The sequence below is a fragment of the Odocoileus virginianus genome, chromosome 17 (genome assembly GCF_023699985.2).
Source record: "Odocoileus virginianus isolate 20LAN1187 ecotype Illinois chromosome 17, Ovbor_1.2, whole genome shotgun sequence".
Lineage (NCBI taxonomy): Eukaryota > Metazoa > Chordata > Mammalia > Artiodactyla > Cervidae > Odocoileus > Odocoileus virginianus.
This window is the reverse complement of record NC_069690.1, coordinates 39,299,382-39,352,546: the sequence shown is the minus strand read 5'-3', so window position 1 is coordinate 39,352,546 and position 53,165 is coordinate 39,299,382. Positions and strand designations below refer to the sequence as shown.

General features: G+C 41.1%; 1 protein-coding gene and 1 non-coding gene across 2 annotated transcripts; both read left to right on the top strand.

The window, feature by feature from the left end:
- Window positions 1-5,692: 5,692 nt before the first annotated feature.
- Window positions 5,693-21,866, top strand: KRT23 (keratin 23). Its single transcript, XM_020899758.2, is given in 9 exon segments — window positions 5,693-6,155; window positions 13,317-13,399; window positions 14,054-14,210; window positions 15,516-15,546; window positions 15,549-15,676; window positions 15,764-15,886; window positions 18,873-19,093; window positions 19,908-19,939; window positions 21,512-21,866. Coding segments are annotated over 9 exon segments (1,245 nt in total). The 5' UTR covers window positions 5,693-5,759; the 3' UTR covers window positions 21,586-21,866.
- A 13,329-nt stretch (window positions 21,867-35,195) lies between these two features.
- Window positions 35,196-35,267, top strand: TRNAR-GCG (transfer RNA arginine (anticodon GCG)). Its single transcript has one exon. It is a non-coding gene; the product is annotated as a tRNA-Arg (tRNA).
- The last annotated feature ends 17,898 nt before the right edge of the window (window positions 35,268-53,165 follow it).

The following is a 53,165-nucleotide window of genomic DNA, read 5'->3' as shown; positions in this document are numbered from 1 at the left end:
TTACTTTGCAACATTGTATTGGTTTTGCCAAAAATAAAACACAGGGATGCAATCAGCAAAATCCAGCCTTTGGGAAACTCTACAGGATTCATCTTCCTTTCCATTCAGTCTTTCTGACTCGATTACCTGGGACCTTCACCTTCTTTCCAAATATGAGAGTCCCTTAAGTATTCATTCTATTGGAGAGCTTATATTTTTTTTAACTACACCTGCACAGTCATTTTTCTTTTCCTCTCATTTCTCCCTCTCTCTATTCTACAAAATCCACTGCTTTCTATTCTTGCCAAGACCAAAGTTAAGAAACATTGATGAAGGGCCTGCCACAGCCCTCTATAAACTGGAAGGATTAAGAAATTAAGAGCTGGGATAACTAGACAGTTGCTTGACATAGAGTGTGTGTGTGTATTTGCCACTTGCTGCTGCTGCTGCTGCTGCTAAGTCACTTCAGTCGTGTCCGACTCTGTGCGACCCCATAGACGTCAGCCTACCAGGCTCCCCCATCCCTGGGATTCTCCAGGCAAGAACACTGGAGTGGGTTGCCATTTCCTTCTCCAGTGCATGAAAGTGAAAAGTGAGAAGTGAAAGTGAAATGAAAGTGCATGAAAGTGAAAGTGAGAGTGTCTCACTAAGTCAGTCGTGTCCGACCCTTAGCCTGCAGACCCGTGGACTGCAGCCTACCATGCTCTTCCATCCATGGGATTTTCCAGGCAAGAGTACACTTAGTCATGTCCAATTCTTTGCAACTCCATGAACTGTAACCCACCAGGCTCCTCTGTCCATGGAATTCTCCGGGCAAGAACACTGGAGTGGGGAGTCATTCCCTTCTCCAAGGGATCTTCCCAACCCAGGAATCGAACCCACGTCTCCTGCACTGAAGGCAGATTCTTTACCATAGAGTATATGCAGCAAACATGCCTTTCCCCTTTTTATGTGTTTGCAATTGCTCAGAAATATGCTAATAAGATTAGGACTGAAATAAATAATTACTTAGATTTCTATCAATACAGATCTTATTGAATTAAAATCTCCTTCCTATTTCTGTAGTCTAATATCTTATCTACTTCAAAGCTCCTAACTCTTCCCTTTTTTTTAACTCCCCTCTTTTTTCTAATATTTGCTTGTTTATTTTTGTCTATGTCGAGACTTAGTTGGGGCACTCAGGCTTCATTGCCCCAAGGCATGTGGGATCTTAGTTCCCCAACCAGGAATTGAACCCACAATCCCTGCATTAGAAGGTGGATTCTTAACCACTGAAGCACCAGGGAAGTCCCCCTAACTCTTCTCTTAAAGTCCCTGATACTATTCATTTGTAGTCACTTACAAGGCTCTATCCACCTCTGCATCGTTACCTAATTCTCTCCTGCTTTGAAAAATCAAACTAAGAAGGGCATATTTTAAATAGATAAGCAACAAGAACCTATTGTAGAGTATAGGAAACTCCATTCAATACTCTGTAATGACCTAAATGGGACAAGAATGAAAAGGAATAGGTATATGTATTAAACATATGTACAACTGAATCACTTAGAGATACACCTGAAAGTAACACAACACTGTTAATCAACTCTACTCAAAATAGAAAATAAAAATTTTAGAAAGAAAGGTTTCCAACACAGTTGTCTCATTATCTTCCATTTGAGAAACTTTCCTTCTATGATCTTAAAACTCTTTTTACCTATGTGTGTGTTTATTATTTTTCCTGTTTTGTCAGTCAATCTAGACAGGTATATTTGGAAGCAACTTTAAGTTAGTTTGCTTTCCTCTCCTAGTCTGAAATACAACACTGAATACTTCTTAATTAAGCCTTCTAGCTGTCAACCCCTCTTCCAGGAAAAATCAAAATACAAAAAAAGTTTATTTTTTGGCCACAGTTTGATAAACTTAGGCACTTACAAAATCCCTGCTCTGGCATCACTGTAGAAGCTATGTTTTATTTCTATAAATGTTTTATCTTTTTTATGTAACCCTCTAAATCATAGGATAATGACATAGCAATTTTGCCTGAAGATCTACTACTCATCTGTTCTGAAATGTGATGCATAGTAAAGATCTATTTGGGGATTGTTTTGACCATTCTTCTCTCGCTATAAAGAAGATGGTGCCCAGGGAATGCTTCAGTGATGAATGGCTATCTTTGAAAGGCACGAACACACTGCTCCCAGTTAATGACAGCTAACTGTTGACAGGGCTCTCTTCTGATCCCTGATACACCCACGGGCAATCCCATTCATCCACTCACCACCAGCCTCTCCTGTAAAATATCCATTCCCTTTTAAGACAACATTTCAGGTTATCAGAAAGATGAACTTAATGTGAAAATTACAAGTCTTTTACCTGGGAAGTCATACAAAGAAGAATAATTAAGATGTTAAACAATTTGAACTCAATAGAAATACCCCTCCCCCCAAAAATTCATGAAACCCTTTTACAGGTGAAAGGCTTAGTGACCAAGTGAAGTCACTGAGTCGTGTCCAACTCTTTGAGACCCCATGGACTGTAGCCTACCACGTTCCTCCATCCATGGGATTTTCCAGGCAAGAGTACTGGAGTGAGTTGCCATTTCCTTCTCCAGAGGATCCCTAGGGATCGAACCTGGGTCTCCCGCATTGTAGGCAGATGCTTTACCGTCTGAGCCACAAGGGAAGTCCTTAGTGACCAAAAGGATGAATAAATGTAGGACATGTATTGAGAGCGCAACTGAGCCTTTTATCCCTTGAGTTCTTTAAAAGATAGTTTAAAAATAAGCTCAGAAATTTGAGGTCGACCTGCTAAAAGCAAAGATCTGCACCAAATGACTACTTGCTGGCCGTTTTTTAGCTTTGTGACCCTCATATATTGGCACTTACAGGCCATTTCACTCTCCTTAAAAGCTGTCAATTAAAAGAATAGTATGACAGTTTTAAAACCCTATAGAAAATTTGTAACTGAAGTGAATTCACTTTAGTTTCTTGTCAGTTAATTTTTTAATTAACCTAATTCTTCTAAATTAAAATAAACCATATGAAGTCATTTCTCTAAAATTATTCTAGCCGTCCATATGTCTAGCAATGTACACAGATGGAGAGGATCTGAAATGTTTCTAAAATCCAGTGGAACTGCACACATCAGGGGGTTACAAGGAAAGTCATCATATGATGCTCCTAGAAGAAGTGACTTCTACCAAGTCCTCTCAAATCTCACCATCAAATTTCCCTCCTCTGGGTCCTGCTCCAATGCCAGAAATACTTTGCTCGAGGTTAACTCTTATAAATCCAAACCCCACATACTAATGTAAAATGTGCCAGATTCATGGGGCTAAGAAGTCATTGCCAGTTATGCACACCTGAAATGAGCAGGTAACAGTCAATTCCATTGTAGATGATTGTGACAGACTTTGGGGAAACGGAGTGCAGCCTAGCCCTAGCACATCCTACACCTGGATGTGAAGCTCAGTCCATGAGAACACAAACCTGAGCCGAACAAATTATCCAGAACCATTCACATCCATCAGAACACAGCTTGCCACCACATGTCTGAACAAGTCTCTATATTTCCCTTATTCGCTCTATGTTCATCATCTCTCCCTTCGTCTTTCTGTCATGTTTAGAGATGTACGTGACTATATAACACTTGCAAAGGGCATTCCCTGTAAGTCTTAACAAAGTTTTCCATCCTGCACACAGTGAGATGGAGAAAGTCCAGAGGACTTTTTCCAAGGTCTTGTTGCCAGGGCAGACAAGCTGAGCTGTGTGCTTTAGTTGATTTTATTTTAATTAGGAATGATTTTGCTTTTGTAGCTAGCTGGTTGACCACTGGCAGAGGCTTTTTCTTACTCTCTGATTTTACAACTCACACTCCTAAAAGAGGCAGGAGGTGACAGCGTCAGAGGACCTGAGTTAAAATCCTGGCTCTTAAAGTTTCACTATTAACATGCACTGTTTATGAAATGCCTATAAGAAGCCAGACTTTGATGCTTTAAAGATGAAAGACATAATCCTTATTTTCAAGAAGCCTGTAGTCCCCAAGGAGTGTAACATATGCAATGCAATGTGGTGAGTGAAGGAATAGGGTGAACTTAGGCCCGGGTGGTGGCTGGACCCAGCTCAGGGCAGGCGGTTCCCAGTTCCCACCCTTCTGCTCTGGGGTAGGGATACCAAGCTGTCTGCTCCTCTGGAAGATCTTGGGATCTAGAAAAGGCATTTTCCTCAAAGAAGGAGCACCCAACTCATGCAAGAAGATTCAGATAACGATTGCGATGAAAGCAGTTAACCCTCGAACTACATCTGGAAGGCAGGAGAGCAGGCCGAGGCAGCACAAGCAGCGGTTTTCCAAGCAGAGGAAACAGCACAGACCAAGGCCAAAACAAACGCAAATTCCCGTGTTGATTTACATTACATGCAAATCAGCTCCCCATCTTTCACCTCTAGGAGGAAAACGGGAACAATAACTCCTGCCTGGCTACATCAAGAGTTGCTATGTGGATTAAATACAGAATATCAAAGGGCTATGTAAACTTGGAAGTCCCATTATCACCATTATGAAAGAGAAGTGTGATCCAGGGCTCCGTCAAGATTCAACTCAATGATAACCACGCTATGTGGCAGAAGGAGCCGCACCCTGGCTTTGCCACTAACCCACAATCTGTCCTCTGCCATCCTGCCCACCCCACCCCATGGGCCTCAGTTTTCCTCATCTGTAAAATCAGTGGCTTGGACTAAGGAACACTTCTGTCCCTTCAAGATGCTGCCATTTTATTCCTAATTCTCCTTTAAATCTAGTTGCCAGTAAGCAGCACGTGGCTCTCCACCCCCAGAGTATTTCTTTATTCATTCCTAACATTTACCTTGGCAGCCAAAGCATAAGATTCATCAAGCGTGTTCGACAATCATGGCACATTTCCTGTTTCCCTCTGTTTGCTCCGCAGGTCATAGACACAGCACTGAGCCTTTCCAGGGCTCAGCGAGATCAGGGCTGCTGGCCACTTAACAAAGGCTCCCTGCCTCCCAGGGGCTGAGGAAAGTCCTGAGCACAGGCTGGGGTTGTTTGGTTTTGAGGTGTGCTGGGATGAAAGGCAGCCTGGAAGTGGAAGATTCGGTCATTCATTAATTAATTATAATTGTGGGTTTGTTCTTAAGAATGATTCCTTTGAAATTACTTTCCATCCAACAGCGGCTGCGACAGAGGATCAGATATTCAGAACTGTCTCCATTTCCTCTGCACAAGTATTTTCAATCCAGGACCTGAGATTCTGTCCTGATCTGGCTCTTGCATTGTGAGTCCCTCCCATCCTTGCTTTAGAGCTGGGGTGTGTTTATTTGGGGATTGGGTAGGGGCAGGTGTGTGTCCGTGTGTTTAATGTCTACTTTTTCAAGGGAAATCTATGCCACCCCAAATCACCTGTCTGTGAACTTCAATCAGACCTTTTCCAGATAAATGGACAATGGGAAAAACCCACAGACAGACTAGAAAGACACCTGAGACTAATACCCACCTAAGGTCGTGGGCCACACCTCCAGGTTACCACTGGGAGGGAGAAACAACCTGGCATATCGATGTGACTCTAAACAACAGCCCCATGTGTGAAGGCCCGGGGGCGCTTTGGGATTGACCAAGAGGAAACACGTGTTGCACAATGATAGGATCTTGTCGGTACAGCTGTCAGAAGAGGGAACTCCCACAGCAAAGGGCATAAAGCCATCTGGGGCAGTCTGGGGCGGCTCAGTTTTGTGGTGCCAGGGAGTGGACCAGAGCCCAGTCCTGCCCCAGACACAGATGGGACCATGAATTCCAACCAGAGCTTCAGCCAGAACCCCTCAGTTTCCCTCTATGCCACAGGAGGCGGCTGGGGCCGGCCAGGGAGCTTCCCCCGGGCTCCCAGTGTCCATGGTGGTGCCGGGGGTGTCCGCATCTCGCTTTCCTTCTCCTCACCGAGCTGTCCACTCCCTGAAGGGTCTTGGAGGTCTGGAAGAGGCAGTTCCCTCCTAGGCGGAAATGGGAAGGAGATGATGCAGAACCTCAATGACCGCCTGGCCACCTACCTGGAAAAGGTGCGTGCCCTGGAGGAGGCCAATGTGAAACTAGAAAGCTGCATCCTGAAGTGGCATCAGCAAAGAGATTCAGGCAATAAGCAAGACTACTCCCAATATGAGGAAAGCATCAGCCGCCTGCAGGAGCAGGTAAGATCCTGGGTAACCCTGGAACTTGAGAGGGGACTGCATTTCCAGGAGACCCATGAGAGGAGAAATCAGTAGAAAAGATAATTTGCAGGAAAATGACAAAAGGAGCTTCAAATAATCATGAAAAAAGTATTCAAGGATATTTTCTTTCTTTTCCCCAGTGGCTCAGATGGTAAAGAGTTTTTTCATTTATTTATTTATTGCTGGCCTTGGCCTTTGTTGCTGAAGTTCTGAGCTTTTCTCTAGTTGTGGAGAGCAGGGGCTTCTCTCTAGTTGCGGTACGTGGGCTTCTCTTGTTAGGGAGCGTGAGCTCTAGGGCATGCAGGCTTCAGTAGTTGCAGCTCCCAGGCTCTAGAGCACAGGCTCAACAGTTGTGACAGGCTTAGATAGCATGTTTAATCTTCCTGGAACAGGGGTCGAACCCATGTCTCCTGCATCAGCAGGCAGATTCTTTACCACTAAGCCACCAGGGAAACCCAAGGATATTTTCTTGTGCATGTTAAGTCTCTTCAGTTATGTCCAACTCTTTGCAACCCTGTGGACTGTAGCCCACTGGATTCCTCTGTCCATGAGATTCTCTAGGCAAAAGTGCTGGAATGCTTTGCAATTTCCTTCTCCAGGGCATCTTCCCAACCAGGGATCAAACCCTCATCTTATGTCTCTTGCATGGGCAGGTGGGTTCTTTAGCACCAGTGCCACCTGGGAAACCCAAGGACATTTTCTTATCATACCTTAAATATGGAGTCAGGAAAGTCTGTTTTGTGTATTTAATCTTCTGTACATGAATTATATAGAAAAAAATGGAAGGAAAGCAGGTGCTGTCTGGTACCACTTATGATCCGACAACATAATCATAATGATCAGGGCTGGTCTTCATTCCTCATGCTCAGTGCACAAGGCACGAGAAAGCATTTACGTCTCATTACATCAGCTCCACTCCACCGCAAAGTCCTGACAACAGTGTGCTTATGCATCAAAAAAGGCTGAGTTGTACTATTCTGGAGATCACACGTAAAAGCTGTCACTCCACCAGCAGATACATCTTTGTGATTTCCCTGGGTGCTTCCTTTTGGGGACTGCCAGAAGTTCCGAATTCTAGCCACTCACAGTTTTGAAAATGGCATATTGCTAAGGAAAAAAATAATAAAAATGGGTCTGATTTTTAGAATCTTAAGAGTTAGGATGGCTTACGGAGACTTCTTCAAAATATGAATAGCTTTTCAACCAAACATTTTAAAACCTAACCTCACGCTTTCTGCTCATTCAGTAGTGTCCAACTCTTTTTGACCCTATGGACTATAGTCCACCAGGCTCCTCTGCCCATGGGATTTTCCAGGCAAGAATACAGGAATGAGTTGCCATTTCCTACACCATTATACCTTCTGAGATGTCTCACAACATTGACTAGAAGTACAGGGAATCCAGTCATCTAGGTTATATTTTAAAGCTATGTAAATTCTCTTAAGTAAAGTAGTCCCAGAAAATTTCCTGTAAGATCATGATTGAACCTATCCTAGAAAGAGCATCACAGGTTTCCAATATTTCTAAGATACTATTTCTCAACACTCAGTTGTCCCTGCTTGAATCAAGATAATAGAAATCTGTCCTCATAATGAACCCTAATTATTGAATAATCAACCTAATAGCTGACTGTGTAATTGTCTTAACTATATAGTACATGGTTGTCTTTACCAAAAAAACAAGGTGACTCAACAAACCTTACCATACTGTTTTTATTAGTAAAGTTGCTTTGGTTTTAGAATGGAGAGGACAGGGGGTTTTTTGCAAATGGGAAGCTAAGAACATAACTCCCTAAAGAAACGTGAGGTTAGACCTGGTCAAATAATCTATCAGCTGACAGCAGAAAGATGGAGGAAAGGGGACAGAAAAATTTATCGAGTGATTATTATATGCCAGGCATCATGTCAGGTACTGAATACACTCATCAGCATGGTCCAAGAGCTTTCTGCAATGATGGAAACATTCTGTCTCAACTGATTTATTTCTCATCACAACCCTGGAAAGAAATTGAAGCTCAGAGAAGTGAAGCAGCCATCCAAAGCCACCAGGAAGAGCCAGAGCTGGGATTCTAACCCAGGTCTCTTTCTAATGGCCTCGTAATTTCCACATAGCATGGTGCTGGCCAGTCTGCCTCATCAAAAATGATGTTATTTGTTAATAAAGATAATGCATTCCATTTGTTAATCATACAGCACATATTTCATACCCATTATCTTGTTCTGTGAAGCAGGTGTTTTTTTCCCCAATTTATGGTTGAGGAGACTGAGGCCAAAATTCTTTGGAACAGAATTGAGAAAAGCAAGTGGGGACAATTACAAGGAGCAGGTGGCTGGCCCACTCTCCAGGAAACCCCAGGTTCTCAGTTCTGACACTAAATAGGAAGTTCCTTCAGCTTCAAATTACATTCACTTCTGGATTTCTTTCAGTTGTTTTTCTCTGTGTTTGAAGAAAACAGCTCTTTGAAGTTCAGATGGTCTATCAGACCTTCCCTGTTTGTAGGTGACAAAACAGAGGCCCAAAGAAGTCCCACCATGCCCAGGACTTACCCCTTCCTGGGCCTTTCAAGACTCATGAAATGTTCTGAGTAGATATAGCACGCTCCCACCCCCCACTTAGTATCACCAACTCAATGGACATGAATCTGAGCAAACTCCAGGAGAGAGTGAAGGACAGGAGAGCCTGGCGTGCTGCAGTCCATGGGGTCACAAAGAGTCCGGGCATGACTTAGTGATTGAACAACACCCCCACTTTAGGGATGTTAAATGTTACTCCAAAAGTCTGTAAGAAAATATTTCAGGAACTCCCTGGTACGAGTGGTTAGGACTTGAAGCTTTCACTGCTGTGGGCCTGGGTTCAATCCCAGGTCAGGAAACCAAGATCCCACAAACCTCATGACCCAAAAGAAAAAGAAAGAAAGAAAGAAAGAGAAGAAAATGATTTCAAAAATTAATCTATTCCTTTGAAACACAGAGTTGGACATCGTCATGCAAATATTAGGGTGCAGAATGGCTCTCAATAGTACTATATTTGGCTCGTTGGTTTACAGTCACAATTTCTGTTCTCCTCTCCCTGGTAGATTACACACCCTGAAGCAGTGATACTACACTAATACACAAACTAGATTATTTTAAAAGAATGAACTCAGGTCCTTGGGGAGAATCCAGGTGATTAATTACAACACAATGCAATACCTATGCCTCATGTATTATTTCTCAACCCATTCTTATTCATTCATTACTGTGAAGGATGGCTCAGAAATAGTGGTTGTATCATAATACTGTATCAGGTAACCCAACGAGGAAGAAATAGTTTCGGTTTTTTAATTTCTTCTATATCAACTCATGTACTCTGAGAATGCCAACTGCAGAAATCAGACTTTTGATGTGGGTTTTGCCATGGATAAATTATCAATTTAATTCAGAAAAACCAAATAAATTCACAGATGAGTTTTTAACTATACACACTGCTTTGCATCCTTCTTATTATTTTAAATAAACTTTTCATGTGGAGTATTTTTAGATTTACATGGTACAGAAACTTTCCATAAATCTCTCACCCAGCTCTCCTCATCATTAAAATCTTCCATCACCATCGCACATTTGTCACAACTAACAAAGCAACATCAGTACACTTCTGTGAAATAAATTCACCTTTGTCTCAAACTTAATACCTGTATTAGAATAGAGAAAGTGACATTATTTTTTAATTGAAATAGAGTTGATTTACAATTTTGTGTTCATTTCAGCTGTGCAGCAAAATAGATCAGTTTTATATATATCTACATGTAGATGTATAGATATCCCAGGTGTTGCTAGTGGTAAAGAACCCGCCTGCCAAAGCAGGAGACATAAGAGACGTGGGTTTGATCCCTGGGTTGGGAAGATACTCTGGAGGAGGGCATGGCAACCCACTCCAGTCTTCTTGCTTGGAAAATCCCATGGACAGAGGGGCCTGGTGGGCTACAGTCCATTGGGTCACAAAGAGTCGGACACGACTGAGGCAACTTTTTTTATATTCTTTTCCATTACGGTTTATCACAGAATATTGGATATAGTTCCATCCACTATACATTCTGTAGAGCACAGAATATCATTTATCCATTCTATATGGAATGATGTTCTTAATGATCACTCCATGGTCTTCCAGTTAGAAGTATATTATACATAAGGTACTTCGTTGGAAAACTGTGGTGTTTCCAACACAGGTGGTATGTTTTATTTTCTGATTTCATGGAGTGTTCAGGGCATGGTTTCTCTGAATGTCAAGCAAAACCTCAGGGAACAGCTGAGGCTAACTGCAGGGATCCCCAGGCCATTTTGGATGGAGGTACTTATCATCTCCCATGAGCTTAGATCATGCAAAGACTAAACAGCCTGGAGGGGAAAACATTGGTATGAAGTTCCTAAGCAGCACTGTAGAGGAAAGACCAGGAACTATCTACAGAATCCCTTTTGAAAATTATGACAGTCGTCACGATGCCGTTTGGAATCCACTAAGGGAATTAAGAAGTTGGGCATGGGCAGCCAGTCTGGTTATCTCCCATCATGAACAGCAAAGCAGAGAACACATCTCAACATTTAAACCCTTGGATTTATCCAGTGCAGACACTGGCTCTAATTACAAAAGTGCTAGCTTGTTTTAAAAGAAAATTAAACACTTTACATTTTTCTGAACTAATTTAGCTTCAACTGATTGTTTTCAGAGTGTCTACACTGTGCCCAGAAATGCTATTTTGCATTATTTTATTTAAACTCTTCTAATCTAATTCTCATAACTCTATGGTTGTTATTATTGCTATTTTATGGATGAAGAAGCCAAGACTTGGCAGAGCTCACTCAGCAGGTGGATGCTGGAGCAGGACCCCAGGCCCTGCTCTGGGAGTTCCAGACCCAGTGTCCTGAACACCTCTGAATCCTGCTATTGTGTATTCATGACACAAAATTCCAAGTAATCAGTGGAGCTTAGAACAGGGCCAGATTTTTGAAAGGTGTCTTTGTGTCAAAGTATAAGTTTGTCCTAAGAAAATCCTCTCTAATTAAAGCAATTATCTGTATAAATACAATGGGAATGTCACAGATTCTTTGGCTCCAAGTAAGTTACAGAAGTTTGGAGCTAGGACCCCTAAGGTCACATGTTTTCAGGACAAGCTCCTTATTTGTAAAGAGCTGAAATGGAACTGAAGTCCACAGAGTTAGGTAACTGACCCAAGTTCACACCAATAGTCAGTAACAGGAAATAAAAGGAAAATCTGCTGGTTCCCAGTTCAGCGCAATGCTTGGTACTTTTGACATTGAGATATCTTCCATACAATTTTCCCCAAGACAATGACATACATTAAAATTGTGTGTCATATATTTCTCTGATATGTGTATTTCTATGATTACAACTACCTAGAAGTATTTACAAATCAAACATTTATATACCCAATTTCTCAGGTGGATACTTCAAAAATAATTCTCTTTTTAAATAAAAAATATATACACATCTAGTGAAAGTCTTTAACTAGAGGCAGTTACAAAGTTAAAGTTTTAACACAAAGTTTATTAATCTACTTAATTTATGGTAGAGAATTATTTCAGTTAATATTTTTAATTTTTTGTTTTTTTAATTAAGTATAGCTGATATACATTGTTTCAAGTGTACAGCATGATGATTCAATTATATACATATGTATATATATATACATATATATATATCCTTTTCCAGATTATTTTCCATTATAAGTTATTACAAGAAATTGAATATAGTTCCCTATGCTATACAGTGTGTGTGTGTGACATGGTTGCTTAACCATGTCTGACCTTTGTGATCCATGGATTGTAGCCCACCAGACTCCTCTGTCCATAGAATTCTCTAGGCAAGAATGCTGGAGTGGGTTGCCACTCCTGTCTCCACAGGATCTTCCTGGCCCAGGAATCAAACCTGTGTCTCCTGCCTTGCAGGCAGATTCTTTACCATCTGACCCACCAGGGAAGCCCATGCTATACAGTAGCTCTTTGTTATTTATTTAATATATAGTAGTGTGTATCTGTTAATCCCAAATTCCCAACTCATCCTTCTCCCCTTTCATTTAATATTTTAATAGCTACAACTGGGGCATTCTCATCATTTAATACTTTTCAAACACATGTACATACCTGTAAGTTATGCATATGGCTATGGTCATTTAGGGCAAAAAATAATTGTGGTTAGTTCAGTTCAGTCACTCAGTTGTGTCTGACTCTTTGCAACCCCATGGACTGCAGCACGCCAGGCTTACCTGGCCATCACCAACTCCCAGAGCTTGCTCAAACTCATATTTATTGAGTCAGTGATGCCATCCAACCATCTCATCCTCTGTCGTCCCCTTCTCCTCCTGCCTTCAATCTTTCCCAGCATCACGGTCTTTTCAAATGAGTCAGCTCTTCGCATCAGGTGGCCAAAGTATTGGAGTTTCAGCTTCAACATCAGTCCTTCCAATGAACACCCAGGACTGATTTCCTTTAGGATTGACTGGTTGGATCTCCTTGCAGACCAAGGGACTCTCAAGAGTCTTCTCCAATACCACAGTTCAAAAGCATCAATTCTTTGGCACTCAGCTTTCTTTATAGTCCAACTCTCACATCCATACATGACTACTGGAAAAACCATAGCCTTGTCGAAAAACAAGAAAACTCTGGAAAAATCATAGCCTTGTTGAAAAACAAGAAAACTCTCTTTTCTTAAAAGATACCTTCTGAAGTATTTAGGGTTTGAAAGGACAAAACAAAAACAAGTCGAAAAAACCGAGTCAGACACGACTGAGTGACTTTCACTTTCACTTTGTGTGACTCTTACTAGATAGTTAAAAGGTATTTTCCACAATTACTCTCCTTCCCCCATCTATATCATTCTTTGAGCCATTGCATCAATCCTATCAAAAGTCAATATAAAAAACACAGTGAAAGTGACTGCAGACCATACCCTTACTACAAAACCACTCTTGTGCTTTGAACTTAGTAGGTTCTCAATAAATATTAATTGACTTGACTGCTCATTATTCCACTGCTAGAAAATAAAGCCTTATCTGCTGATGAGTCAGATTCTCAGAAACTGGGCAGAAATGCAGTTGTCCTGTGGATTTGCATGCGCCTGAAGTGACTCTTGGTGTGTGCTTTACAGATAGCAGATGGCAAGGTGAACAACGCGCAGATCATCCTTCTCATTGACAATGCCAGGATGGCAGTGGATGACTTCAGCCTTAAGTAAGTTCCTTCTTCACAGTGTTGTGTTGGTGGAGGGGAGGGGACGGGGGTTGGTTAGGTTTTTGGAATTGTTCTTGTTTCTTTTTCTGTGTTGCAGAAAGAAAACGTATCTCACCATTACCCACATGTAAAATCTTAAGTTATAATGAAAAGGCATGCTGCTGCTGCTAAGTCGCTTCAGTCACTAGGGTCCAGACAGATATTTGCTCTTGTTATAACAAGATTTGTTAAAAAATCAGATATAAAATACACTTTTTGGTATGGGGAAATTTGAATACAAATCCTTAGATGATATTAAAAACTTATTATTGATTTTTAGGTATGATAATGTTACTATGCTTATTTAGAAAACTCTCTTTTCTTAAAAGATACATTCTGAAGTATTTAGGGTTTGAAAGGACATAATGTCTATAATTTACTTTAAAAGACAAGATAGACTATAGATGAAACGAATATGGAAAAATGTTAATAGCTGCTAAATCTAAGTGACGGACATATGGCTGTTTATTATGCCATTCTCACTAATGAAAAAAATAAAATTGGATCACCATCATAGAAAAACCTGCATGAAACATAAAAAGTAAGAAATTTAGCCTAAAACTAAGATGAATCCTTCCAATAACAAGTGTTCTGTTCTCTTCTTTCTAACCAAAGGTATGAAAATGAACACTCCTTCAAGAAAGACTTGGAAATTGAAGTTGAAGGTCTCCGAAAGACCTTGGATGATCTGACCATTGTCACCACAGACCTAGAACAGGAGGTTGAGGGGATGAGGAAAGAGCTCATCCTCATGAAGAAGCGTCATGAGCAGGTAGGACTCCCAGGATCTCCAGGCAACCAGTACAGCTCTTAGTCTGCACATTTCAGGTGACTCAGTCGCTCCAGAAGAAATCACCACCTGAATGCCAGCTCTATTGTCTTCAACCTAAATAATCATAAGGAACCATATACATATCTAATTTTTCCACATTCACAGCTACGCCAAATACAACAGCCAAAACACAATTCCAATTAACTATGACATCAGTCAACAATTTTGTTAATATACAATGTTTATCTAGACCTGATTATTAATATGATGTGAGAAAAATAAATGTTTAGGATCAAACTTCTTTCATTAACCCAATGTGCAGCAAGTTGGAGAACGACAGAATAGACTCTGCCACTGGTCCAGATTATATTTAATATAGTTATATTCTATAGTAACTACATAGTTACAGTTACTAGTTATATTTGATATAACTATTGGCCAAAATTGAGGCTCAACTGCCAAAATCATTTAACTGACTTTAAAAGTTAGCATCCATTTAAAATCCCTGAGACTCTGATGAAAAGATAAAAAAAACAATCCCTATTTTAGGCAAACAAAACTGCTTATCCAGGAAACTCGCCTTCTGCACAGCTGGTGAGACGTGATGGTTAATGAAACCTTTCCTGTGGTTTCTGGGTTTCATGATACCTCATGGGCCTCTTGCCTACAGAGTCATAATACACTGACAAGATTTTGAAAGTCTCTACACCATTTGGCTTTGGGTTACTGAACTGCTTCCCCAAAGCTTTGGCCTATAACCTGAAATGTTCAAGTGTTTCACTGTGTCAGCATTTCATTCATGAACATTTGTTGAAGAGTACTTTATACTGTATGTAAGCAAAATTCCTTGTAAAATGTTTTCAACCAGGGATTAAGTCAGTAATCACAGGGGCCATTTTATTACCTGTCTGGTGCTATTCTTTACTTCATAAAATTATAAGAGAGGGACTTCCCTGAAAGTCCATTGACTAAGACTCCTCACTTTTTCCACTGCAGGGGCCCTGGATCCAATCCCTGTTCAAGGAATTAAGATCCCACATGCAGTGTGGTGTGGCCAAAAAAAAAAAAAAATATATATATATATATATGTATGTATGTATGTATGTATACACACACATATGTAAGGGGGGAAAAAAACATGTTTTGTCATCAACAAATAAAAACTGAGAAACCAAACCAAGCCAATGAAGGAGTGGCAAACACATAAGCTGAATTTTTAAGAGATCTGTGTGCTGCTTCCCATCAACACACTTCTGGCCTTCTGATTGTCAAACTGATTCCTTTTCTCTCTCTGTGGTTAAACAGGAAATAGAGGAAAACCATGTGCCAAATGAGTTCAAGTCAACGTGAAGGTGGATACAACCCCAGGAGAAGATCTGATTAAGGTCCTGGAGGATATGAGGCAGGAATATGAGTTTATAATTAAAAAGAAGCATCAAGACTTGGACACTTGGTACAAAGAGCAGGTAAAAGAAAGATGCCCAAACTTCCCAAAGTTTCCACTTACAAGTGGTCCCAATGCCAATGCCTCTCTTCTCGGCTTGGTCTCACAGTCAGCAGCCGTGGCCCAGGAGGCAGCCAGTCCAACAGGTGTGCAAAGCAGCCAAAGTGACCTTCATGAACTGAAGCGCACTTTCCAGGCCCTGGAGATCGATCTGCAGGCACAGTGCAACAAGGTGAGTTTGAGCTGGAAAAATCTCAGGTCAGGTACCACCTCCTCCACAAAACCTTCTCTCCGGGGACCGTCTCTCCAACTCCCTTGGGGCGCTTCTCCATCCAAACTCCCACTTTCCATCCAAATTGTCCACAAAGAGGATGATAAAAGCTATCATTTATTGAGGAGTCCATGCTGTGCCACATTCATTATATTCAATGTCATCAATCCTCATATTAACCTTTCCAGATAGGGCTGGTGTCCCCATTTTGGAGATAAGGAAACCAAAGCCCCAAACAGTTAAGTGAATTGCCAGGGTCACACAGTTAATAAGTGACCAATGGTGAAGCCACATGGTGGTTTGTATGGGGGTGGCAGTTCTACACTCTCAAAACCTCTATCAGTGCTCTCCCCCTTACAACCATGCCGCCCCCTTCCAGTTCCAAGAAAGAGAAATTCTGGTGCCAACATTAGCAAGTGGCAAATCCAGGCTTGCTGACTCCAAAGTACGGCTCTATTACTGTGTATGTGTCTTATACCGTGAACAGTCTTATACCCAGTGAGCAGTAAGTTCTGTGTCTAAGTCATTCCTTTGATCATCATGGGTTTCAGTAAAAATGCTTTTAGGAGTGTTATAAGCACTTAAAATTTATTAAATAAAATCCATCATTGAATTTCCTTCTTAGCCTATCTGAATATTCTAATCATTCATCAATACCATTCCCCAGTGCTACTCTGCTCTCAGTCTTGAGGAGAAATAATTAGTTCATTTCGCTGCAGGTGCACCTGGTAAATTACTGTTACATTTTAGGAATCAGTGACGATGGACAGATATTTAAAATGTACACGGTTAAGGTGATGATAATGAACACAGAAATAATTACACTATTTTATATTATTTAAATACAAATAAATTAACATATTTTAAAATTATCTAAATAGTTTTGTAGCTTTCAGAACATTTTAGCATTAGAAATTTCACAACAACCCTGCAAGGTCAGCTTGACATTTATATCCAGTTTCATGCTTTCTGCTACCTGACACTATTCTAAGTAACAGGATTTGATAATGAAGGAGTTTGCATACTACTGTAGATGATAGACAATAAAGGCACAAATCATCAAAATTAATAACATGCCAGATGGAGGAAAATGCTGCAAAGAAATGAAACATGAGGGAGAAGTTAGGCTTGCCAGGAGAAGAGCTGTCATTTTAAAACCGGGTGGTAGGGAGAGGCCTTACTGTTAAGGTAAGAGCTGAGCAAAACCCTCAAAGTGATACGAAGATACATTACATGGCTATGGGGAGGGAGCTCCAGGTGGAGGGAATAGCAAATGCACAGGTTACGAGGCGTGGGTGTGTCGGACTGGTTGGAGGAACAGCCGGGAAGCCAACCTGGATGCAGTGAGTCAACAGAAGGAAGAAGAAAGGGGAGAAGAGGAGGCCCTAGGGTTAACAGTGGCACCAGATTCCCCTTGGTCAAGGGGAATTTGAAACAGAGGGTATAGACAACTCTTTGAGGAGCTCCGCAGTAAGCAAAGGCGAGCAGAGGAATTGGCTGATCGCTGAAGGTAGTTACGGTCTCGAGGGAACAAATTTTAAGGTGGAAGAAATTCTGTGTGAAAGCTGGTGGGAATAATCTAGGAGGGAGGAAAGCGTTCATGTTGCAAGACGGTGGGTAATTGCTGAAATAACCGTGGCACAGACAGGGGCGGTTATTCCCCTCATAACAGGAGGGGAATGAGTGTCGACACAGACTCATGTCTGTGGGTGGAAGCTGGCAGAGCTGGTGGGAGCCCTCCCCTGAGGGCTTTCATATCCTCAGCGACAAAGGAAGCAAGATCATGGGCTAAGAGAAAGGACAGGGAGAAGGGCAGTTTGCAGACAGAGGAGAAGGAACAAAAAAACCCTTTGGGAGAACAAGAAAGTGATGAGACCAGGGACATGTAGGGTAATAGCTAGGCAGCATGAAGGACCCCCTGGACTTTAGCAGCCCTGATGAAGTGCAGGGTGCTTTATTAGCTATGAATGTCTCTTTAAGGTTAAAGTTATGTGTGCTAGAAAAGTAGATGGTAAATCCAAACAGAACAGGGACTTGAACTCGGTTCTCTGCTTCCTTCATTTTGCAGCTTTCAGAATTTCCTCAAAAATGACAATGTGTTACCAGATTCACCAAATTGAAATGGAAGACACACAGTGAGATTTGAATTTCAGAGGAACAAGTGCTTTTTTTTTTTTTTTCAGTATAAGTAAGCCCTTGTGCAATATTGGGGGAATATTTGGAACACATTTATACTAAAAAAAAATTACTGATTGCTCATCTGAAATTCATACTTAATCAGGTGCCCTCTATTTTAGCTGGCACCCTTACTTGAGACCCTTCTCTGAAGATACAAAAAGATAGCAGTCCTGACTGCTATTTCCTTCTAGGAGCTTTCAGTCTGGCCAGAGACAAAATGTAAGCAGAAGTAGGTAAGGAACAGATCAGGGCAAGGTGGGGTATACTCACTCCCAAACAAGCTACATCAAGAATAAATACTACAGGAGTGCAGCTAAGTTGCATAGAACTCCCTGACACAAAGCCTTTATGCCCAGAAAAATGAGATTCAGAAAGTCCTGACTCCTCATTGCCTGACACCAAACCTAAAAGTCAGCCTGCTCCTCCTAACTCATCCCCAACTCCACCAAGATACCCAGCAGAGTAGTTGGTATATTCTCACTACTCAGCAAGCATGCATGCTCAGCTGTGTCCAGCTCTTTGTGAGCCCATGGATTGTAGCCCACCAGGCTCCTCTCTCCATGGAATTTTTCAGGCAAGAATACTGGAGTGGGTTGCCATTTCCTCTTCCAGGAGATCTTCTCCACCCAGAGACCAAACCCACATCTTTTGAGTCTCCTGCATTGGCAGGTGGATTCTTTACAATTGTGCCACCAGAGAAGCCCAACTCAGCAGGTTATTAAATCAAGCCATCAGTCAGTAGATGAAAGAAATCTCATTCCTCTTTCAGAAATCTGCTTTAGAAAACATGTTATCAGAGACCCAGTCTCGGTACACCTACCAGCTCCAGGACATGCAACGGATCATCTCCCATTATGAGGAAGAACTGACACAGCTACGCCATGACCTGGAGCGTCAGAATAACGAATACAAGGTCCTCCTGGGCATCAAAAGCCACCTAGAGAAGGAAATTGCCACCTACCGCCAGCTCTTGGAGGGAGAGAATGGAGGGTAAGGCAAAGATTGGCACGGGAGGGCAATGAAAAGAGAATCCACCCTTGTGTGCATTCATGTACCTAATGGTCCTGTTAGCCATCATCTGTGTAGAGAAAGAAAGGTTTATGCTGAACTTCTTCTGTAGCTACTTAGATCAGGCTGTATTCCGTTAAGTAGGAAGTGTGAATTCATCAACTGTCATTCCCAGGACACTAAGATTTGAAGTCAACAGTTTCAGTTAATATTTTATATCTTTAGAAACAATGAAGAAAGTTTGGCCACAGTGTTTCCCAGTGAGAATGCACCCAATTTTGGCTCAAAAAAGAAAAAAAGATTGAGGAATCTAACAGCAGGAAAAGACTCATAAGAGATTGAGATGTCCAGATTTTTTATCTGGAATCTCTATTTTTTGGTATAGGTGTCCACAAAAGGGCACATATGTTCTATGACCCAAGGGAAAGAGAATTTTTTTAGTACATAAATAAAATGTTACTGGACCAAACTTAAAAGAGTTTGAAAAGCCCAGGGGTTCCACACTTCAGATGGAGACACTGAAAAGGATCCCAGTGGAGGCAAAGCCTGCAGCTGGCTGAAAAGATGGAGATGACTCAGCAGATTTCTCCCCCCAGGGTTAGTGGGAGGCAGTACTCACTGCCTTTTGGGTCCAGGAGGGTTCTCCCATGAACTCCTGACCTTGAAACTACAGAACTCAAACAATTATCCTCATTAAAGAGCTATGAATGTACCAGCAGGCAAAGGAAGTTAGTTCATCTTGAGAAGTTTTTATGATTGTTGTTAATACTAAAATGAGCCTTTATCACTTTTATAGGACAATGGAAGAATCTAAGTCAAACGTCAAAGGTAAAAAATACTGTTTCATTGTTTGAATATACTTTTTTTTTAATGAATCAGCACATTTATCCATCCTTCAGTAATCATACCCTCTCGTGTACTACTGAATGTTCTTTGTTCAGTTTTTACTTTACTGCCAAATGGCCAGGAATCAACTTAAATTAGATATGGCAGAACCAAGTGAGCTCTCAATATTGTCCTAAACTATATATATATATATATATATATATATATATAAGCTCTTTGCCAGCAGTAAAGTAGATAAAAATAATCAGTGATATTATTATATCTCTATTAAATTATGGACTCAATGGACATGAATCTGAAAAAACTTTAGGAGGTAATGAAGGACAGGGGAGCCTGGTGCACTGCAGTCCATGGGGTTGCAAAGAGTCAGACACAACTAAGTGACTGAACAACAATTAAGTTATGGAGTCTGCTGGCGAAAATCCTAGGAAATTAAGAAAAACATGATGTCACATAATTTCCCAAGCTACATTCTGTTGAACACTAGCATCCCATGAGATTTTAACTGTGTATTATAAAAAGATGTGTCCTGTGGCCCAGTATGGCTGGGAATACTATGTACCACTATCCTCTTGGTGAAGAATCAGGCTATGTTTCAGTATTGAAGATGGAACAAATACTGCTGCAGGGAAGAAAAAGAAAGAGAAAGAAACCACAACAAAATTTATTTTGTTTAGCAGAGTGTTCTCAAACACCTTTGACCAGGGGACCCTGTTTTCTCAGATTACATTTAACATCTCACAGAAAAGTTTAAGAAGTCACAGTCTGGGACAGGTGGCACTTTCTGATTAGTTTATGATAAAATGTTCTAAGGCATTAAAGGTTCAGGGACTGAGAGTCCAAGTAACCATCAGAGAACAGCTGGCCTCGTTGCCATCCCTCTGCAAGATCCCAACACATGGACCTCCAGCCTCTCTTTGGTCATGTCCAGGGACAGGGAACCCATTACTGGAGGGGGTGGACAATCTACTATTGGAGAGCCTTGACTTTAACAAAGTTCTCCCTGGATCTCTATTACTGGTTTCAATTCTTCCCTCTGGTCTAGAATCGGTGTATTGATGCATCAACAAAGCAATTTTTCAAATAAATCTTATCTTTGAAAACAGTGACCATGATAAACATTCCTGGCTTCTCACGATGTTTCATATGACATACTCTATAGACCTTAAAATGAGGTCCCCAGAATGGCATTTAAGGCTCTGTAAGTTCACAGAGTCTATGATGCAAGTGCTCAAAGCCCATATAAGCAGAAAGGACCCCTCCAGCACTTGTGGTCAAATACTAGCTTCTGTATCAGGAAAACTTGAGGTGAAGGTCTTGACCTCTAGAAAATGACACTGTTCAGATACCCTCATTTCCTAGAAGGTGGGAGGAAAATCTTCCTTGGTAAGATCTCTTTTCACTCGATTAGAGTCCACCATATTGCTTAGTGATCATTTTGGAAAGCACAGAGAGCCTTTGGGTGCTGAGAACTGGGACCTGGAAAGGAGCACAGTTCAGATGGTGGGGAGAGCATGGCAGTGACCTCTTTGTTGCTTTTTTTTAAATCTGCAGCTCCAAAGATCAAGGCCATCACACAGGAGAGCGTCAATGGAAGAATAATTCTTTCTCAAGTGAATGAGATCTGAAAGTACAAGTGAGGCCAATAAAAATTTCTGCCTGTTGTAAAAACTATTTCCCCTCAATGCAAAGTCCTTGCCCAGGTGAATTCTAAGAGGTTTCCTTGGAGTTAACAAACTCAGAAACTTTTTTTCTCTGTAACAATCTCACCATAACAATCTTCATATATTGCTGCACTTTTTCAATCGAACTTGAGTTCATGAGCTTAAAGCTCTACTTTACCACTCCAGTTGTCAGATTCCCATCATTGTACATGTTTTATAGCCAATAAAACTCCATACCAGCTGCATCATGTCCTTTTTTTAAAAAATATCATAAGGCAAGACAAGACTTCAAGATAAGGTCAGTCTTGTCTTGACAAGACCTCTTTATCCTAAAAATGGATCCTCAGGGCATTGTCCATGAAAGAGCGACAGGGACCTTAATGCCCTGAAGGTGTTTGCAGCAAACACTGGGCAGAATTGTTACCTGCAGCCATGCATCTAGGGACAAGATGTGGTTCACAAGGCTCTCCAAGATCTCTAGACTTCTTCCAGCAGGAAAGTTGGGGTGGGGCAGGGATAGAGAAAGGAATGCGCAGGGAGGCCTCACTGAGATGACCAAAAACTATTCTATCTCACAGATGAATAAATGAACAACTTCAGTGCCTAAAAGAGAGTTAAAACTAGAAAAGGAAATTCATGGGGGGAATCCTCATTACAGATAGATACTGAGACCCTAAAAGGGGAAACAACTCATCCAAAATCTGAGTTGCAAACATTAGGATACAGAATATTATGTTGAGGTGTCATAAGGACTAAAGAAGACAGATTAGGCACCTCTGCCCCTGAAGAAGATGTCTTTTTTTCAGATTTTAGCTGTGTGAGCTACTACTCCAAGGCTGGTACAGAGGAGCAACACTGGAGAAAAGGAAGACATAAACCCACATATTCACTAAGACATCATCAGAAGGCCATACATGAAGCATTAGGATATTAACAATTCAATGGACCATGGGCATGGGCTTTACCATCTGAGCTACCCGGGAAGCCTTCCCTGGAAACTCAGCTGGTAAAGAATCAGCCTGCAATGGAGGACACCTGGGTTCGATCCCTGGGTTGGGAAGATCCCCTGGAGGAGGGCATGGCAACCTACTCCAGTATTCTTGCCTAGAGAATCCCCATGGACAGAAGAGCCTGGTGGGCTACAGTCCATGGGGTCACAAAGAGTCAGACATGACTGAGTGACTAAGCACAGCACTATACAGGCATGGGCTAGCCAAACTCTCCCACTTTACAGGCAAATAAACTGAGACCCAGACAATAAAGGCATGGACCCAAACACTCACTGGATTATTGCAGTTGGATCTAGAGCTGAGCCTCTAGACTCCATGTCCAGTTGTTAACCTAAAAGTACATTTAGTTCCATGTTCGTCTAACACATTGGCAATGCCCTGAATACTTTTTGTCTCTATGTTTGAATACTCCCTTGGAAAGGAGTGCTATTGATATTTTTCTGACCTGGGCATGTGTTAAAACTGGATTAGTCTTCCCTTTAAGGCAATAATTGGTATTTTCTGATTCTCAATACCCAAAGAATAGAAAATCAACCCTTAACAATTTGAAATTAGGCAAAAGGAATCCAGGATAATCACACGATTGCAAAAATGTATCATTGGTTTAAATGAAATATGTTAATTCCCTGGGGTAAAACTATAAATTTATCTTTACTGTGTGATTGCTTCCAAGAATTTCAAAAATAACCAATATATAATATCATCAATGAATTTTTGTGCAATACTTCTCTGTGTAAATTTTGATGATTTGGGGGGTGCAAGAAAAGATCCATATTAGACTGTATTAGTCCTCTTTTTCTATTTCATTCTACTAGGAGAACTTCTTCATGTTAACAGTGTACTATAGTCTCAAGGTATATCTTAAAATTAATTTTTTCTCTAGCATCAATTCACTCTGCTATTTTAGACATTATCTCTTTTTTTAAATCTAGATATTAGACATAAAATATACTTATTTTCTCAAGGTGAAATTTAGCAGTGCTAGCAAAATCTTTTGAAGAAATATTTAAAAAGCAACATGACAAGCTGAAGGTAAAGTTTTAATACTAGCCCCAGAAAATAATCCACTAACCTTGCATTTACTGTTATCATTTACATAAGACTTGGCAGTCATAAATTAAAACATAAGAATAATTTTTCAGGACTTCCCTGGTGGTCCAGTGGTTAAGAATCCTCCTTGCAAGGCAGGAGACACAGGTTCGATCCCTGTCAGAGAACTAGGATCCCATGTGCTGCTGAGCAACTAAGCCCGCAGGGCCCAACTACTAAAGCCCGCGTGCTCTGGAGCCCGTGCTCTGCAACTGCTGACCCTGCAAGCCACCACTAAAGTCCACACACCCCAATGAAAGATTGCACATGATGCAAAAAAAATTCCGCCTGCTGCAACTAAGATCCAACACAGCCAAACAAATAAATATTTTCTAATAAAAAAAAAGGATAATTTTCAGTCAAGCAGCTAAAATACTACCAAAGTATTCATTTTCGCTGTACCAATTAAGGTGAACCAACTCATCCTGGTTTGCTCAGGAAAGCCCTTAGTTCCAGGCAAACTGGAGTGGTTGGCCAGCCTATTGATAAAGAATTGCTCTTACCTTACTCTATTCAGGCTGCTGTAAGAGAATACCACAGATTGAGTGGCTTGCAAAAACAACAGAAATTTTCTCCTCACAGCTCTGGACACTGGGATGTCCAAGGCCAAGGCACCAGCAGGGTTGCATTCTGGGGGGGGTTCACTTCCTGGTTCGTAGCCTGGACCCTCCCATGATGGAAGGGGCTTGGGAGCTCTGTGGAGTGTCTTTTCTCAGAGCGTTAATCCCATTCACAGAGCCTCCACCCTCATGAACTAAATGCCTCCCAAAGACCTCACCTTCTAAAACCATCACCTTTGGGAGGTAAGATTTCAACATATAAATCTTTCAGACAAGTAGAGAGGAATTAAACCATTTTCCTGAGTAAAGAGACAATTGCACAAGTTCAGACTCTAGGCAACATAGAATAACCTCTCTCACACATCTGAGTAAGTCCAAAAACATTTCAAAATACCCATGATTATTGTATTCCAAAATACAAACTGATTAGTGCCTGTAGGTTCAGGCAAGTTGCCGACTGAGATGTTTTCATTTGTATTTGGTTTTGACCCACACACACCCAATCCACATAAAGGAGTTGGTAACAAATTCTATTGTTTCCATTACAGGAACACTTCAAGTAAATAATAGCTAATCCATTACCCAAAATCTAATTAAAGAAATACTTGGCTAATCTGGAGATGTATCATGTATCAAGTATTATTTTGGACTATTCATGTCAACATATTTTCCAATAGTACCATAATAATATGGTTGAGTGGATAGATCCATTTAATATTTTTCAGTCCAGTCAAATGCATGCCTTGACTAAAAGCTCATTTTTCCATTAATGTTTTTTATATACCTACCCTGTTAATGATGTGTGAAATTGGAAACTAAACTTCATAAAAATTCATTATTAAGGAATGTAGCAATTTTATGTCAGTAGAAAGGTCATAAAGCTTGAGAGAAGAACAAGAAGATGAATCACGAATTGTGGTGGGAAAAGGCAGGTAAGAGAAAGGGACCTGAGAAAGTTACTTTAGCACAGAGGTTCTCAAACTTGGCTGCACCTTAGGATCAACTGTGGAGATTAAAAAATTATAATGCCCAGACAACTTATAGATCAGTTAAATCAAGTTTTTTGAAGGTTAGAATATAGGCATCCATATATTTTAAAGATTCCCAGGTAATTACAATGTACAACCAAGTTTGAGAACTTGCTGCTTTAGTAGCTTCAAGTGCTTTTGTATTTGTTTGTCTGTTTCCCATATTTCTAATTTTTTAATACTCTCATGTGAATTAACTACTTGTTCAGTTCAGTTCAGTCACTCAGTTGACCACATGGACTGCAGCACACAAGGCTTCCCTGGTCATCACCCACTCCCAGAGCTAGCTCAAATTCATGTCCATTGAGTCGGTGATGCCATCCAATGATCTCATCCTCCATCGTCCACTTCTGCTTTCAATCTTTCCCAGCATCAGGGTCTTTTCCAATGAGTCAGTTCTTCACATCAGGTGGCCAAAGTATTGGAGCTTCAACTTCAGCATCAGTCCTTCCAATGAATATTCAGAACTGATTTCCTTTAGGAAGGACTGGTTGGATCTCCTTGCAGTCCAAGGGACTCTCAAGAGTCTTCTCCAATACCACAGTTCAAAAGCATCAATTCTTCGGCACTCTTTATAGTCCAACTCTCACATCCATACGTGACTACTGGAAAAAACATAGCTTTGACTAGACAGACCTTTGTTGGCAAAGTAATATCTCTGCTTGTTAATATGCTGTCTAGGTTGGTCATAGCTTTTCTTCTAAGAAGCAAGCATCTTTTAATTTCATTAATCACTGCAGTCACCATCTGCAGTGATTTTGGAGCCCAAGAAAACAAAGTCTCTCACTGTTTCCATTGTTTCCCCATCTATTTGCCATGAAGTGATGGGACTGGATGCCACAATCTACATTTTTTGAATGTTGAGTTTTAAGCCAGCTTTTTCAACCTCCTCCTTCACTTTCATCAAGAGGCTCTTTAGTTCCTCTTTGCTTTATGCCATAAGGATGGTATGATCTGCATATCTGAGGTTGATATTTCTCCCAGCAATCTTGATTCCAACTTGTGCTTCAATCAGCCTGGCATTTCTCATGATGTACTCTGCATATAAGTTAAATAAGTAGGGTGACAATATACATCCTTGATATACTCCTTTCCCAATTTGGAACCAGTCCATTGTTCCATGTCTGATTCTAACTGTTGTTTCTGGACCTGCATACAGATTTCTCAGGAGGTGGGTAAGGTGGTCCGGTATTCCCATCTTTTTCAGAATTTTCCACAGTTTGTTGTGATCCACACAGTCAAAGGCTTTAGCATAGTCAATGACACAGAAGTAGATGTTTTTCTGGAATTCTCTTGCTATTTCTATGATCCAATGGATGTTGACAATTTGATCTCTGATTCCTCTGCCTTTTCCAAATGCAGCTTGAACATCTGGAAGTTCTCAGATCACCTACTGTTGGAGCCTAGCTTGGAGAATTTTGAACATTACTTTGCTAGCATGTGAGATAAGTGCAATTGTGTGGTAGTTTGAACATTCTTTGGTATTGCCCTTTCTTTGGGATTAGAATGAAAACTGATCTTTTCCAGTCCTTTGGCCTCTGTTGAGTTTTCCAAATTTGCTGGCATATAGAGTGCAGCACTTTCATAGCATCATCTTTTAGGATTTGAAATAGCTCAGCTGGAATTCTATCACCTCCATTAGCTTTGTTGTAATGATGCTTCCTAAGGCCCACTTGACTTCACACTCCAGGATGTCTGGTTCTAGGTGAGTGATCACTCCATCGTGGTTATCTGGGTCATTAAGATCTCTTTTGTATAGTTCTTCTGTGTATTTCTGCCACCTCTTCTTAATATCTTTTGCTTCTGTTAGGTCCATACCATTTCTGTCCTTTATTGAGCCCATCTTTGCATGAAATGTTCCCTTGGTATCTCTAATTTTCTTGAAGAGATCTCTAGTTGCTCCCATTCTACTGTTTTCCTCTATTTCTTTGCACTGATCACTTAGGAAGGCTTTCTTATCTCTTCTTGCTATTTTTTGGAAATCTGCATTCAGATGGATATATCTTTCCTTTTCAGGCGCCTAATCAAATATTTTCCCAAATCTCCTATAATGAATTCTATGATGAAAATTTGCCATGTTATTTTAGCCTCTTCATTTCTTTTACCTTTGTCAGAGCAAAGTAAAATATTAACATATGCAGATAAGAAGCTCCTTAGGCAAAACATCTCTAAGCCAAGCAACTAAAAGTTTTAGTATTGGGAACACCTAAGTTAATTTTTCCTTAAAGAAATATCAGATTGTTTTAGTATTTCCCATATGTACATTTTTTTTTATTTCTCTAACACTTAATTAGACATCATGCATAAGTTCAAATAAAAAATAGTAGTTTTAAAAGAAAACATAGCAATCAACTGATTGAATCCACTTGTTTAAGAGATGAGGAAGGTAAAGTCTAGAAAGGTTAGCCAAGCCCTCCTGGGATTCAAATCTCATTCCTACCTACATATAGCACCTCTGACATATGGAAATATCAGAACTGAAGAAAGCATCGCATAATTTTTAACACTTGTTGTTGTTCAGTCACTAAGTCATATCTGACTCTTTGTGACCCCAAACTCATTGCAAATTAAAAATAACAATTCTAAACATGAACTATTGAAAAGTCAAGATAATTAAGGTATTAACTCTTAAGTTGAAAACAATTTGTAAAAATGCCAGCAACTGCAAGAAAAAAGTAAGCCTAATAGAGGTACTAGAGATTGAATATTTTTATTTTCTCTATATATGGTCTTAAATAAATTATTTCACATAGACTATATGTAGCATGGACATTTTTTAAAGCTTGTATTGTGCCAGATGATATATCATACCATTTCTCCAGGGGAAAAAGTAATGTAATTCCAAAATTACATTTTATGAACATCAAGCAATATTGTATTATGGTTACATATACACCTATCTAGCCTTTCACTTTAGAAACTGGATACTAAATAATGGTAGTTTTTTCTGATTATGCAGTAGATATTGGTGGCCCCAATGAATCCATACCACCACCATCATCACCCTACCCCACACACACCCTGCCCCGGGATTCATGCCTTTCTGTAACTTCTCCCATATTTACTTTGTCCTGGGCCATGACTTGATTTGACCAACAGAACATCAGCAAGAATGACGAAGCAGAGGTTTAATAAATGCTTACACATTAGCCTTACCCCTTGGACTGCTCTTTCTAGGAAGCCAGCTACCATGTAATAAGTTCATTTACCCTGAAACTATCACACTGAATAAGTCTAAGCTAGCCTCCTGGAGCGGAGAAGGCAATGGCACCCCACTCCAGTACTCTTGCCTGGAAAATCCCATGGACAGACGAGCCTGGTGGGCTGCAGTCCATGGGGTCGCAAAGAGTCAGAAACGACTGAGCGACTTTACTTCCACTTTTCACTTTCATGCATTGGAGAAGGAAATGGCAACCCACTCCAGTGTTCTTGCCTGGAGAATCCCAGGGACACGGGAGCCTGGTGGGCTGCCGTCTATGGGGTCCCACAGAGTCGGACACAACTGAAGCAACTTAGCAGCAGCAGCAGCCGTCTCCTGGAGAGGCCACACGAAGGAAAACTGAAGAAACCAATCAAAAGCCATAACTGAAGCTCCAGACCTATAACTCAGGTCAAGCCATTCCAGCTAGTTCTCAGCCATTCAAGCCAACCCAGCTGAGGGCCCAGATACCATAGAGCAAAGACAAGCCATTTTAGTATGCTAAATCTGAAACTGTGACCCATAGAATTATGAAAAGATAGAACAGCTGTTGTTTAAAGCCAGTATATGTTGGGGTAGTTTTTCATGCAGCAGTGGATAAACAAAACAGAGTATTTAAAATAGAAGAGTCTATTATTTTCTCAGTAACATAGCTGACTTAAAGCTAGTCCATTAACAATGTTATGTGGCAGCCTGGATGGAAGGGGAGTTTGGGGGGAAATGGATACATGTATATGAATGGCTGAGTCTGTGCTCTATCTACCTGAAATTATCATAGCATCGTTAATCAGCTATCCTCCAATACACAACAAAAAGTTTAATACAAATAAATAAATGAAACTAGTCTATTAGCATCCCATCCAACTTCCTACCAAGCTTTTTAATCATTTTAACATTGAAATGGATCTCTACAGAAATCCTGGTCCAATAACCATAGGTGAAGCACCAAAGTTTTCAAAAAAAGCCAAAGTCTTCACTCTGCAAAGATGGAACAGAGTAAAGCTAATGCTCAAGTATATTCACAGCTTCCCTCTGCGTCTCTTCACAAATGGGGGACCAAGCAGTGTAAGTCCAACCCGAAAAGGAGCATGTCAGGATGCCCAAGTAAATTCTTTTCCATCATATCTTTGAGTTTCAGTTCCTTTAACTCTGTGTTTACATTCCTCATTCCAGGGACATTAACAACATCTCTCTAAATACTTATGATTACAATAAGTATGACACAGATCAAGAGTTTCACTGAAAGGTGACCTGTTTTCAGTGTAGGTAAGCAAAGTTCTCCTTCACCAACAAACTATTAAGGCCTGCACAGATTAAGATGATCATGATCATCAAGCTGTTATAATGTTTAAGTTTTTAAATCATTAAGACCCTAGAATATTGTCCATTCATTCTAGGCATGTTTTTTTCCACAATACTGAACATTAAATATTATACTCATATATGGCCTTTAATCAATAAATACTTTTAAGATTTTTGGTGGATAGATAGATAGGTACCCTGAAGTGTTTTGTTGGTTATTTGTGTATCATAGCAACATTGGTTCTCCAACTTCCTAGATGCCTGGGATCATTCCTGTGTGTGACTCACTCTGCATCTCATTTATTCTATTACAACATCTACTTGTCACCATCTTCCTGAAGAGGATTAGAGGGTTTCTAAAATATATTTGCAGTGAGGTCATGCAAAAAAGGAAAAGAAGACTGTCTCTGACATACCTCACAATCTGATGACCTAACCATACTTACAATTTTTACTAAAGAAGTTTATATGTGTGTTTGTGTTAGTCATACTAGGGCATGGGCTATCCTACTCACCGTAAGTTCTCTTTGAAATTTAAATTAGGAGCCATCTAAAAAACTTAGTCACTAAGTTATATCCAACTCTTTTGTGACCCCATAGACTGTACCTGCCAGGTTCCTCTGTCCATGGGACTTTCCAGCAAAAATACAGGAATGGATTGCCATTTCCTCCTCCAGGGGAATCTTCCTGATCCAAGGATTGAACTGGCAGGCAAATTCTTCACCACTGAGCCATCAAGATTAAAAACTACAAGTCACTTTATGCTAATTGTTAAAGTATGCATGCCCAACACTCATATATGTGATATACATACAAACATATATTTTTAAAAAATTTTAACAGTAACAACTCTTCTTGACTGAGTTTTGCACCCATAGCCTCATTTAACTCTTATCACAACCCTGTAAGGTATTATTATCCTCATTTTAGAGTTGAGGAAACTGGGACTCAAATGGAGTGAACTAGTTGACCTGTGGTCACATAGCTAAAAATGATGACACCATCATTTGTACCCAGGATTCTTTCTACCATGTTGCACAAAGTCAAAAATTATTGCTAAAGAGCTATGTAAAACCTAGACAGAGGCAACATGCTTTGATGAACTCTTGCTGACGGTTTTTATCTAAGGTGAGGGTCCGGAGATAAGAAATCTGAATGGGCATGGTACTAAAATAATACACAGGAGTTAGAAATACCTAGGACTAGGCAGGAACTAGAGCCCCCTTCCTATTACCCAAATCTTGAAGCATTCACTCCTCTGTGCAATAGAGGTATTCTCTTAACTTGCCTAAAACCCTACTAGTCAACACCAGAGAGAAGCTTAGCAAGTTCCAAAACCAGAGAACCTCACCCCCTAGTCTGACCTTATACTCACTCTTACTTTCTACGAAAAATATCTCTCCCCATATTTTCAGAGAATGAGAAAAAAAGAGAAGGATAAAGAGAAGATGGTCATGATGGCTGGGCCATAGTCAAAATACGTTCAAGAGTCATCTGTTGGAAATATTTTATCCAGAGTCCCATCAAAAAAATATGCTCTAAGGATTTCCAACACTCTAGGAAGTAGTAGTTTGGGAGTCAATATCTAATCCCAAGTTTTACACATATATATATAACATATATAACAATCATGTATTATATACATATATATTATATTTTATATGTATTATACATATACATATATATGTATAATACATATATGTGTATAATATGTATTTTGTGTGTGTGTGTGTGCCTCTTAAATCTTAATGTTCATACCTATAACATGGGACTCTTATTACAAATGCAGATCTGGGTTTCTAGTAGGTCTGGGTTAGGGGCCTAAGATTCTGCATTTTCACAAGCTCCCAGATGATGCTGAGGCTGCTGATTTATCAACCACACCTGGAGGCATAAGATTATATAAGCATTCAATCCATGTCAGTCTATCCCCTAAACTGTCTTATCTTTAAGCTGTCTCAATAGAGTTCATGCAGGAAAGGTAGCACCATTAGAATCGCATTAGCACTGTCTTTCTCAAAGTGAGTGAAGCTTACAGGAGCACTAAGTGAGGCCTTGAAAGAAGGTGTTTCTTGGTTCTAGTCAAGAATAGAAAACAGAATAGTCTGGAAACTTAAGGAGATCCATCACCTTGTCCCAAATTATTTCTGGTGTCAATGTATTAGCACAGGACCTGAAAGGTTCACCACTATCCAGAATCATTGATGAGGATGCAAATAGCCTTGTCAGCACTGTCTATTGCTTTAGCGAACATGGCAATAGCAAGTATGCCACTATTTACATATGAATATCCACTTACAAAATTCTTTCTAAATAATCTTCTTGGACCATTTTTTTATTCACAGAACTAAATGATGTCTGAAGTTTTAAGGAAACCAACAACTCTGTGAAATGATGTCCTGTTCCACACTAAACTAACCCAGCTTGGACTGGTTGCTTTCATTGTTATTGATGTGATTGTCTCTGTTTTCAAGAACTCACACAGTAATTGGAATAAGAACCAATCAAGAAATATTTATGACGTTCCTAACATGTGACTACTATGGAGCCAGTCACTATTAGGAAGACAAAACAAGGAAGTTAGTAAAGTCAGAACTTCAGAGAAGAAAATTAAAATATACAAAACAGTCCTTTTGCCCAACTGCCATTCCTGGCACCCATAATCATGGTAGGTAGTCATTATAATTACTACCTTTGCTGGTTTCATGATAAGGAAATTGATTTGAGCTAAGAGACAAAAAGAAAGCAAGTCTCTTTAGTAAATCTCTTTCCACCCTCTTGGAATTTTCTCCCACACTCAACAAAAACTTCATACAGCCGTCCCTGACCATTCTGCCCAGTTTCACCAAGTCAAGTCCTACAACTGGCCTCACACCCTTCCCAAGTATCCAGGCATTACCACGCGACCTTCCCCCACCAGGCTCCAGCCTGTTTTTCCAGAGGGCAGTCGTCATTACCTGAATGGCAGGTTTGCCATGCAAGCTGCCTTAATGTGGGGCTTTGTAGACATCAAGCCTGAGTTGTCATTAATGTCCTCCAAAAATAATAATCAACTGACAGACCAAATAAGGGCATTCCAAGAAAACATTAATCCAAGCATTTGGGGAAGCCATGGAAAATCTAAATTTATCGCCCTTTTTGTTCTCCAAGGAAAGATCTAACATACACACAAAGACAACAGTCAGCTAAAAGTTTATGAACTTCATTTGCTACAGTGCTAAGGGTTGGATGAGCAGCTCTGGGGAAGGAGGTAGCATCTTTAATCATTCCCGCATGTACAAGGGGCTGGAACACTGGTTAGAGACCTTTTTGTGGGGATGTGGGTGATTCCATTTCTCACTCTGTCCTTTCTCCTTCCCTCTACCACATTAGAAGGGTGTGGTAGAAGGTTCTAGAAGAGACCTCTCTACAGGAAACAAGGTATCATCTATCTTGCTCCTCTGCCCCCACCTCTCAAGTAGATGCACCTGAGCCAATATGACCCCAGGGAGGAGGTGACAGCACTCAAGTCTGCTATCTTCCACCCCAGCCACACTGTCCCTGGGACAACCAGAGGGTAGAGGGACCAGGATCAGGTTCTGAGTGAGGCCACAGTGGGGCTACCTTCTAAGAGCAGACGTCCCTCCCCCAATCACAGGAACCAGAAGGAAGAAATAAGCCCCCCAGGGACAAGCACAGGCCCGCTAACCACTTCTACAGCATTTGTTGCTGTTATTCAGTTGCTAAGTTGTGTCTCACTCTTTGCGACCCCATGGACTGCTGCACACCATGTCTCCCTGTCCCCCTGTCCCTCACCATCTCCTGGAGTTTGCCCGCGTTCATGTCCATTGAATCAGAGATGCTACCCAACCAACTCATCCTCTGCCGCCCTCTTCTCCTTTTGCCTTCAATCTTCCCCAGCATCGGGGTCTTTTTACAGCAGGCATAGGGTTAAAACCACAGCCTGAGACACTTTGGGTGTCAAGGCACGCAAAGGCTGGGGGAGAGGGAAACACAAACATGTTAAGTGGGGGAGCAGTGACGGCCAGGGCTGGGAGTGCAAGGCTTTGATGCACATACGCGCTCTTCCAGGATCTTCCTGGTAGTGCTTGGAATCGGGTCTGCCTCACCTCCCCCACCAGGAACACGTAAGGGGGAGAATTCAGGGCCTATCCCCACACCCCTTAGAAATACCCCTTCTAGGTGGTCTCCGCTACACTTAAAGGATCCAAATGATGTCTGGAAGGCACCGCTGTGCTTGTCTGGGTCCCAGAGCAGGGGAGACTTGAGGCCCGCAGATATCTGCATCCTGCCTGCCCCCACCCAAGCTTTATTTCACTGCCTGCAAGTGACCTCTGACATTTATATACTTTTACAAAATTATCCCACTATAAAAAGCACCTCCAGAGGTTCTCCTTCTCTTGGTTTCTTCTTCCACTCCTCTGCAGTCAGCTCAGTGGCAAAGAATTTGCCTACAATGCAGGAGCCACAAGAGATGCAGGTTTGGTCTCTGGGTCAGGGAGATCCCCTGGAGGAGGGCATGGCAACCCACTCCAGTATCCTTGCCTGGAGAATCCCATGGACAGCGGAGCCTGGCGGGCTACAGTCCATAGGGTCGTAAAAGCAACTCAGCACGCACACCCATGATCAGCTAAATGCTTCTTTGAGGGCATAGACAGGGCAAGTAACCTTCGGCTAGCAGAAGTGCAGTTAGGGGGGTGGGGAGTTAGGAGGAGGGGAAGAGGAATTAGACCTGCAGGCAGCAATCATTTTACCTCTCTTCACCTCAAACCTACGCAGGCTTGTAGGAGACAAAATCCATTTACAAAACAAGTACAAAAATGGGTTTGAAGTTAAGCAGCAGAAAAAAGATTTTTTCCAGTTCCTGCCTTTACAATTATCCCCTGTTGTAAGTGCTGGCTCCCTTTGCAAGAGAACTTGTCAGGGATTATTTCCATACTGGCATCTATGTCTTCAAGGCATCCAAGTATCTTGTGTATCTTTTGACAGATCAAAAGGCAGAAAGAAAAATGTTCTTGGATCAACTCCCAGAAAAATCTCAAACCAGATTTTCCTGGGATATTTCAGGCCAGTCAGTGCCTGTTTTTTTATACTGTGGCCTCTTTCTTTTAAAGTATGGATTAAATGATGTGATGAATGAAAAGATTAAAAGTTCACAATTCCAGCAGCACTGGTTTCTAAATTGCTGTGCTATCTATTTTAAAAGTTCCACGGACTTTTACCATCCTCTCTGCTCTTCGGGGTCCTGCTTTGAGATGGGGAAAACAAAGCAGAGAGCAATTATGTTTGGCAGGAATGTTGTAAGGGGAAACAGATTTCAATTCCAAGTAGGACTGGAACCAGATAGATAGTCTGATCTGACTATTTTCTTGTTAACCATGGGGCTTCCCCGGTGACTCAGTGGTAAAGAATCTGCCTGCGATGCAGGAGACCCAGGTTCAATCCCTGGGTTGGGAAGATCCCCTGGAAAAGGAAATAGCAATCCACTCCAGTATTCTTGCCTGGGAAATCCCATGGAAAGAAGAGCCTGGCAGGCTATACAGTCCATGGGGTGGCAAAGAGTTGGACACGACTTAGCAGCTAAACAATTGAGAGGGGCTTTGACTCTTTTGCACACAAATACGGCCAAGTTAAAGAACACCCGGATAGTTGGTGTAGTGTAATAATTTAAAAGATGGAAACAGGGACTTCCCTGGTGATACAGTGAATGAGAACCCGCCTGCCAATGCAGGAGACAAGATCCTTAGTCTGGGAAGATTCCACTTGCAGCAGAACAGCAAAGCCCGCAGGCCACAACTACTGAGCCCACTTTCTAGGGTCCAGGAGTCACAACTACGGAGCCTATATGCTGCGACTACTGAAGCCTGTGCACCTGGAGCCTGTGGCCGGAAACAAGAGAAGCCACCCCAATGAGAAGCCCACACACCACAACAAAAAATAGACCCCGCTCACCGCGACTAGAGAAAGCCCACAAGCAGCAACGAAGACTCATCGAAACCAAAAATGATAAATAATTTAAAAATAAAAGATGGAAACGGATTTGCTTTTTTCCTGTAGTTCTTTCACGCTTATGGGGGAAAAAAATTAAAAACAAGATAAAGGATATAGTTTGCTTTTTGCTTTTAAAATTGTCACGTTTGCCAAATGCTTTTCGAGATGACTGACCAACTGTTGCTCACCGAGAAGTAATGCTGCTCTTTGCAAAATGCCAACTTGAACCGAAGTGGAAGAGCAGTAATGGTGATTCACAAACAGGTTTCCCTAGATGGGCTGGAAAGAGTTGCTTTAGCCGTGATGCGATATGAAGGGCAAGAGCGCCCCCTGCTGACCACAGAGGCAATTTAGGCCTGAACTCAGTATTCTACGCGATCAGGGCTCTCAGGTTGAGCTGAATTCGGTATCTATACAGCCTCTTGAGGAAGTAAATTAATTTTCTTCACAATTCATGCCCAAGGCACGATAGCAACTTAAAATCTCAGTAATTTGTATGACAGGTACAGTATCAAAGGACGACTACCAAAATGGAATTACCATTCCTGTAAGCCTGTCTCCTCACTAAAAATAAAACTAAACTTCAGCCTTCTTCAACAGCTCATTGAACACCAATTCCATTAACAATGAGCAAAAGAACTTATTTCCTCATTTGAAATAAAATATTGACTAACGAACGGTTTTGCTTAAAGTAGGTCAAACCCTATAAAATTGCAGGTATTCCACTCATTTATGCACAAACAGCCTGAATACAATTAGCCCATCAACCATTGACAAAGATACACAGGAAAGCCTGAAGGTGTGGAGCTGGGGGAAGGCTTCCATTCTGGACGGGACTGGGGGTGCAGGATGTAAACCCTCTGGCCTCACAACTTTCCCCAGGGCAGCCTCTGAATTCCTCTGACCAATGAAAAGTAGAGGCTAGATTTTTTTTTGAAGTATTTTGGGTAATTTAGAAAACTCTGCTCCACGTGATATACAAACATTTTTTAGGTAGTTTTTCTTCCCCCTTTTAACACAAGCATCTTAATAAAGGAGTTTCAGAGAAAAGGAGATTTTTAACATCATGTTCTCACATTGCCTGATTCTCTGTCACACAGCAGTCTTACAACTCTGCAGGGCCTTAGAACGCAAATTCCAAGTGTTACGGAATCCAAGCTCGCTCTACTTGCCGCAAGACAGGCCAGTAAATCTGAGAGGCGAGGGGTTGAGGCAAGGAAGAGACTTTATTCAGGAGCCAGGTGACCGAGAAGATGGCAGGCTAGTGCCTCAAAATAACCATCTTGTCAGGGCCTGGTTGCCAGGTTCTTTTATGGATCAGGGATTGGTGGGAAGTGAGCAAACAAAGTAAAAAGACTGTTCAGTCTTTACAAATAACCCCTAGAATGGCAAGCCTCAGGCAGGGGGATATGTTAGTTTTATTTGCTTAACAGTCCTCCAGAGGTGGGAGGCTCAGGTTATCTCCCTGAGGCAGGCTGTTATGTATGTTTATAATAACAAAATAAGGTTAAAGTCATGGGAGCAGATCCGGTGTAAATTTAAAATTAACCCTTCCCTGTTACACAAGTAGGCTTATTTGAAGGACCAAGTTGGAGAAAGTAGAGTGCCCATATCCTGAGCTGATCCAGTACTTTCTTTAGTGTCCATTGGGCAGTGATCCTCAGGTTAAAACACACACACACACATACACACACACACACAGAGTCATGGCCTCTGAGTTGTTGGATTTGTTTTGTTTTGTTTTGTTTTGTTGGCCTCGCTGCACAGTTTGCAGGATCTTAGTTCCCCAGCCAAGGACTGGACTCCTAGGCCCCTGAAGTGGAAGTTTGGAGTCCTAACCACTGGTTGTTTAGTCGCTAAGTCACATCTGACTCTTTGTGACTCCATGGACTGCTCTTTCCGAGGCAAGAGTATTAGAGAGGGTTGTCATTTTCTTCTCCAGGGGATCTTCCCATCCCAGGGATTGAACCCGTGTCTCCTACATTGCAGGTGGATTCTTTACCACTGAGCCACCAGGGAAGTTCCCTTAACCACTGGACCCCCAGGGAAGTCCCCAGAGTTGTTAGATTTGAAGGAACTAATTCCAGCCTCCAGGCAGTAAAAGCCTGAAGATATCCTTGGCCTATAGGATCAGGTCAGTAGGGGATTCCAAGGTCCATCTTAAGGATGGGAGCCACTGGGTTGAAGGGTTTCTCTTGAGTCTAGGTATAATTCAGTATAAGCTTGGAGATTTCCAAGTACAAAAAGAGAAAAGATCTTACGGTTACATTGAATGTTCATTATAAGTGCACAGCAGAAAGCCAGTTATCCAGCAGAGGGAGCAAGAGGTAAATAAATACAGTACTTCTTTCAAAGTCATAAAATGGAATCTTATGACTTAATAGAGTCCAGATGATTCATATTCTCTTCAGTGATATTATTTCCTGAAAGGTACAGAAACTTGGCCGCAGTAACACAGAGAAGAAGACCTTCCATCTCTTGACTCCAGGTCTTGTATTCTCTCCCAGGACAAAGTTGACATGAAATGATTCTTCTATGTTCATTTACCTACAGAAACATGCAATCAAATTCCTTATGTAGAAGAGAGAACATAGCAAAACACATTTCAATTGATAGTAGGCTTCCCAGGTCGGAGAAGGCAATGACACCCCACTCCAGTACTCTTGCCTGGGAAATCCCATGGATGGAGGAGCCTGGTAGGCTGCGGTCCATGGGGTCGCGAAGAGTCGGACACGACCGAGCAACTTCACTTTCACTTTTGACTTTCACGCATTGGAGAAGGAAATGGCAACCCACTCCAGTGTTCTTGCCTGGAAAATCCCAGGGACGGGGAGCCTGGTGGGCTGCTGTCTATGGGATCGCACAGAGTCAGACACGACTGAAGCGACTTAGCAGCAGCAGCAGCAGCAGGCTTCCCAGGTGGCGCTAGCGGTAAAGAACTGCTAATGCAGGAGACATGAGATGCTGGTTCGATCCCTGGGTTGGGAAGGCCCCCTGGAGAAGGATATAGCAACCCACTCCAGTATTCTTGCCTGGAGAATCCTGTGGACAGAGAAGCCTGGTGGACTACAGTCCATGGGGTCGCGAAGAGTCGGACACAACTGAGCAACGAACACACATACAGAGACACCATAAAAACAGGAAGGATTTCTAAGAAAAATACAAAGAGGGACTTCCCTGGTAGTCCAGCGGTTAAAAACCAGCCTGCCGGTGCAGGGGACGCAGGTTCAATCAGTGATCAGGGAACTCATTTCCTGTGCAGGAAGCCCTTGCACCACAACAAGGGAAGCCCAAGCACTTCAAGGGAGACCCAGTGCACCAAGACTTTAAAAAAAGAAAAATGCCAAGAGACTTCTTCCTCTTTAAAACAGATAAATTAGATTCCCTCATACTCATTCAATCATTCATTCATTTATTAACCATCAATCGTATACTTACTATGTTAATCATGTATCCAGACCACCTAAGCCTTATACACCTTCATAGCCCTATATTGAAGTTTGGGATGTTTTAACCCCTTCTTAAGATAGCATATTTCGTGGGACACAATACAGGCTATTACTGCGCTGTATTTCCTTATGTGGCTGTCAGTGTTACACACCTGTGGCTGTAGGATATTATTTACAGCAGATAAGAACAGAATATTTCCGAATGAGCTTTCCAAAGTCACTGCATTTTATAGGCTTGCTCACTCAACACACATTTGTAGGCAAAGGTCCAGTCCTCAAACGTCAAGGTTCAGATATTTGACTTTATCAGTTTGCTCAAGGTTGATAGGTGCTAAGGGGATGATATGATAGAAATTCCATTACCAAGAGATCCCGTAACCCAACAGGACCCTATGGGGCCTACCTGGGACAGACTCTCCTATGTCTGTCTATTTCTTGTTTGTAGAAAAACTTTAGCCTCCTCGGCCTTTCCTGAGTTACAGAGTGAAAAAAAACACAGAAACAAAGGGAAACAATCAAGCAAGACAAAACAATACTTTAACCACTAAAGTCAAGGACTTTTAGTCCCTCCTCAAGGGCTAGAGATAATATTCCAAGCCATATACTTAAGCTATTTTGTGGATATGAAACCCCCACTGAGTGGAAGAAATTAACAGCATATTGACCACAAACAATAGACCCCAGACAGGTTGGAACCAGAAGGTTGATGATTTTGATTCCCAGTCAGAAACCACCACCAACCAGTCAGCAAAATGACAAGTTGATCATGTACCCCACAACCCTCTCCCTCACCCTGTCTTTAAAAAACTTTTTCCTGAAAGCCATTAGGGAATGTAGGGTCACTACAACCCACTGTCCATAGATTGGCTTTACTGCCTATGGGCAAAAAGATCCGAGTTTGGTTCAGTACTGTTTCCTATTCACTTACAATGGATTTGGTATTGGTGCTTTTCCATTATCCATTGCAGCTTTGTCTCATGATGAATGTGCTAACTAAATTAGATATCAGAAAACTGTTTAGTGATCATGGAATAAAAGCAAAGGCTATGAATAGACTTGAAAAGCATTTTTTTTAAGGAACATGAAAGCTGCTTCAGTACGAAGTAACACTCTGCTGTGATGAGAATACCGTGTCTGCCAGATGGCATCTGTTGGGCAATATTCTGTTGTCTGTTCCAGTCTCCACCTATTTTCCACTTTCACCAGGTGCTTCCATGTACATCCACCTGCAAGCCCTAAGCCAGCCTGCCTGGACTGAATCCTCGAGGAGAGAACAGGCTTTTATGAAATGCCTGAATCAACATTAGGCTCTGCTTAACAAAATAAAAGCATTTGAAATTGAAACGTACAACCAACTGAAACATCTTCCTATGTCACTACTACCATAATTTTCTAGCACATCCTAAAAGGATGACTTTTCTAATCCTCACCAAGAGGATTAAGGCCCCGGCCCCAGGGTCTCTAACTCAGAGGACCAGGTAGGGCCTGAGAATCTCTATTTATAACAAGTTCCCAGGTGATGCTGATGCTGCCCATCTGGGGACCACACCTTGAGAACACTGCTTCCCCATCACCTTGAGAACACTGCTTCCCCATCACCCTCCAAGAGCACTCAGGCACTGAGTTCACACACCTGTGAAAGGTTAGATATCCTGCCCCCGATCCCAACCAAGCTAGCCAGCTTTGAGTCAGCTTTGAGTCCATGACTACAGCCCCTCTCAAACTTTTATATGCACACAAATTGCCTGAGGATCTTTTGAAAAGGCAGGTTATTATTCAATAGGTCTGAGGTACAGCCCCAAATCTGCATTTCTAGCCAGCGCCCAGGAAAAAAACAATGAGTTAGAGCAAGAAGCAAACTGAGGTTAAGGCATCACAAACTGTACCAAGTAGAAGAGTATAAAACTAAATAACATAGAGCCCCAAATTTTGAGTTGGTTCAAAGCATTTGATTTGGGGTCTGAGCACTAGAGTTACCAATACACTTGAGCCTTTTGTTAAGATTTTTGACAAAACCGAAGCAAGTTAACATTTAACCCTCATCCATATAAAACTTCCCACATGAATAGGCCCAGCTGACTCACTGGCGCTCCCCAAATGTACCCAAGCTCTGTGCAAACATTGTAGATGATAGTAACCCTGGTGAGGATGGCTGGGAGGGTGGGGCTGCTTATACATGTTGGTTCAGAAATTTACTCTTTGTTCCATGGTGAATGGTGTCTTGTTACATGCTTACAGCATCCAACTTTAGAACACCATTATCTAATGCACTATTGAATCCAAATCCCCCTAAGTCCTGGGATATCACTTTTTTATTTCTTAGGTTATAAAGAACCTAAGGGAAGTGAAAGAGAAAAATAGCTCCTCCCAAAACCTACCTCATCCACTTGCCATTTTTACTGCTGCAGGTATTGCATGCTACATAATTTTCAGGGCCCGGTGCAAAATGAAAATGTGGGGCAGTTGTTCAAAATTATTAAGAATTTCAACATTGGAACAGCTGAGCGTTAAAACGAGCACCAGGCCCTTCCAAGGCTATCTGTATGAAGAGACTCTGACATAATGAAAAACCCTTGAACTGAGAAACTAACCAGACTCCCTCACTCTCCTCCCCTCTTTCCCCCTCTTAAAAAGTACCAGAAAAGAAGAGGTTTGCTGAGAACAGTGCTGTCATTCATTATATCATTGAATAAAAAATTATTCTTGTCTTATCTTTGGCCTCCCTTTCCTTCCATTTTTGCTGAAATATAACAAAGTGAAAGTTAGTTGCTCAGTCGTGTCTGACTCTTTGCGACCCCGTGGAACCTGCCAGGCTCCTCTGTCCAGGCAAGAATACCGGAGTGGGTTGCTATTCCTTTCTCCAGAGGACTGTCCCGACCCAGGGATTGAACCTGGGCCTCTCGCATTGCAGGCAAATTCTTTACCATCTGAGCCACCAGGAAAGCCCTAACTGGATGCTACTGATTCCAACAAGAGCTACACTGAACCCTCCCTTTGGTTGATTATGATAAGCTAATCTACCTAATCTATGATAGGGAAACATACAACACAAATATAGAGGAGGAGATGTGTAGTCTCCGTTAACAAACTTTTCAAGTCATCAAGCAGCACATCTCAAGCTTCATTGGTTCACAAAGACCTTGTTAAAATGCAGATCCTGAATTAAGGAGGTGGTTAGGGGACCCAGAGGTTTCCCTGGTGGCTCAGACGGTAAAGAATCTGCCTGCAGTGTGAGAGACTCAGGTTCAGTCCCTGGGTCGGGAAGATCTCCTGGAGAAGGGAATGGCAACCCACTCCAGTTTTCTTACCTGGAGAATCCCATGGCCAGAGGAGCCTGTCAGCTTCCATTGGGTCGCAGAGTCGGGCATGACTGAGCAACTAACACTTTCACTTTTCTTCAAGGGGCCGGGGGGCACCATGGCATGAGACTAAGGACCACACTCTGAATCGGGGAGCTCTAGAATCATCCCATCCTCTAAGGTAGCCACTAACCTCACAGGCCTGTGACTCATTTAAACAGATGAGTGAAGAATGCACCACATTTTAAAGACAGCCCCCACAAAATAAAAAAGGTAAAATATCTCATGAAGAGTTATATTGATTGTCTGTTTTAGATATATTGGCTTAAGTATAGTATATAATAAAAAGACTTTCACCTGGGTTTTTTTCTAAACTCTTTTTTTTTTTTTTTTTTTTGGTTGCTGCATGCAGCATGTTACCAGGAATCAACTCATGTGCCCCAAATTAGGAGCACGGAGTCTCAGCCACTAGACTGCCAGGGAAGTCACCTTTTTTCACATTTTTAAATGTGACTTCTAGAAATTTTTAAATGACTTACGTGGCTCGCTATTGGACAGCATAATTCTGGGAGCTTAGTTGGAACTTCACTTATCCATCCTCTGCATTTGGTTATAAACTGTACTTGGGATGAGAACATGAGACCAGCCCTGGAAACCACAGGGAGGGAATAATTTGATAGCTGAGTTCATCACTCAAGGTCTCACCACACCAAGCTTGCTTCTCTGGTTCCCTCCACGCCAACACACACACACACACACACACACACACACACACGGGAGTGGAGAATACGTAAGGACAGGACCTTATCTATACTGAGAGCACAGCACAGGGCCTATTATCTAAGTAACCTGTGAGTGTCTGATGTATTGATGCTCCATGTATTAGTAAATCATTCACAGTTCTCCCTGCTTATGACATTGTACTTCTGGGTCACTGTAGATTTCAAAGATAGCACATGCTTCCTCAATTACATTTTAATCCAGAAATCTGTCCTTCAGCTTATCTAGTATTAGCTATATCAATCAACATCGATTTCACAATGCTATTAGTCTAGTATTTATTGAATTGTAAGCCTTAACAGCTCTTCCCATGTCACCATCACCAAGTGTATAATTATTGCACTTCTACTCTGATCACTCCATTCACTGGGTGCCTCCCACATGTCAGGAGTTGGACTGAGCACTTGGAAAAGGTCATTTCGTTTAAGCCTCATGACAATACTGTGCTGCTTGACATCCCCACCCTCTACCTTCCTGGGAAGAAAGTGAGGCTCAGAGAGGTTAAGAACCTTGCTCACCTCACATGGCAAACAAATAGCAGAGACAGGATTCAAATCCAGACCTCCAAAGTCTGTACTTTCAACTCTTGGTATCTATGATACTGGCCGCATGTTCAGGATGGTCTGTGCAGCAAAGAAGCAAAAGTGATGTTGAATGGTTTTGAATAGTGCTTTTTCATATCCATACCAAGGCAAAGATACTTTAATTCTTTTTCTGAGTCTGTTTTTTTAATGTACATGTTTCTCAGTAAATAAGAAAATAGAGAAATGCCAACAATCTTTTTTTCTCCAAGAAGCATGTGAATCTGACATTTCCTTTACACCAGAATATTGTGAACATGTGTATGCATACATGTATGTATATATATGGATTGATACAAATATGTGTGTATGTATATATGCTGCATTTCAGTTATTAATATGAATCATATCAGAGTGGTGTGTTGGACAAATAGGCTTATACAGAAAAAATGAAAGAATAATTCAAAATCAAACACCAATCAATTGTTTTACAGCAAAGTCACTTGTATTGGAATTGTCTTTGAAAAACAGACTTTATATTTTTGAGTCAGTTTCAGTTTTGAAGCCATTTTTTTCTAGCGACTTTATCCCTTCCTCATCAAAAAAGCTGGTTTATCCAGAAAGGAAACTTTCAATAATGACAGCTTTACTTTGAGGATTATGGCCTATGTTTATAAATATTGCAGTACAATTTTCAAACATCAAAGCCTTGAAATAATATACGAACTACTTGTTAAATCCACTTTGACAGAACTATAAAAAGGACAAAATCTTTTAAAATCTTTCTACCAAAATAATATTTCATTCAAGTTTCCACATAAAAATTTTGGATAAAATTCCTGGAATACTAAAGATGCAAAATGATGGAGACAAAGTGATGATGATCATTGTGACAAAACAGAATAAGCATCATGGTTTTAACATGTGTGGCAGGCCAGAATAATCGATTCTCATGTTTACTCTTCAACTAGTTGATCATTGCTTCTAGGATCAATTTTGCTATATCGGTTTTCCATTTTGACAATGTTAAGGCCTTAGGTCAGTGTAATCTAGGAGTGGAAAAAGATATGAGTTAGAGATTAAAAACCTGAACTCTAGTCAAATGTCATACTTATTATGTCCAACAAACATAAATGATAACTGATCACATATCACAGTAAATGCTGTGCCTTTAAAAAGCTCCTGGATAAATTTTTAATAAAGCCTCAAATGACTTATAAACAGGATGAGTTCTGTAGTAGGAAACAAAGTGAATTATTGGTACAGATCAAATTGCCCAGAAATATCATGTGTCAACATTAATGTCAGTTCCTCGGAAGAAATGCATTGCCCCTTAATTACTCTAGACTTTCAAAACCTGTAGTCCTCTTGACAGCTCATTTCACAGAGATGCATTTATTTTGAAAAACTGTGTGTAGCTACCAGTCAGTCCACTCTATCAGCAGAAGACTAGGTCATAAAATTCTGTTATATTTTGCCCTGGGTAGTAATTATTAAGTATCGCTCAACATATGTGTCAAACACATAAGAAATTGCTCCAGGTTTTTTCTACCTGTTCATTGCTTGAAAAGGTAGAAAACACCAAACAAAGAGGCTATTGTGGAACACAAGGTGTCAAAAATATTACTTGCATCTGGAGAGTTGAGTAGTAGCATATCATTCTTAGAAAAAAAAATATTGATGAAACAAGTCTCCACTGACACCTAGTAGGTCCCCAGAAAGGTGTAAAGCCCCGGGTTAGAAGGGTAGGAAACATATCACAGGAACAATATGCAAAACTGCAAAAAGCTATGCTATCTGCAATGGTTATTGTCACTGCTGAATCTCGTTGTGATAAGAGCGGCTTGCTACCTTCATTTCTCTCTATCAAGTTAAACAGGGTTCCTCACAATGAGATTGCTTCCTCTTGACTCACTGACAACCAAGTAGGATTATCTGAGGATTTATTACCTTATTCCATGCTGACAACCCAAGTCTATAATTAATCTGAAACCTGGACTTTGGAGCCTGCAGACTGTCCAAACTCATCCGATTCTTTACCTTTAAAATCTCTTGGGTCTCAGTGTTCTGCTGTCACATTCCACATTTCCTCATCTTTCTTATCCACTGACATTAATATTAAAATCCAAGTATTTCCTCTGCTAGACCATAAGTTCGTTGAGAGCAGAGTCTGATCACCAAGTAAGCATTCAACAAATACTTGTTGAAGAATAAATGATCTGACTCATTTACACATTAATTTTTGTACTTTCAAAAACTAGTTCTCAAAATGTCATTTCATGCTTTTCCAACTACTTGGTTCACAGCATGTTGATCTTTATAGGCAAGTTTTCTTCAAACCTATTTATAACCCCTTCTTCCAAAATTAGACGTGAGGAAAAGATTATTCTCTCTCAACATCTCTCTCTCTCTATCCCCTTCCCCTTTCTGTCTCCCTTCCACACCCCTCATTTTCAAGCTGAACCTGGCCTCTGTACTCTGACACCAAATCAAATCTCAGAGACACAGTCTGGGGTGAAATAGACAAGAACAATTTTATCGCTTTGCCAAACAAAGGGGGTCACAGTGGGCAAATGCCCTTAAAAATGTGTGTCCCAACCTGAAGGAGGTCGTGAGATGTTTTCCATTCATGGTTCAAAGAGGGTATGATCAGCTTGTGGACATTCTTCTGATGGGATAGTGGTAAGGTAAGTGGGACTTAGCATCATCAACTTTCTGGTTCCAACAGGTCTGGGGTTGACCTGCTTGTGAGCAGCATACTTCTCCCACCTGGTGGGGGTTCAGTGTCTGCAAACAGCTCAAAGGTACTGTTGTGTGTGTCCCTTGATGGGAAACCAAGACCTTGCCCCAGGGCTGCACTATTTCTCTCAATTTTCTGTTTCTCGTGTCTGGCATCCTCTCCCTTTCCTAATTAGAATTGTTTGAACACCTGCTCCTTGGAAGCTGAATGAAGCCCATTTCTTGTAATGAAAAAGTGGAAGACCCGGGAAGACTTTTGTGCCCAGGAGCACCACAGGGTCCTGCTCGGTGTCAATTTCAAGTTCTATTCTGAATCCTCAACAAATTTTCAATACAAGCATCTAGAGCTTCTCTTTCAATCAATATCCGGCTTTGTACAATTTTTTCCCCCGTGTGCACTTTAAAAGCTAATGACATAACACCCAAATGAGAACACATCTACTGTTCATGTTCTGAAAGACTAGTTAATAATATATCTCTTCCTCTAGTTTGATGTATCTGTGTGTACTGTGCCTTGCTCTAGTATTCTGGAGTCAGTGATCATAGGCATATTTTAGAGCACTTGTTTCAATTTTGTGCTATTAGGAACAAATGAAGGAAGACAGTGAAAGATTAGATCTTTAGATCACAGATGAAAACTAGAATGTGTGGGGCATATAGCTTATATTAGCTTTTTAATCAGTAATTTAATTGGTGACAATTTTGCTTATCAGCATGGTGTTTACAAGACAGCTTTCCTGGGTCAGGCAAACTTACTGAAAATCAATTTAGAGAGAAAACATTATATTGATTAATCTTAACTTTGTATATTTGTATTGTTGCTATAGGCAAATCATTTAATCTATGGACACCTCACCTTCCTTGTTTGTAAAATGAGGAGGATGCCTGACATTACAGTTAAGATCCCTTCAAGATGTGAGAGGTTATAGTTCTTTGTATTTAAAAACAAACACAAGCAGTAGTAAAAATACATGGTGTTTATTTGTCTTCTAAATATACTAAGTTTTGGTTGTTCATACAACATCCATAAAACTGAATTACTCATCACTTTTTCCCTTAAAATATAGTCCCAAAAGTTCAATGTTAATTGGTTCTTACCATTCATTCAGCTAAATCTAGATCCGTCACAAATTACACCCAAGCACCATAAATACTACATTTTTTCCATTATTGCAATGAATGCAATGCTCACTAAAGTGGTAATGCAGCAGAGTAGTCTAGAGAAAGAGAAAACTTCGAGGTAGCAACGAGGTCTCTGCAAGGCAGCTTCTCCCTGTCACTTGTGGTCTGTTAACGCAGAGGCTTGGCTCAAGTTCCCTAGTGACTCAGATGGTAAAGAATCTGTGTGCAGCGCAGGAGACCCAGGTTCAATCCCTGGGTTGGGAAGATTCCCTGGAGAAGGGAATGGCAACCCACTCCAGTATGCTTGCCTGGAGAATTCCATGGACAAAGCAGCCTGAAGGTTTACAGTCCATGGGGTCTCAAAGAGTGTGAGGAGACTGAGCAATTAACACTTTCACTTTCTGTTTAACTAAGGCGCCTTTGTTCAGAACCCTGTCCACCTGTAGATGGCAGGAAGGAAGAAATTAACACATCCCCCTGCCTGAGGCTTGCCATTCTAGAAAATATTTGTGAGATTAACATCCTTTTTTACTTTGTTTTCTCACCACCCCCCCCCCCCACCACCATTTCTGATCTATAAAAGGACCTGGAATCCAGACCCAGATAAGATGGTTATTTTGAGATGTTAGTCTGTGATCTTCTTGGTGTGCCAGCTCTCTGAATATAGTCATGTTCCTTGCCTCAACACCTCATCTCAGATTCATTGGCCCGTCGTGCAGGAAACCAGAATGAGCTTGGACTCGTTAACACCATCACTACCCAGTCACCAGGTCAGAATCCTGGGAATCATTCTTACCCTGTTGCCCATGCCACACACCCGTTCATTCAACAGGGAGAGTACACAGGCTGTCCTCGAGACAAGGACACTGGAGAGATGAATAGGGTGACCAGCTGTCTTTGTTTGCCTAAGTGTGAGATGTTTTCTGGGATGTGAGACTGCCAAGGTTAAAACCAGGGGAGTCCTAAGCAGTCCTGGAAAGAAAGGAATTGGGGAGCGCAGGGATGAAGAAAGAAACCTGGGAGAAAGGACACCCAGGAAAAGGGAAGGGAACAGAGTGGGCAAAACGATCAAATACAGGTTATCAGGGCGTGTGTTACTGAAGAGCAGAGTTTGAGGCATGGACGGCTGAGAAGGGGACTCTAGACAGGTAGGCCAAGGGCTAGGTCTTGGAGAGTTGCGTATTGGACTTGACCACATAACGCCAAGTGTTGTTCAGGGAAGTGAAATAATCAGATGTGCATTTGTGGGTAGGTGTTTTGAGAGTGGACCTCAACAATGATGAACCACTGATGTAAACAGAGAAGCTGTTACGTTTTTACTTATTTATTTATATTTGGTTGCGCTGGGTCTTCTTGCTGTGCACGGGCTTTCTCTAGTCACAGCGAGCAGAGGCTACTCTTCATTGCAGTGGGCAGGCTTCTCGTGGCAGCGGCTTCTCTTGTTGCGGAGCACAGGCTCTAGGCGCAGGTTTCGGAAGTTGTGGCACACAGGCTCAGTGGTTGCGACTTGAGGGCTTAGTTGCTCCGAGGAATGCAGAATCTTCCCAGACCAGGGATCGAATCCGTGTCCCTGCACTGGCAGGTGGCTTCCTATCCACCATGCCACCAGGGAAGTTCTAAGCTGCTATTTTTAAACTGTCAATAATTTCTTAACTGTGAGTCTAAGGACAGAAGCTGGAATTCGTCCTGGGGACAAATTATTCCTCCGTTTGGAGAGGAATTTTGTTGGGATTTCTCTCGGGCCAATACAAAACAAGTACCCACTTCAGGATCCTGGGTTTACATGGATGTTCCCTGTTAGTATCCCCACTTTAGCCAGGCATCGGACTCTGTCTCCCCTGTGCTCTTATAGACATCATCAAGAAAACAATATCTCTATGACTGAGCAGAAACCCACAGTGTGCAAGGCAACTTTCTCACTTACATCTCCCCTAAGATTCTTGTTTTCATTTTGTTTGATCTCTGAAAAATCTTTCCTTTCATAAATGTCTTTAATAGGCTTGGAAAAATAAATAGATAAAGGAAAGGAGGGAATGAGGGGGGAATGGAGGTAGAGAGGAGAGAAGGAAAGGGGAGGGAAGGAGGAGAGAGAGGGGAGAGGGAAAGGATGAAGGTAGGGAGGAAGCAGTGTAATGCACTTTGGTTTTTCATTAAAACACTTGGGAGAGGGGCATTAGATGTACCCAGTCTGCCATACCCCGTGACATGAATCCTGGATAGCAACTCTTTTACTTTCTTAACATGACTAGCAGCAACAGCAGTCAATGAGCAAGAAGAACCTCTTCATATTGGCATGTGCTTCTCCTCTCCTCCAAGGTGGGCATCAGCACTTTTATTCATTCACTCATTCATCATTTACATGGCAAGTTATATTGAGTGCCTACGAGGTTTGACCCACTGTGAGACAATAACTCATTGAAGCGCAGCAGGGCAAGATCACCAAATAAGTAAAAATCAAAAAAACCTGAATATGGGGAGGGACCCCTCCTACATTGTTGGTGGAAATGTAATGTAATTGATACAGCCACTATGGAAAATAGTATGGAGGCTCCTTAAAAAACTGAAAATAGAGCTACCACATGATCTAGCAATCCCACTCCTGGGCATATATCTAGAGAAAAATATGATCCGAAAGTATACATGCACCCCAATGTTCATTGCAGCACTGTTTACAATAGCCAAGACATGAAAGCAACCTAAATGTCCATAGACAGAGGAATGGATAAAGAAGATATGGTACATATATACAATGGAATATTGCTCAGCCATTAAAAAGAATGAAATAATGCCATTTTTTAGCAACATGGATGGACTTGGAGATTGTCATACTGAGCAAAGCAAGTCATAGAGAAGAAAAACTATCATATGACACATCTTATGCGCGGAATCAAAAAAGAAATGATACAAATAGACTTCAGTTCAGTTCAGTTCAGTCGCTCAGTCATGTCCGACTCTTTGCGACCCCATGAATCGCAGCATGCCAGGCCTCCCTGTCCATCACAAATTCCTGGAGTTTACTCATACTCATGCCCATCGAGTTGGTGATGCCATCCAGCCATCTCATCCTCTGTTGTCCCCTTCTCCTCCTGCCCCCAATCCCTCCCAGCATCAGGGTCTTTTCCAAGGAGTCAACTCTTCGCATGAGGTGGCCAAAGTATTGGAGTTTCAGCTTCAGCATCAGTCCTTCCAACAAATAGACTTAGAGACTCATAGACTTAGAGAATGAATTTATGGTTTCCAGGATGGGGAGGATGGGGGGAAAGGATAGTTAGGGAGTTTGGGATCAACATGCACACACTGCTATATTTAAAATAGGTAATCAGCCAGGTCCTACTGTCCAGCACAGGGAACCCTGCGCAGTTTTATGTGGCAGTCTGGACGGCAGAGCACTTTGGGGGAGAATGAATACATGTATACGTATGGCTCAGTCCCTTTGCTGTCCACCTGAAACTGTCACAATATTTTAATCAGCTATACTCCAATATAAAATAAAAAGATTTTTTAAAAATAAAACCAAAAAGCCTGTTTGAGGCTTGTTAAAAAAACAACTTGAATATGACTGATTAACTGTGTAAAATACAATAATGTAAGTTTATTACCTCAGTATTTCAAAATGTTTCCCTAGAGAAATTTTCAAACAAATTCCAGAGTAGTTAGAACAGTGTAATAAATCCCCACATATCCATTTCCTAGCTTCAACAAATAAGTCATACCCAAACTTCCTTCATCTATACTCCCAACCTTTCTCCCTCTCATTATTTTGAAGAAAATTGGAGACATCATATCATTTGACTTGTATTTAATTCCGTAAGCACATAGAGCACAAAGGTCAAGTTTTTTCTGACTTAACTCTGTGTGGCGTCTAGAACCACAATGTCTACAAACACTCACAGCTCCTATATGTCATCCTTCTCAACCAGCGAGAGCATGTATCCTAACTGAGAGGTCTGGGAAGGTCTCCATCTTCACCCCTCCACCAACATACCTCCCCGAGATTGCAGACTCTATACCTACCACATCAGGGTTGCAATAGCTTCTCCATGATGGGAAAAAATTAAAAGTCCTCTGGAAACTATCATACTTATGACAGCTTGCCAAATTACCAGCCATAATTAAATATTAATCATTAACGCCCTTAGCAAAGTCTGTCTCAGAGGGCAATATGCATTTTACTTCCTAATAGTTACAAGAAAGTTGGGATCTTAAAAATATTTATTTACAGATACAGTCATGCAACAGACTGGAATATCAAGGGCTCTAAACTCATGATTTGTATATTCAGAAGAGTTAATAGGATCTGTATCTAGTCCTTAGGTATAATTCAGAAAAATTAATTGTTGTGAAATACTAGCCTGATTTCCTATGGTAGCATTATAAGATATAAAAATCTGCCAATATAAAGCATAAAACTTGGTGTAATAGAGATAGCAAATGCTCCTGTTCTTACACAAACATGTGGAATTCTTCTAAGTATGAATTTTTCTACGGCAACAAACAAGTAGATTGGGTAACTGAACCCATATTAATAACCTTACTGTATCATATTTTAATTTAAATGTAAAATCTCAAAAACTTATAAATACTAGCCAAAAATCTGTGGAATAACACATAGACAAAACTATATCTCTAAAAAATTAAAAATTATTTTAATAACTTTCATGAGATTTTAATCTTTCACTTAAACTAAGTTGGTTCAAGTCATAAGGAAGAACTGTGTTAAAGAGAACAAAATTTTCATGTTTAGCAACTGTACTTTATATTCCTTTCTAATTATAAAACTCAATTTAAATAATGTGTCTGTCTACCTTTATCACATATGTTAGTATATAAAACTCTTAGCTGAAACTAACTCAGGGCAAAACTTGTACAATTTAAACAGTACACTGTCCCAATGACTGCAGTCAAACAACACTTTCCCTCATGGAACAACAACAAAAAACCACATTGTCTTTGTGAACACACATATATAAAAAGAACCCAGTTCATGAGTTTATAGAAAGTTCCTCACTGCACATTTTAGCTGGGACATCTGTGTACAGGGTAATTTTCAGCTCTATAATAAATAGCAGGGTATGCAGTCATTTTTGATGAACTCTCAGTGAGTGTTGACTGATGCATATTTGAATGGATAAAAATATAAGTAAGAACTGTCCATACATATACCATAAAGTGCATGAAATGGGTTTAACTTGGTCTTGTAATGTTTACTTTCATAACTGAAGTCTAAAACATAGTATTATTTAAAAAAAATATGGCCCAGCAATCCCACTACTAGGCATATACCCTGAGAAAACCATAATTCAAAGCGACACATGTACCCCAGTGTTCATTGCAGCACTATTTATCATTGCCAGGAAGAACCTAAATGTCTAATGACAGATGAACGGATTAAAATGTGATATATATAATGGAGTATTACTAAGTCATAAAAAGGAATGGAATTGGGTTATTTGTA